At 38.6% G+C, this 71,752-nt stretch overlaps 9 protein-coding genes and 1 pseudogene across 9 annotated transcripts; 5 read left to right on the top strand and 5 right to left on the bottom strand.

Moving 5' to 3' along the window:
• Window positions 1-24,477: 24,477 nt before the first annotated feature.
• LOC128604041 (gamma-crystallin M2-like) lies at window positions 24,478-25,666 on the top strand. The gene is made up of 3 exons (XM_053618813.1): window positions 24,478-24,492; window positions 24,572-24,817; window positions 24,911-25,666. Exons 1-3 carry the CDS (start codon window positions 24,478-24,480, stop codon window positions 25,187-25,189), a joined length of 540 nt encoding a protein of 179 aa, XP_053474788.1. The 3' UTR covers window positions 25,190-25,666.
• A 2,240-nt stretch (window positions 25,667-27,906) lies between these two features.
• On the top strand, window positions 27,907-28,372 carry LOC128604224 (gamma-crystallin M2-like). Its single transcript, XM_053619166.1, has one exon. The coding sequence runs from the start codon at window positions 28,111-28,113 to the stop codon at window positions 28,369-28,371; it is 261 nt and encodes an 86-aa protein (XP_053475141.1). The 5' UTR covers window positions 27,907-28,110; the 3' UTR covers window position 28,372.
• Window positions 28,373-30,692: 2,320 nt separating this feature from the next.
• On the top strand, window positions 30,693-32,689 carry LOC128604040 (gamma-crystallin M2-like). The gene is made up of 3 exons (XM_053618812.1): window positions 30,693-30,701; window positions 30,762-31,043; window positions 31,146-32,689. The coding sequence occupies exons 1-3, from the start codon at window positions 30,693-30,695 to the stop codon at window positions 31,422-31,424; spliced, it is 570 nt and encodes a 189-aa protein (XP_053474787.1). The 3' UTR covers window positions 31,425-32,689.
• A 4,208-nt stretch (window positions 32,690-36,897) lies between these two features.
• Window positions 36,898-37,895, top strand: LOC128604039 (gamma-crystallin M2-like). Its single transcript, XM_053618810.1, has 3 exons — window positions 36,898-36,912; window positions 37,025-37,285; window positions 37,388-37,895. The coding sequence occupies exons 1-3, from the start codon at window positions 36,898-36,900 to the stop codon at window positions 37,661-37,663; spliced, it is 552 nt and encodes a 183-aa protein (XP_053474785.1). The 3' UTR covers window positions 37,664-37,895.
• Window positions 37,896-40,588: 2,693 nt separating this feature from the next.
• On the top strand, window positions 40,589-41,487 carry LOC128604038 (gamma-crystallin M2-like; annotated as a pseudogene).
• Window positions 41,488-42,315: 828 nt separating this feature from the next.
• LOC128604037 (gamma-crystallin M2-like) lies at window positions 42,316-44,187 on the bottom strand (the record flags this gene model as incomplete). Its single annotated transcript, XM_053618809.1, has 2 exons — window positions 42,316-43,822; window positions 43,918-44,187. Coding segments are annotated over 2 exons (546 nt in total), but the record flags the coding sequence as incomplete, so codon positions are not given.
• Window positions 44,188-48,011: 3,824 nt separating this feature from the next.
• On the bottom strand, window positions 48,012-48,798 carry LOC128604036 (gamma-crystallin M2-like). The gene is made up of 3 exons (XM_053618808.1): window positions 48,790-48,798; window positions 48,416-48,661; window positions 48,012-48,321 (listed from the first exon to the last, which is right to left on the bottom strand). Exons 1-3 carry the CDS (start codon window positions 48,796-48,798, stop codon window positions 48,046-48,048), a joined length of 531 nt encoding a protein of 176 aa, XP_053474783.1. The 3' UTR covers window positions 48,012-48,045.
• A 3,107-nt stretch (window positions 48,799-51,905) lies between these two features.
• LOC128604035 (gamma-crystallin M2-like) lies at window positions 51,906-52,966 on the bottom strand. Its single transcript, XM_053618807.1, has 3 exons — window positions 52,944-52,966; window positions 52,490-52,760; window positions 51,906-52,381 (listed from the first exon to the last, which is right to left on the bottom strand). The coding sequence occupies exons 1-3, from the start codon at window positions 52,964-52,966 to the stop codon at window positions 52,106-52,108; spliced, it is 570 nt and encodes a 189-aa protein (XP_053474782.1). The 3' UTR covers window positions 51,906-52,105.
• Window positions 52,967-55,506: 2,540 nt separating this feature from the next.
• LOC128604034 (gamma-crystallin M2-like) lies at window positions 55,507-56,322 on the bottom strand. The gene is made up of 3 exons (XM_053618806.1): window positions 56,308-56,322; window positions 55,877-56,122; window positions 55,507-55,782 (listed from the first exon to the last, which is right to left on the bottom strand). The coding sequence occupies exons 1-3, from the start codon at window positions 56,320-56,322 to the stop codon at window positions 55,507-55,509; spliced, it is 537 nt and encodes a 178-aa protein (XP_053474781.1).
• Window positions 56,323-60,143: 3,821 nt separating this feature from the next.
• On the bottom strand, window positions 60,144-60,857 carry LOC128604033 (gamma-crystallin M2-like). Its single transcript, XM_053618805.1, has 3 exons — window positions 60,843-60,857; window positions 60,514-60,759; window positions 60,144-60,419 (listed from the first exon to the last, which is right to left on the bottom strand). The coding sequence occupies exons 1-3, from the start codon at window positions 60,855-60,857 to the stop codon at window positions 60,144-60,146; spliced, it is 537 nt and encodes a 178-aa protein (XP_053474780.1).
• Between the last annotated feature and the right edge of the window lie 10,895 nt (window positions 60,858-71,752).

Raw genomic sequence — 71,752 nt, 5'->3', positions numbered from 1 at the left:
CATGTTTTTGTGATATACAGCAGTTGCTGTTTAAATTTGAGGATTTAAGGCAGGCTTGACACACAGAAGGACACGGAATGAGAGGCGCACACAGTCACATAGTGATGCGCTTCTCAAAAGCAGACACTGAATTTAAACCCTGGTGCTCTACTCGAACACACAAGCGCGCTTGAGCTAAATCAGTCATCGGATGGGAATGAATCTGTAAGTGTACGTGTGATTACTACAACTACACAAATGGAGAATGTTACTCAAGTGACTTATAATAATAATAATAATAATAAAAATGTCCATAAACATTTATGTAGGAGTGTTGAAAGTGTTGTAAATTAAGCTGCAAATCTGTACCATTCTTACTTTCAGAGTCAGCACTACTTTTTGTCAAAGCGGAGGAACACTTATGAGGCTCTGATGGCACACGGTTACCCCAAAACAATAATTCTTTTGGATAAATTTATGATCGGATGACATATGATGCGCTCTGATAACACTCGGGGATCGTATCCTTATGTAAAAATCACAGACATTTCACACGTGATCGTACGTTTTTCACGTGTCACTTTGTGAGTAATACGTGAGACGCACGTGAAGGTGCCCTGAACTCGGACGTGAACTGTCATGTGACTGATACGCTAATACACAGATCACAGTAAAAAATACACGGGTCAATAAATTGGGAATAAATAAATGAATGAATGAATAAATAAATAAATAAATAAAAAGCACACGCGAAGAGTCCACATCTTAGGGCGAGGGTTTTAATGTTTAAATTCATTGGCGCCACATATTTTCTAATCATATTTTTAACATTTATTGATAATTAGATTCGATTTTTATTATACTTACAGTCCGTGTAAACTTTTTTCTTTTCTTTTTTTTCCCCCCCACATTAAAGTTAAATGGATTGAAATTCTTGGACATTTATAACTTGGAGGTTAGTTTGCATAATGTTAGAGAGTCTCTTTCTCTCTCTCAGTCTCCAGTGTCACACTTTTCTGCACATTTTTATTACATTTCCATGCTCCTTCACACCTGAGTGAGCTCATGAATATAAGCTATACTGTTAAAATGAGTGTGTTAAAGCACTTAGTGGACTAAACTGTGTGGTATACGGCATAAACATAAACATGAAAAACTACACACACTTATATACTGATCACGGAACATATGTTAGCATATAAATATACTGTATTATTTGAATAGCTTTTGTTGTTATATTTTAATTATTGTCTATAATGGTCCACGATAGAAATATAGTATATATATATATATATATATATATATATATATATATATATATATATATATATATATATATATTTATGATGTCTCATATTAATTGCTATGTTAATATTACGTTTACTATTCCTTTGTTTGTGCATAGTGCGTACTAGTCAATAAGAATAAGTGCAAGTGCAAGTTAGATGTTCCTCCTAAATCTGTAGCTCGGCATCGGACTATTTTCAACTACATTATTTTTGTATTATTGATTGCAAAATGTTGAGCGGTACCATAGAGGCTTGCATCTTTCTAAAGAAAAACACAACACAGTGATAGAAGAATTGTATGTGGGTTTGTGTGTGTGTGCGTGTGTGTGTGTGTGTGTGTGGGCAGTCAAAACAGTTCTAAATATCTAATGTGTAAATGATTCATAAACTCGTCCATTTAAAAATAGGCAGCTGGGAAATATTGGACTGTTTTGTATGGGAGTGTTGGTGTGATTGTATAATTCTGTAGTCGTCTTGTTGAAAACTGTGAAAACTAAATGGAAAGCCGGGGCTTATATTAAACAGTTTTGTTTTTAGTGCATCTGTGAGTGTGTGTGTGTGTGTGTGTGTGGTGTGGATTTGGGTTTGACACAGTAATATTTCGTTATAATTCATACTGTTTAATTATTAGTAGTACATTTCGATTATCCGTCATTCGCATTGAAGCTTGTCTTAGGCCCGTTGGGTTCATCGTGCTATCATGTTAATCAAGGCAGCCATTACGCTGGACACGAGGAGTATTTCAAATAAAAAGAAGAAATTTGGGAAGTGGGTGGTGGTGGTGGGGGGTGTGGGTGAGAATTTGGAGCCCTTAAAATAGGGTCCCTGATTAAAATCTTTCATAAAGGCACCTACAGTATAAAAGCAATACGATGTATACAATACAATACAATACAATACAACATAAAAGTGATAATGTTACATGGGGGCACAGTGGCTTAGCACGTTTAGTACGTTATGAATTAAGAATAGTGATCATGAGATACATTTGCTCATCTAAGTAAGGATTCCAGCTGGACGAGATATTTCTTTCGCACCTCACCACCTCTTTCTCTCTCTCTCTCTTACTTTCTTATTCTCTTTGCTATAAAGCTTGGCTGAGGATAAGCACGGGCCCAGTTTATTTTTAACCCAGTCTGTAGGCATGAGCATGATCTGTGCATGTGTGTTGTGCTGAACATTGCTGTAGCACACAAAACCAATGCAATTTGGACTCAATAGATCATTCTCCAGGGTTTGCTTGAATTGTTTATTAAATCATTTTTTTTTTTACAATTTTGTCCAAAGAATGCGCCTAAAAATGATTACATTCATGGCATTTGGCAGACGCCCTTATCCAGAGTGACTTTTGACACCATTTATTTCATTTATACGTCTGAGGAGTTGAGAGTTAAGGGCTTTGCTTAAGGGTCCAATGGTGGTGGCTTGGTAGTGCTGAAGTTTGAACGCTGATCGAGCTACCACTACCCGTTAATGATTCATATACTGTATATTTTTCCTTTATATATATATATATCCCTGATGATGGATCCAGTAGATGAGCTTCAGAGATGACCCATCTGTCAGGTATTCGTAGCGAACCCTACGATTTGTGCAGGATAGGGAAAAAGGTCACGGCGTCTCAGCCGGAAGGTCGCAAATGTCACCCGCGCAGACTAACTAATGAAAAACCAATGCATATCCGCTTAAACTCGTCAATGTCCCGCGAGCGTGCGCATGTGTGCGCTCACATTCTCAGATTCTCAGTCCATTCGCTTAACCGTATCAGCACTGTGACATGAAGTACAGCTCGTGTGCTGGTGATCGAATCACCGCGAGCTCGTCCTTTCCGCTCACTAGCTGGCACTCGATGGGACTGATTCTGACCTACAGGATGACATTTGTTCAAATATGAATTGAATTTGAAATCTGGGAGCTCTGTAGAAAGTCAGCAGAGTTTGAAAAGACACGTCTCTCATTTTTCTATTAATTTTATGACAAATAAATAAATTCGATTCATTCAGTTAGCAAAGACACGTTTATCGAAAAGTGGCTTTAGGGAAGCAGAATCAGAAAATTAACCATTCATGTGTCTATCAGTATAAATTTTGGCAGTAGATTTGGATTTAGTTTGAGTCTTTTTTCGTGTGTTCACAAAAACATAATAGTTTTGCTTCAGTTATTGCTAATTATAGTCAATATTTATTCGATAATTTCATCATCAGTAATTGCATCGGGTATCGATGGGTCCACAGCCTATAATGGGAACACTGCCTGTGAGGCTGGAATACACCTTGGACACACATTAGCTATGTTTCCATCCAAGTTGTGAATTTACCTTATGCAAAAAAATTGAAATATCGCATAAAACATTTCCACCGTTGCGTTCGAAAGAACAAAATCTTCCAGGGAAACAGGCTTATCTCGCTCTCCGCCATTTTGATATTTCTGTGCCAATTATCCAATCACACGATTTGTTGAGGAAAAGTCACATGACTTTTTTTTTTTTACGTATGTCCAGGAATTTATTCGTTTAATGTGTTCCCATCGTAGTTTATTCACTTGTTTTCTTATCGAATAGAAAAATGATCCGCTCCAATTCTGCGCACAAGTTTTTTTATGTGCATTTTACTGATTTTATTCACATCCGGTGCTAACATTCACACCAGAGCAATATAGAGGAACCAGTGCATTTGGGAGGTGGGAGGAAACCTGAGAACCCATGGTAAACCCATGAGGAGATCATGCAAAACTACACTCAGACAGTAACCTCAGCTGGAGCTGTGAGGCAGCAATGTTACCCACTGTACAACTTTCCCAAAAACATTTCGCAAGTGTTCTCTTTAAGCTTTCAAAAGCAAATGTGTTAAGCAGCGTTCAGTGTACCGTGTATCCCAGTTCGTTCTCTTGTATAATCACCTTTGCATTATACTTAAACGGGCAATTTTACGACGTTTCGTTTTTATTTGTCGAGAAAAATGCCATTAGAGTTTGTCAGAGATTTTGATTACGAAGGTGTATTATTATATAATACTTGTTTCATTTTTGTCACTGTGACAAACGGTGCGTTCAAGTCATGTCAGAAAGATCGCATTTGACGAGTGGAACGAGCATGAAAGTCGGAATTACGACTTTAGAAACTCAGGATTTTCTTTCAGCTCCGTGCTGGGGGCGTGTCAGTTATAAAACACGGTGGAATCGATGGACGCGATGTCTGTAGTTGATTTGGTGAAATTGACTATTTACTCGTCTCAGAAGCCGATTTCAGTTTTTATGTGTTTGGTATATGCGGCAAGTTATTGTCTGGCTTTTTTATTTACAATATCACATGCTAATTGCCTGCACAAAATACCGTAGCACTGTACAATTACTAGTGTTGGGTCCGAGGCTACCTTTGTCGAGTTTGAGTCGAGACCAAGTCCTTAACCGATCGAGTCCGAGTCCAAAAGAGGCTTAATGGCCGAGTCCGAGTCCAGAAAGTAACTAAATTGAAAAAAGACTGTAAAATTGCAATTGTGAACTCAACACTGAGCCGTTAAATTAATATTTTAACCTTCACAAACCAATTCCAACATAAATGTAACAAAAAATACTACTATTACATCTTTCTATTGCTATTTAATATTTTCATTTCACGTCATCAGCGCCTCAACTAGTTTCCCATCAAAATATGGTTAAAGAGAACTCAATAGACTCTATGCACGGACGCTGCTTACGTATTTCAGGTAGAATCTCAGCTAGCGATTTTACTCATACTCAAATATTTTTTAATATAAAGCCTTTAGAGTACTAGCTGGGTTTATCGTTAACGTCAGTATGGTTCCTGTGTGAGAGACACAAACTATTTTTTGCTTGCTCTATTAGGAAGCAATGCAATTCCGATATTAGATTAAAACCCTATGACCTGACGATCTTCTTTCCATGGTTGCTTGTCTGTTATGCACATCATAAATAAAACAGGTCATATTTCAGTGCTGAGTGCACTACATATTATCGCACATTTATTTAGAAACATTGTCCTTATTCAAAAGGCTTTAGTCTGTACAACTTTCCAGCTTTCGAATTGGTGCTATGAAATGCTGGCTGAGATTTTTCCGGTGGCAGATTGACTGGCAGCTGATTGTTAAGCACTCAACAAAATTTGCAAGGCCGTCTGGCATCCTGTGTTCCCAAGAACCTGTATCAAGTCATGTCCATGTCAGGAAATGACACTCTTTCTGCTACAGTGCACATAACATAGGCTCAGTCAGCTCGGTGAAAGCAGCAGTGTTTAGACACGGATAAATATTTCAGTGTCGGCATAAATATTCACTCTTGCTTCAATATCCATTTGCCTTAAGCTACAAAACATAATGCCTGCTCTGGGGTTTTGATTTCCATTCCGGGTTTGTTATTGACATTATCCTTTGATTGAGCTCCAAATCTGGCTTCGATGGAGATTGTCTAAAATCTCTTCTTCGTGCTGTGGCAGCAGTGTTTACGACCTCTGTGCGCTATAAATTTGAAGAGACTCTAAAAGAATTTCTTTTCATTGTTTTTTTTTTTTTTTTTTTCCCATCCAAAGAACGCGGTCTGGGCAGCAAGCATTCAGAAAACTCCCAGAATACTTAGCTGTAAAGAACATTTCTTCTGGATTCTTTTTTTATTATTTTTTAATATTTAACTGGATTCACTTCCTATGAAAAGGTTATTGTACCTTAAATCATTTGTAAAGGTACACTATATCCATGGCTCCAGATTTAAAAAAAAAAAAAAAAAAGGCATACAAAAGTTTCAACAACAAGGAAAGGTACAGTTTGGTATTATTTTTCTTGGAGAGAATAGGATTATGGGTTTGAATAGCATTTGTACCATTTCTTACATCTTGATTTGTATGAAATCAAATGAAATCCTTCCACATCACACTCACATGTGTGTCCAATTCTTTTGTGAAATCTTTTGTAATGTGCCGTGTATCTAATATGACATTATTTATTTATCCACGTCTGTCTCTGTTATGTCCCCTACCATAGTCTAGTACAATAAATAAATATATAATAATATAAAAAAAATAATAAATATTTAAAAATATAACAAATATAAATATAAAAATGTAAAAAAAATATATATATATTTATAGAAAACAAAAATAAAGATTATTTTGTGCATACACAATTGATCTGCGGTGTTTAAAACACCGTTGTTGTTTTTTTTTTATGATAATGATATTATTACAATATTACACTAAATCACACTCTTTTCATTTACTATACACTTATTTATTATTAAGTAATTTTTTTTAAAGTAACTTGTGACTGGACATCATTTTTACTGCTTCATTTTTTTTTTTCCCCCTTTTTATACTTTTCATATAAAAGCACTGTTAAAGCAACACAAACTACCAAATGAATCTGCCAATATAACTAACAACAGAAATCATCATAAAGACAGATAATAATGTACAGGGGGGGAAAAAAAGTGATGTACTTACCGTATATAATACCATTAGTGCAACGCCAAGCTCATGTCTCATGAAGAATTATAACGAACAGACTTTTCTAAAACTGAATTGTATATAAATACTTATAGATATGAACTCTTCTGCTAACTTATCCCTATCTGTTTGTATTGTTTACCTGAGAAATGTGCTAAGAACTTCTGGTAACACTTTATGTAACGGGAACCTACGGTACATAGTGCCTTTATTGCATATTCATAACCATATAACTATAGCGTATTCTCTAAAGCAATGCTGGAGCATTTATGAAAGAGAAAACAATTATCATTATGAGTTAACTAATTCGCATACTGTTTTGCTGTCCTTTTTTTTTTTTTTTTTTTTAAATCCATATCTTGCAAGTTATTAGCTTGTTTTTACATATAAAAGGTACACCTAGTGCTTCAGAAAAGTCTTATAAATGTAAACGCTCTGAACACGTTTAATCTGAGGGCATTAAAATGAGTCATGTCGCTGGGCTTTATAAATAAGAAGCGGTACTGAAATGGGACTAAGAAGTACTGGAGATAGTGCAATAAGGTACGCAGGGTACGCTTTATAAACTATTCATCTCATGCTCATGAATGTGGTTTAAAGGGTTACCAAGTTCCTAATGTGACAAAGAATGGCATCTATAAATCATTCTTTGTATCTCGGTTACGTTGCTGTGTTGAGTCAATAAAAAAGAAAATGTGTATACGTGTGTATAGATACATCAAATGAGTATACACAGCCTGAAAAGCACATATACAGCCTCAGACAGTGAAGGTTGTAGTCAAAGGAGCCCTTCTGCAGCCTTGTCTGGTTCTGACCTCAAGGTAACCTGGCTCCTGCAGAGCACCTACCTACACACACACACACACACACACACACACACACACTCAAAGATCAGTGTTGCCTCCTATCACAACCTGCTCATCTTCACTGTCTATATCTCTCGCCTAGTAATTATGGATGTGTGCATAGGTCCTAAGTTACTTTTCATGCCCACTCTGTACACGCACGTCTCACACCTCATGCTGCTACAATCTGATAACAGGCGTTAACTCTATAATGAGGAAATTATGTAGAGAGAAAGAAAGACAAACAAATAAAGACAAGCGATAGCACAGGATAAAACACAACAGTGCAGGCGGTTATCGGAAAATAATCAATGATGGAACGGTCCACCTCAAAGCAAAGGTACTGCTAACACCATGAAGTTGGTTATTTTTGAATAACGGCACGTCCTGGAGTGTCTTCCTGCTCTTATACGACATGTAGAGTTACATTTAATGCATCAAACAATATAGTCCCTGTAATTGCTTGCGTTATATCATTTATAAATTGTAGCTCCATGACCAGTCTCTCTTTTTTGTCTTTCTTTTTTAAAATTTTTTATAAATCATACCGTGGTGGCTTAGTGGTTAGCACGTTCGCCTCACGCCTCCAGGGTCCGGGGTTCGATTCCTGCCGGGGCCGTGTGTGCGGAGTTTGCATGTTCTCCCCGTGCTGCGGGGGTTTCCTCCGGGTACTCCGGTTTTCTCCCCCAGTACAAAGACATGCATGGTAGGCTGATTGGCGTGTCCGTAGTGTATGAATGGTTGTGTGATTGTGCCCTGCACACCTGGCACCCTGTCCAGGTGTGTACCCCGCCTTGTGCCCGATGCTTCCTGGGATAGGCTCCAGGTTCCCCCGCGACCCTGAAAAGGAGTAAGTGGTTGAAGGTTAATGGAAATCGTACCGCCTTACAAAGTGTGCTCTCTTTATAGACATTTTCACCGTATCACTCCGTGCGTTTACATGGACAACAATAATCCACTATTAACCCGATGAAGACAATACTGTGATTAAGAAACTACCATGTAAACAGCAATTTTTAATTACCTTAATCTGATTAAGGTCGTACTCGAATTAAGACGTGTGGAGTATTCCTGTTTTAGTCGCATTATGGACGTGTATTACAGACATGTACACACCTAAATCACATTATTAACATCGTGTGAGAGTTTTCACCGCATTTTGCGACAGGACACGATCACACACGGCAGTGCTCAACATTTTACAAGAGAGCACGGCTGCGTCCCAAACCGCATACTTGCCTACTATAGGCCTGTAGTGGGGAAAAATACATGTATCTCGGCTACTATATAGACGGTAAGTACGCGGTTTGAGACGCAGCCCACGGCTTCAAGCAGTCGTGTATTTGCACGTACAGCATGACAAATAATTACCTGCACTTAAAGCGTTCGTAAAAAAAATTAAATAAGAACACCCAAAACTGTATACGGTCCCATAACGAAGACGAACTGTATGTTGATGCGTGAAATTCTGGAGGGACGTCGGACGGCGTGGCGCGGCGACGTAATGACGCGGGCTGTTCATCTAATTATGTTCTAGAACATGTAAAAACGGGTACATGACAGGAGTATTCAAAAAGCGACTCATGTAAACACCTTAATCACATTATTATCTTACTCAGAGTGAGGTCAATAATTAGATTACTGCTGTCCATGTAAACGTAGTCAAAGCTGTCTGTTAAAGTTTATAACCATTTATCAAATCTGTTTATTATTAAGCTTAGGTTGTTTTGATTTGATTTACAGCTTGTACTACTGTCAGAGCTGCTGTTCTAGAAAATGAATCAACACCTTCTGACCAATCAGAATCAAGAATTCAACAGGAAAAGAAAGGCAAAAAATGAACAAGGGTAGTCAGGATTGAGCGAAAAAGGAGAGAATGAGACAGAAAGAGCGAGAGAAACAGGGAAAGTGGCAGACAAGAGAACAGGTGAGAGAAAAACAAAACGCGAGTAAGAGAAGAAGGTACCAACCATGATTCAGTAATAAATCAATGAAATCAGAGGTAACAGGAAGCCAGGGTGAGTTTCTGTAAGTAGCCCAGACACGCTCGCTCCTAAAAGCCATGGGCATCACTGAACATGAAGAAACACAATAGAGCTCCCATGACACGTCGATAGGACGTGCACCATAACTCCGCGTGAGACACTGAGCCCCGGGTTATTCATACCGCCCACCAAATCCCAGAGAAACCCAGCGCGCTCTTCTATTTCTCACTCTTGCTATTCTCACATGTCCTTTAATGTTCCACAGGGCTGAAGATTAAAAGATAATGCCGTAAATGACTTCTGAGGAGTATTTGGATTGACATATGTTGAAATTTTTACACAAATAGTAGTAGAAATATTTTTTTTGTTGTTGTTGTTGCTTATTTTATACTGAGGCTGGAGTTAAATAAGAAGTAAATATAAAACGTCTACACACTCCTATTAAAACTGCAGGTTTTTGTGACGTAACGGAATGAAACCAAAATAGATATCTATCCATATCTATCCATTTAGCTATCGAGGATTCCCTTTATCTTGACTAGAGCCCCAGTCCCAGGTAAAGAGAAGCAGTTCAATAGAATGATGCTGCCACCACCATGCTTCACCCTGGGTAACACCAAGTGTTCTTTGGCTGATAAGCTGTCTTGTGTTTGTGCCAAATATCTGAAAATTTTCCGAATTATGCCCAAAATGTGCTGGGCTTGGATGTTTTTCTTTGTGTGTGTGTGCGTGTGTGAGAGAGAGAGAGAGAGAGAGCGAGCGAGAGAGAGAGAGAGAAAGGGCTTCTGTCTAGAAGCTCTACATTACAGGATATATCTTGGTTTCATTGCAGTGTACCTTAACCAGAATCTATTACATTAATGATTGACATTTTCAAATATTTGCTTTAACCAACATTGATATAATTGAGTAAAATAGCAGGAATTGTATATATTTTCTAAGTATTTTATGTGTACTCTCTCTTGTTGTGAAAGTGTGTGTATGTGTGTTTATGTATGTATGTGTGTATAGGAATTTGACCCCATGTCAAAACTAATTAATGATCCTCGCTGTAAATTTATGATGAAGGCCATCTTGGAATCATTTTTTCCCCTTATGGCCTTTGCTGGGCGGAGTTGTGTAAATTGTGTAAATTATGTTGCCCAGCATGTCACCGACTCCATATTATAAGGAACAGCACATACATATTTCTGACTAATATAAGATCATGACTGAGATTTATTCAACAGACTTCTTTGGAAGGACACTCATGTGATCCAAAATGCTTAAAAAACGGAATTTTTAGAGCGTACTCTCCATGGTTTATATTCAGTTTGCATATCATGGATCTTTTTTTTTTTTTTTTTACAGAGTAAGAGTGTCTGCCTGCGTGTTCAGCAGAGTAGCTGTGCGGTAATTTGGTAATTATGTTTAAGTGGAGTCATCATCCCTCTTATAGAAACAGAGAGAGAGAGAGAGACAGAGACAGACAGAGAGACAGAGAGCGAGAGACAGAGACAGACAGAGAAAGAGAGAGAGAGATTGAGAGACAGACAGAGACAGACAGAGAGACAGAGAGCGAGAGACAGAGACAGACAGAGAAAGAGAGAGAGAGAGAGAGAGAGAGAGAGACAGAGACAGACAGAGAGACAGAGAGCGAGAGACAGAGACAGACAGAGAAAGAGAGAGAGAGAGAGAGAGAGAGAGAGAGAGTGAGCCAGAGACAGACAGAGAGACAGAGAGCGAGAGACAGAGACAGACAGAGAAAGAGAGAGAGAAAGAGATAGAGGTCAATGCTAAATTAAGAGTTGGAAGTATACACGCAAAATAATTATTTACATTTCAGACGTACGTTTTCAGGCGCTTAAAAGCGTGGGATATTCATTTTTCGCACAAACACTATGGCACTGTTCATTCACGAAGAATTAGACATGTTTAATAAACACAGGATTCTTTTGTGGATCCAATTATCCAGAGTTGTAAAATCTACTTTCATACAAAGCTCTGGTTTGGAAGCATGCCATGACCCACTTACAGAAACCTGACTTACAGAAACGTGTGTGTGTGTGTGTGAGTGTGTGCACGTGTGTGCACGTGTGTGCGTGGGCTCCCATTCATTCATGCTGGCGTAAACGTCTCATTCTGACAGATAAGAGATTTACCGTCTCCTCTTCCTGTCATGGTGAAGTCTGAAATATCTGACAGGTCCATGAATGCACAAATTACATTTTAAATGATTTCACTGAAATTATTAAGCTATTATAATTTACTTCCCCCTAAAAAAGTAATTAAAACTGTCAATACGATTCGAATTAAATGAGCAATTTCTAACCAACCACTCGTGGCAATGGAAACGTCAATAATTTACCACCGACGTACCTTGGCAAACTTCACGTGTAGCATGAAATAACGACGTGAATCAAATTCATCTCTAAAAACGTGCGTTGGTAGAGTGTATTCGTAAATCTGGAAAGAAACTGAGGCTATAAGATAGACAATATCCAGTAAGACATACATTAGTTGAAAAATGTTTCTATTAAAGTAACACTTACTTTTCCAACCTTTTGTTGCCCCGTCCCGACTTTTTTGAGACATGTTCCTCCCATCAAATTCAAAATGACCTTTTTTTTTTTTTTCCATAAAATGGTACATTTCCTTCAGTTTAAACATTTGATATGTTCTATTGTGAATAACATACGGGTTTATGAGATTTGCAAATCATTGCAATCTGTTTTTATTTACATTTTACAGCGCGTCCCAACTTTTTTGGAATTGTTGTAATCCGAAAATGATCAGATGACATGAATTTCATATTGTGATACTTGGATTCCGTTACTGATGACATTTTTTATGAAGTAATTTGTAACTGTAACGGAATAAGTTTTTTTTTTAAATAACCCCCTCAGCCCTTCATGTGGGGGAAGCAGACGGGTGTAACTGGCAAAGACTGGCGGTGAGTGAACTGGTTATAAACACATGGAGGTAAATGAGGGTTGACAGGAAACAGGTGAGTTCGATAGACAATGTGAGTGAGAGTGATGTAATATGATAAATGGTCTGCACTTATACAGCGCTTTTATCCAAAGCGCTTTACACTGGTTCTCATTCACCCATACTCACACCAATGGTAGCAGAGCTGCCATGCAAGGTGCTAACTTGCCATCGGGAGCAACTTGGGGTTCAGTGTCTCGCCCAAGGACACTTCAGTATGTGGAGTCACGCAGGCCGGGAATCGAACCGCCAACCCTACGATTACTGGACAACCCGCTCTACCACCTCCAGCCACAGCCGCCTCATGAGACCTGAAATGGATTGGTTTGTGGATTCATGGTGGCTCATGGATTGGTGGTAGATCTGAATGTGCCACCTGGAGCAGTTGGAGGTTAGGCATCTTGCTCAATGACGCAGTTATGCTGCAGTGGGAGAACAATAATAATAATACTGTATGATGCTGAAAATGCTGTGAGAGAATAAACTCTTGCTTTTAAGCTTTCAGGAGGCAAATCTGACTAACTACGCTAGCAATGTCCTCCTGAGACGTCCGAAAACGTCTCACGGGAATAATGGAAGTTCATCCAACACCAAGCAAAAACACTAAGTTGGATATTAACTTCTATGTTAAACACCTACCATACTGTATGTATGGCCTCATAGAAAAGCAAAGGATAACAGTGACTTTAGTCACATGATCAGCATCAGGCATCCTGCCAATGGCTGTGATTCAGGCTATGAGCAGATCATTGCTTAAACATTTGCTTAAACAAGTCTTGTTAGTTTATCCAAATAACCTTCCTAAGACACATTTCAGATGGTCATCGCTTACATTTCCCAAAGTCAAATCAGTTTGGATGCAAGCGTGTGTGTGTGTGTGTGTGTTTGGTTAACGTAGAGAACGTCTCAGTGACAAGTAAACAACATGATGTAAACCGACAAGAGCGATTCACAAACTTCGTCTATAAGTATAGACGCTATTGCAATTTCCTTTATTGTATTCTAGGTGTACAGTAAGTATTAAGTAATATTATAAATATGCTCAACAGGACCAAAAATAGCCTGAGCTCTATTGCGTGTTGATGGAAGACCTAGTAATGCCGCCTGGTTTAGCACAGTGTACGCATGTGTGTGTGTGTGTGTGTGTGACTGGAGGGAGTGTGAACATGGATATATAATGACATATCTGCTATGGCTCACTGCTCAAGCAGATACACAGATGTATCAGCCTCCGTCCTTGCATCACACACAACATACGCACACACACTCACACACACACACACTGTTATTCATGCACATCCCGACCAACAACTCATTCTGTACCCACTCTAATTGCTAACGTGACAGATGAAATGCTGTTCTTAGCAGAGAGAAATAACAGACGCACACATCCACGCTGATGTAAATGGCACGATATGTAAGTGCAACCCAATTAGCCACCCCCATGGAGGAGTCACATAACTGCATGAATATTTCAGGTGTCAGAATGGAGTACAGTATGGACTTATAAGGGCGCAAGCACAGTGTGTTTGTGTGAAAGCACAGTGTTTTTGAGGTAAGCAGGACTCCCCAAAGAAAGACTCCGAACGTCCGGTCTTTGCCTCTTGGCCTGAAACTAATTGGTGTAAGATTAAGTTTCTGAGGGATATAACAACCCGGGGCACAGCTCTGTCTTGGTGCAGAGATAGATAGAGAAAGAAAGAAAGAAAGAAAGAAAAGAAGACACAAGTTTGCTTTTTCACGATACAGCTGTAAAAATCACAGCCTGGGTTCACACTGCACTGAATTTGATTTTATACTGAAAATGTAAAAAGTGCCAAATAAAAACATACTAACATCTGGCACATTTATCACGCTTCTCAAAATTCACCATCTTCTGCTACGTGACTAATTTCAGACAAAACAGATGATTATGTGCATTAGCATAAGGTGTCAGATAGAACAAAAAGAGCAATCCATTCATTATTCATTCATTCGGTATTAGAAGAATACATAAAGGATGAATGTTAAACTAAACCTGAGGCCACTATTGGTTTGAGCAGGTCTGTGGTAGCTCATTTACTTTATCTTCGTTTTATGAGAAAGTTCTCTTTCACTTTAGCCAATGTAGTAAAAGCAAAATTATACATTAATATTACCAGAATGATCCCCATAAAAAAAAGAAGATTTAATTGGTTTGCAGAGACAAATTAGCTAGCAAGTTTTTTTTTATTTTTTTAAATTTTTTTTTTAAACCATGCTAGCTAACTTCTGCTATGTCTATACCTTCAGGATATTCTATCTCTCTGCAGCTTCAAATTCAGAAATGTTTTCTTAATAAAGTGCTAGAAACACCTGGGCTAGAAAACAGAAGCCAGATTTCAGGAGCATTAAATAGTGTTATAAACCCCTAATGATCAAAATCATGCTCTCCTGCGGAGAAAAATAGCTGCTGCTGAAGAAGCTGTTGTATTTCATGAAACATCAATTCATCCTCTCGAACAATCTCAGCAGTACGCCTCTTAGATATCACAAACGCCCAGCGTTACTGTGCATGAGAGCTTTTTATTTAGAATTGTGCACATGGCACGGTTAAAGATCACATTTATATTCATGGATCAACATGGCTCAGGTGTGCCATGTTAGTCATTACACCTCTACCTCATCCCCAAACACCTCAGTTCCATTGCAGACTCATGCCAGACCACGCCCACACCTGCACCGTCCTGTTAACGTGCAGTCGTGATTCACAGGCATTCTCTCGGTTCTCTCATGTTGATGTGCACGTGCACAGAGAGAGAGAGAGAGAGAGAGAGAGAGAGAGAGACAGAGAGGGAGAGGGAGAGGAGAGAGACAGAGAGCGCACAAGAGAGAGAGAGAGAGAGAGAGAGAGATAGAGGGAGAGAGAGACAGAGAGCGAGAGAGAGAGAGAGAGAAGGGGGGGAGAGAGAGAGAGATACAAAGAGACAGAGAGAGATAGAGGGAGAGAGAGAAAGAGAGAGAGGGCAAGCCTTGGTCATATTCCCACATATAAATGATGAGAGAGAGAGAGAGAATGAGACAGACAGGTCCTGAGACTGGAAGAGAGAGAACAGAGAGATGGTGAGGAGAGAGAGAAAGGAGGAGTAAGATGGTGAGAGAGAGAGTGAGTGAGAGAGGATGAGTGTGACAGAGTTCTCCCTCTCAAGCTCGTCTGGATGCATAGAGCAGCATTTGAACCACTTCCCTGCTGAGAAGTCTGTCTGATGACTATCAGCTCAACCCACCTTATAGACAAGCATACTTAAAACATAAAAACAGTCGCTGATCATCCAGGTAACGACACACAGTATTAAGAATCAAGCGTGTGTAAACTTTCGAACGGGTTCCTTTGAACTGGTAAATTCAGTTATTATTGTGACTTGTGGACTATATGTAAACATCTGCTATGTGAAATACCGTATTCAGGACAGGACTAAATAAAAAAAAAAACAACCACAATGCTATTTTAATGATCCCTCTTATTTATTTATTTATTTATTTTTTAAATTATTATTAACATTTTGCAGATTCTGCAAGGGGTGTGTAAACTTATGAGCACAACTGTATAGGACTAAAGAATCCTATTAACGAAAACCTCACTGAAAATCAGATGTGAAAAATCAATCAAGTTTCATTTCGGCCTAGCATCCTTCCCCATCCGCGTCAGGCAAAGTTGAAATGAACACATGTTTATGAATAACTCTATCATGGGGCAAACTGTACAACATCGGCAAGTAAAGACAGACATAAAGCTCAAGGGCAAAAACAAAAACAAAAAAACAGAAAATGATAGCCAAAAGAAACCATGGACGTACAATTCAGAAGGGAACGACGGTAATGAATGATGGATATGGATGTAAATGGGAGTGAAGAAGGGATTCTGGGAGTTCCTGAGACATGAAGCGCTTGTGATAATCATACATCCCCATCACATCTTCCATCATCGACATGCTTCATAACACGCTACGATTCATTACTGAATTTGATCATTTATCAGACAAACATTATTATTTATCACAGTCCAATTTCAGCATCAAACATATAATAAACATGAATAACAATCATCACACCATCACATCATCATGCTAACGTTCTTTAGCATATAACAACAACGGAAGATGGGGGATTTTTTGGCTTTATATTGTTCGTGTACAACCCATTTGCAACCAGGGTGAATGTTAGAGAACTTTCTAGACTTTTTAAAGATGATTAAACAGGTAAAACATCCATCCATCCATCCATCCATTCCTACACAGGGTCACGGGGAGCCTGGAGCCTATTCCAGGGAACTCGGGGCACAAGGCGGGGGACACCCTGGACGGGGTGCCAACCCATTGCAGGGCACAATCACACACACACACACACACACACACACAACGGACAATTAAAAAATTGGCATTTGGAGTGAGGGGAGGAAACTGGAGTACACAGAGGAAACCCACGAAGCAACCCTCAACGCTGGAGATGTGAGGCAAACCATGCCCCCAGGTACAAGATGTCAATTAATATTCGGGTTAGCTGGTGTTAGGAAGTAGACAGTATGTACTCTCACTGCTGGCTCCAATTTCCATCAGCTCCAACATTCCCCATTTTGAATAGATTTCATCATGCTTTTGAATGCATCAGCAGTGAGATTCCTCTCTGACGGAGCACCCGTGTTTCAGTACTTCTGTTCTCCTCATTAACACCATCAGTCTCCCAGCCTCTACACTCTTCATGTCAGAGTTTAAGCTCGTCTAATTGCTTCTGCTGGCTAAGCAGCTGTATGAGCTTCATCGCTCCATTTCCAAGCACTGTTAAATGAAAACATCTCAACGTGGTCGAGTAGAGGAAGTCGAGTATTCTTCACCAAAAAAAAAAAAAAAAAAAAAAAAAACGGGTTCATGAACTCACCGTGAGCGATGATCGTCGCTCCTGCCTCTTCGTTTTTTAGCTTAGGCACAATTTAGAGCAGCAATTACATCAATTGGAGGGGAGATGGGTACTTTAACCATCTCTGTATTTATTACCTACATACAAACTATTTCCTATACAAAAAAAAAAAAAAAAAACACCACCACCCACTGTTAAGAAAAAAAATCTTGCACATTAAAAAAATTCCTTTTGGAAGAAGCCTTTCCATTTTCCATTTTAGAGAGGCTTGTTATAAAGCTAAGAACCTTTTAAGCTAATAACCCAAAGAACCACTTGCAGGAACATGAGTACTTACAATAGGTTTCGTTCTTTCCAAAACACTTCTAGGCTATATGCTCTATGCTTTAATAAAACGTTTATATTATGTATCACCTTCTAACCCTTTGTCTTGACACAGCTTGAACCGCCTATGCTAGATTTTCTCATGCTGGCAATTTGTGGATTTCATAAATAAAAAAAAAATAAAAATCATCCATAGCATTATTGGTGACATGTGTCCTCATTTAGAATGGATGAAGGAGGCGGAAGGTTGCTGCTCAGACCCTAATTGAATGAGAGTCTAGGCATTGGACATGAAGAAAACGTCCTCACACAGCTACGTACAAATGGAGAGTTAAGCAGGGCCTGGCCGAATGTTTTCAGTCGATTTCCGGTGCCTCGTTTGTCAGTAGGAACATTTGTCAACAGCCATATTGATTTAGCAATATGGCAGAGATTGGCTGGGAGTTAGAGCACTGTAAATCAGGTTACAAATCAAGACAGCTGCGACACGGTGGAGTGCGCGCCGCTTCGAACGCTCTCTCCGAGACGAAGGTTAACCGTTAGCACATAATAAGGAGCGACTTTGGGAATTGCACGGCCCTCGGAGTTCATTTAAACCTCCTTGGAAAACTGAAGAAACAAGTTGATTTTGATCCGGTGTGCTGTTTTTAAATGTATATCGTTTGTCGCTTGTGGGTTTTGAATGAGAATGATTTGGTGACATGTAAAAATACATTGCTAAACAACCTTTACTTTGGGGAAATAATTGAAAAAGTTGACACAAGTTAAGAAACTTTTGTGTGTGTGTGTGTGTGTGTGTGTGGGTTTGCTGATGCGTGTGTGTGTGTGTGTGTGTGTGTGTGTGTGTGTGTCTGCGCTGAAGGCGAAAGACCAATTATATCTGGCATGAGCCTGACAGAATTCACCTGAAAGAGAAAAAGCACACCTACTCTCCATCTGAGACAATCTTGAGCAGCGCGATCAGACGCTCGAACGGTACACGCGCTTGCAAACTTCACAGGAGCCTCTTTTAAGTACACAGATATCATAACGCGCATACGCATACACACATCAGAGATCACTTAGAATCAGGTATCTGCCGTCGGCATGAGGAAACACGTCTCCCGTCATCCTGTCTCAGTTTCACACCGCGGTTGGGTGAGAGACCCCTTTGTCGAGAGTTTGTCACGTGAAAGACATACCTCCTACCAAGACCATGTTCAAGACTGGATGGTGAAAGCTTCATAAATACGCCTGTTAAAAGACGATGTTAAAAGAGATGTATGCTGAATCTGAAGCAATGTATTATGAGCTGCAGACTAAACACATGGCGTATGGCGTGATTGTCCAAGATAGGGTTTTAAAAAATGGTTGATTCCCACACCAACTATTTAACCTATTTTTGAAGGTTATTCTTGAAGGCTTATTGAAATAGGCAACCTACAAGCTAATTTTAGAAGCAACAATATTGAAGGCTTCTAGAAAAGAAAAACCTACATTTATCATGTAAGCTGGTCATCGACATTGACCGAATGTACAGATAACATACAGACAGGCTGGACCGCTTTCCAGGAACGATACTACATCACCCTCGACATGCAGGCGAGGATGATCCACTGGCAAAAATATCAATAACAGCTCTGCATATTTCACAATCGTGATTCAATCTCAGTGGAAATCAGTTGGATTTAACTTTCATTAGCGATCTTCTTTAACCCGAGTTCCCTCCAGCAAAAACAAAAAGAGTTAATAGAGGTAGAGCCATTCTCAAGGTCAAAAACGGGTAGTTAAAACAACAAAACACACCACTACGGACATTATACGAACGCTTTAAAACTAGAGCTGGGAATAAAGAATGACAGAAACAAAGATCTTGAAAGTAGAAACATGGCTGTAGAAAGCAAGGAACTATGAGTAGCAGTTTGATCCATTGAGAAGTGATGAAGACATGGACACGCCCCTTGCAGACATTTGTTGGGTCTTTGGTGGACACGCCCTTTGGGTCGGGTCCTTCCAAATCGAAGTGATGAAAATCAAAGACGCTTACGTCTGAGATCTTATACGCTGCCTTTTTTACGATGAAGTTCAAGTATGAAATATAGTAACATTACACTTAGTCTTAGTAAATTGTAACTAAAGGTAACATAGGTTTAGGTCAAAGTCCACAGCTAGTGTATTTGTATTTGTAAATTTGGTCAATCAGACTAAGTGGACTGTGGCTGCTAAATGAAACTGAATGATTTATTTTCGAATGAAAGTTGATTATTAAAGTGTGATACTTGTGCACAGAGCTAGAGCTCAAATCCAGGATGAGCAAACACCAAGTCAAGATCGAGTCTTATAGGACTTGAGGCAAAGCCGAGATTGAATCCAAATGAAAGTGAATCCGAGTCAAGACTGATACCAAAACCCATCGAATCATTTTCACGACCAAGCCTTTACTTCAATCTCATCTCGGCCATGAAATTCTCCAGACAAATCCAAATCAATACAGAAAACGTCTGGAGACCAGACTCGAGTCTCACACCCTTGTTTGCATAAGTATCACTGATTGCACGACAACAACAAAAGATTTCAGCATTGAAGAGTCCCGTTATAGTGAGTTCCGGATGTTATTTCCGACCGATACAGAGTGAGACCATCATGACAAAAACATGGAGCTTTCTGAGGCAGTCGGGAGTAAGTCACGATCACTCCAGAATGATGTACAGCCTGAGTAACAGGATTGCAGACGATCATAAGGAACTCATGACAAAGAAACCCAACACAAAAAGTATTAGAGTACAATAGCTTTACGGTCCTAACAAGGTGTACTGTTTTATTACACGAACTGTAACGAAAGGGGCGTGGAAAAAGGAGGAGCCAGAGCAGCATTGAAGCAAACACAAAGAATTCCTGACACCTCGTAGTCATTTCAGTGCAAAATCCATGTTTTAAAGCTAGAAATAACAAACATGATACAATTTGCATACTTTATTGTTATAATTGAATCAGATTCTGTACTTACTGCTGCAAACCACATTCAACTCCAAACATGGGATGCTATGATCTATTTCTAGACAGAGAAAGGTGCTTTGCATGATGACATTCTTGTGTAACACAAAGCATTATTCTGCTCCGGACGCAGCTTCGGTAGAATCGTGTCCCAGCTTTCTCAAGTACACAGATGAGCATTGCCCTATACTATACGATTCTAAGGTTAAAAATAAAGGAAAGGATTTAAAAAACAAAAACAAAACAAACAAAAAAAAAACATTGTACTGTATTTACTTTGAAGAGTTGTTCGGATGGAAGATATTTGGTGAAACGTGTTGGTTTGTTTTGGGTCCCCCCCCCCGTCCTTAAGGTATGTATTATGTAAGATAAAAGACTTTAAAATCCCACAGCTGTCATGCTTTGCATTAAAAATAAAATGCTGTTTCGGACTGTTTTCTGATATTATGTAAGGCGCATTTCATCCTCTTGCACAGCATTCAAATCAAACTTTTGTTTGCTATCATGCTATTTTTATTCCTATCCAGTATATTGCATGTTGTGCCTAAGTTTCTGGAGGCGGAGGCGGAGGAGGAGGAGGAGGTGGAGGTGGAGGCGGTCGGCGTGGTGCTGCTGTTTCGTGTGCATTATTTTTCCATTAAAGAAATCGAAGTTGATCCAAAAGACACACGAGCTAACAGATGGGAAAGATTTCTACTCACACCAATTTATTCAGGTTTACTGCAAAAAAAAAAATATCTCCATACACTACAAGAAGCACAATCACACACACACACACACATTTACTCATCCACTAAGCATGTGTTTTATTGATCTAAAGGGGAGGATAATAAATTTACACCAGGATCAGCTGGGATGTATTTGCAACTAGCAGTCACAGCTTGATTTTCTGACCTTCTGATGCACACACACACACACGCACCCTTTATTGAATCCTGGTAGGAACAGGTTCTTCCCTAGCAGTTCCTGAGGGAATGCAGTGATTATCTTTAAGTCTCTCGGTGTCGCTGACTGCTGCCTTTCATCCACTCTTAACACTCATGTGTCTTCACATAAAGACAGATGAGTGTGTTAAAACGCACAGTCAGACCAGCTCGAGGGGAAAAAAGCGCCACTCAGGGAGCAGCTTAACTCACTTAACACCCGACCTTGGTCATTATAGAGCTAGCGGAAAAACTGGTCTCGCATCTGAGGAGCTTCAATCGAGACATTTTTTTTTTTTTGCTATGTCAGTATGCCCTGATACTCACACACAGTCTTTCACAGTCCATGAATGAATATGAATGAACGAGTGACTGTCTCTCCACGTACAGGTATGTAAACAGTCGTTTTGGTGTTTCTGGAGTAGGATGATGCCGATTTGTTGTCATCCATCTCACTCAAATTCAGTTTACAGCCTGCTCCGGGCTGTTTACAGTCACTGGACTGCAGGGTGGATGACAGAAGGCCTCCGAAAATGCTATCGATAGTCTGACAAAATGAGTCAAGATTATGACTAAGCCCAAATATGCAGACATATGGGAATCTCTCCAGGTTTAAATAAATATGATGTAGAAAGTCTTGAATGTGAGGAGTTGACATATGGCTCTTCTGTATTTACTTTGTCATATTAATGCAATGGTGTGTAAACAGTTCTGTATAAGAACGATGAGAAATTCATAAAATTGAGCGGGATTGTTGAATTTTGGCACTGCCATTTTGGAAATGATGGCTGTAATATAGTGTAATATAGTAAAACGTCCAAAATAGTGCACTTGGACGGCGCTTTTAACGATAGACGTTGTCACAAAGCCGCTTTAGAGAAACGTGGATGTAGATTTAAATCCCTAATAAGCAAGCCAGAGGAAAGCCGGGGGGGAAATGATTTCCCTCAAAAGGGAAATCATTCTTTTCTTCAGGACAACGGATAGTCAGATTATTCATCATTACAGTATACATGTGTAAAAGGGTGCTATGTGTGTCAATGTTCAGTTTTAATATATTATGTATGAGACCTAGGATGAGCAGAGGGCAGTTTTAAGGCTTACTTCAGCAGCTCTTTGGTACAAATCTAACAATACCCAGGTCAGATTTTCCACTGAAGCAAGGGTGAATCTTGAGCATAATCTGTTTTGGGGGACCATGTGGGACCATCCACAAGAGCAGAAAATGAGTCAGGAGTGCAGGACGTCGAAGCAGAAGTTGAGCAAGAGTAAACAGCTTTAGAAGTGTGTCAAGATCAGGCCAGGTCATCATGTAAGACACAGTTATGGACATACCATAGATGATTCGAATGTACCACCCTACTGCAATTAATCAGTTCAGCCAAACTACAAATTGGCAAACCATCATGTTTCATTTTACCTCTCAATTCTCACTGCTTTCACTTTTCACTATTAGCGTTTTATTACCAACCAAACAGATGTGATTTAAACACAAACAGAGCTACTTCCTTTCAGCGAAAATGGTTCAATAAATGTGCTCAATGTGGAAGTAAGTGGATTTTTTATGAAACTGTAAATTCATGGGTAATAAACACAGTTCGAATACCATTCTAGAAAGAGCCTTTAATATTGCTTGCCATAACAGACATTGAGACCAATATCTACTTAATTAATAACCATGTTAAAGGCTTTAGTACCATATCATCCTTCAGGCTACAATTACTAGGAGTATATAAAATTATCGATTTACTTTCATAGAGTTACCATCAAATGTTATGTTGGTAATTATGTCTGTAAGAAGTGTATTACAATGGCAATTCTGCCTGTTGTGTAAATAAGTGTACTAATGTGTATCATGAATAGAAACTCCATTCGAAACGCACTGAATAGTTTGCACTTCCACAATTAACTACATCTAAAGTGTGGGGATGTACCATATGTAAAAATTTGGAACGTACATGCTATCTAAATTCTTTACTGGAAGACAGACCAACCCGTTGAACTGAGTTTGATTTGTTTCCTTTGCATCTCATAACAAATACCTCAAAACATATCGAAAGACATATGTGAAAGACTTGGCATACTGTGAGGGGAAAAAAGTTCCTGTATTGCACTCTCTCGCATCATGCAGTGCTTATTTTATCTCCATGGAGAGAATGCTACAGTATGTCCAAATAAATGCTGAGACATCTTAGCCCTCAGCAGTCAACACCACAAGTTTCAACAATACCCTTCAATATCCTTCCACATCCTTCCAATCAAATAATATTAAAGGTGGTGTTGATGTTTTTCCATAGAACTGAAAAAACGTTTAGAGGATCCTTCGGTCTGGACTGTATCATGTAACGTGTTAATGGAGTGGTTAATAAATGGAAACACAGTCATAGCCATGTCTTTTAGTGTCAGGGAACAAAGCTACATAGTGCAGTAAAGGGTAAATAGTCTTCTACATAATGCCAGAAAATTGCTAAATTCATGTCATTATCTCTTTGGATGTGTTTTAAAACTACTCATTAGTGTTAAAGAGAGGAAAATAGCTCAGTACCAACCTTACATTTGAAAGTAAAGTGAGTATGTCTATAGCATGTAAAGACCGACAAAACTGTCACATATACAGATCTATTGTGCTGCCAATGGAAACCATTCTAAGTATTTCTGTAGGTCTCTTTCAACTGAAAATGAAAGGTCTTCAGCTCTCTATGGGCCTCTCTGCTGTGTTGCTTGGTCAGGTTTTTTTTTTTTTTTTTTTACAATAGGAGTCCCGTCCCATCCTTTAGTCCTGGCCAGGTATAAATGCAGGGGTTAAAGCAAGCAGGATGTCAGTTCACAATCTGGAAACAGTTTGAACAAACCAAACCAGAAATCATGACTATGGGCAAGGTAAGTATTCAAGATTAAGCTTTTTTTTACCCCCCAAGTCATTTGGATTAACTCAGTGTGATCCTCATGATCCAAACAGGTTATCTTCTACGAGGACAGGAACTTCATGGGGCGCTCCTATGAGTGCACCGGTGATTGTTCCGATATGCACTCTTACATGAGCCGCTGCCACTCCTGCAGGGTGGAGAGCGGCTGCTGGATGGTCTACGACCGCACCAACTTCATGGGAAACCAGTATTTCATGAGGAGGGGCGAGTACGCTGACTACATGAACATGTGGGGCTGGGGAAACAACTGCATCAGGTCCTGCCGCATGATCCCTATGGTATGTTATTACATGTAATATTTTTTTAGTATACCTATATCCCATGAAGTGTTTTTGCTCTAAAATGACAGTGTTTGTCCTCTTCCCAAACAGCACAGAGGATCCTACAGAATGAGGATCTACGAGAGGGATAACTTCATGGGTCAGATGTATGAGATGACGGACGACTGCGATTCCTTCATGGATCGTTACCACTGGTCCAACGGCTGCATGTCCTGCCATGTGATGGACGGCCACTGGCTCATGTACGAGTATCCCCACTACAGAGGCAGGATGTGGTACTTCAGGCCTGGAGAGTACAGGAACTTCAGAGACTATGGTGGCATGAGGTTCATGAGCATGAGGCGCATCATGGACTCCTGGTATAACTGAGCTAAAGTGTCAATAAACACATTTTGAATAAAATCCAGCCAATCAGTGAATTGTATCATTTCTCTCCCACTAAAGACAGTTTTAACTTTTTTTTTTCCTTTAAACCACATTAATTGGTCTTAGATCAGGAAATGGAATATAATTTGATAAGAAGTGTGCACTTCATTAGGCAGCTAAAATGAAATGTAAACATTCATCAAAATTCATTCAATTAATCTGAAAAATGTATCTCAAATTAAAACATTTACTAAAACATTTGTTTCCAGACCATTTCTTTTGTCTCAGCTGCAGTAGCTGCGTGACATGTTAAACATTAGCTGGCTAACTCACCGATGTTCCTCTCTAATTGTTCATTTAAAAGTCATTTCCTGAACTTAACAAAATCAGCAATAATTATTACTTAAGAACTTTATAAAGCATATATAACATACACATCACTGAAAAATGACCGCAGCATTAACTATTGTGTAATTCTTTATTTCAAGCTGGCAGCAGGTTTCAGTTTGAGAAATCTTTAACACGTACATTCGACAACATTTACTACACATTAGTAAAACAAACAGATGGTCGGACACATTTTAAATACGTTTTGTAAACACGGTGGATATAAAAAGTCTACACACCCACTGTTACAATGGCAGGTTTTTGTGAAGTAAAAAAAATGACACTAAGATAAATCATATCAGATCTTTTCTCACTTTTAAAGTGCAGTTGCAAAATATACAAATAAAGTCAAAAACCATCAGAAACTTTTATAGGGGGAAAAAAACTTACAATAATGTAGTTGCATAAGTGTGTGTGTGTGTGGGGGAGGGGGGGGCTGTTATAAATTAGGTACTTCTAAGGGAACGTGAACACTGAAACCAAATTTGCCATCAGAAATGCATTAAAGAAATGTTTTGTATAATTAATGAATAAAAATGTGTGAGGGATTGTGGGATTATGAATGATGAGGAACTGCCCCATGGCATGGTGAAAAAAGTTTGAGTTGCTTTTAAAACATTGTGCTAATTACAGGCAGCAGCTGCATAGCACTGATCTATTAAGCCTCATGGGGCAAGTTGTGGTTGTCCAACTGTAAATGGAGGTTGGCATTTGTTATGAGTTCCCCCAAAACATGCACAAAAGTTATTTATAACAGTATTTGGGTTCCAAGTACTTATGACCTCAAGCAAGTCGCATAATTTTATATTATTATATATATATATGTATATATATATACATATACGGTTAAAAATAAAAGTCACACCACAGAAGAGTTTTGATGCTGGAAAGATGTCAGCAAGTCAGTAGCCAACTGAACGGAAGCTATTTTTACATTAAAATGTTAAATCACACAGAGGCAAGTGTCATTTTTTGTTTAACACCAGGACTCTGCTGATTTGGTTCTGCATGAATCATGTTTACCTGCTTGCTCACTTGCTGTTTTCATCGACAGAAATAAATGTACAATATTGATGTGTGGAGATTTGAAACCAATCAGCCCAGTGGCATGTTCAAGTGTACACTGTCCCTACATTTAGTTTGGGTTACTAAGATCCACTATTATTACAGGCACGATGCTAAAAACGGTGCTTTTTTAAAATTATTTTTTAACTTTAAGCAACAGCTTATGTCTCATTTTTAACCCTCACTTTGACATAAATATGCTAGTTTTACTCAAAGAACTTAATACAAGAACAAATTATATATCCATAACATGTATTAACATTCATATCAGTCATGAAATGTAAAATCAGGTCATGTCATATCACACACAAAACATATAATTAAGAATTAATCAATAAAATGTCTAATAAAACAAATCAAAGCCTTATATTTTGCTCATGCACAATATTAATAAAAAAGGGCACCTTAATACAAAGCTAAGCTCTCTTGTGCTTGTTAATTAGCTTAGATTGGTACAGTAGGTAGCAATCATAAAGACAAATGCATATATCATTGAAATGTGTGGGTTTTATGATCGAAAGGATTTTTTTAAAATATATTTTTTATTTGTGCTGCTTTTTAACTGCTTAACAAAAGATGTAAGACTTATGAACATTATTTATGAAACATGTATAACCCCATATTTTATACAGTATATAAGTCATGTATTGAGAAAAGAGTGCAGCATTACTAGACTTCATAAAAAAAAAAAAAGAGCTCATTCTCATTTAACAAAGAATCAAAAATAGAAATAGTACATCTGTAAGACCAAAAGACTGACAAGTATTGATGTGTTATATTAACAATAGGAACCGTTCTAAAGTCTTCTGGAGACAGGAATAGCAAAGACATGGAACAGCAAAAGCCCTTCAACTCTCTATGGATCCATTGTGCGCGTTTGCTTATTCATGAGTTTTCACAACATGAGTGCCAGGTTTTTTTTTAGTCCTGGTCAGGTATAAATACAAGGGTTAAAGCAGAGAGGATGTCAGTTCACCAGTCGGAAACAGCTTGAACAAACCAAACCAGTCACCATGACTATGGGCAAGGTAACAGTATATTAGTAAACATACAATGCTACTGTGTTTGCTTGGACAAAATTGCTTGACTCAGTGTGATCCTCATGATCCAAACAGGTTATCTTCTATGAGGACAGGAACTTCATGGGGCGCTCCTATGAGTGCACCGGTGATTGTTCCGATATGCACTCTTACATGAGCCGCTGCCACTCCTGCAGGGTGGAGAGCGGCTGCTGGATGGTCTACGACCGCCCCAACTTCATGGGAAACCAGTATTTCATGAGGAGGGGCGAGTACGCTGACTACATGAACATGTGGGGCTGGGGAAACAACTGCATCAGGTCCTGCCGCATGATCCCCATGGTATGGTATTACATGTAATATTTTTTTAGTATGCCTATATCCCATGAAGTGTTTTTGCCCTAAAATGACAGTGTTTGTCCTCTTCCCAAACAGCACAGAGGATCCTACAGAATGAGGATCTACGAGAGGGACAACTTCATGGGTCAGATGTATGAGATGACGGACGACTGCGATTCCTTCATGGATCGTTACCACTGGTCCAACGGCTGCATGTCCTGCCATGTGATGGACGGCCACTGGCTCATGTACGAGTATCCCCACTACAGAGGCAGGATGTGGTACTTCAGGCCTGGAGAGTACAGGAACTTCAGAGACTACGGTGGCATGAGGTTCATGAGCATGAGGCGCATCATGGATTCCTGGTATAACTGAGCGAAAGTGTCAATAAACACATTTTGAATAAAATCCAGCCAATCAGTGAAGTGTATAATTTCTATTTGTGCGCACACTCGAAACCAGCAGCATAAAATATACGAGTAAAATGATTTTTTTTTTAATCAACTGATCAATCTATCGCTTAGATTAAAAAATAAACTGCCCTTCAAAATGTTAAATAAGGTTCTGTGTACAGACAAAAATGCACACAATATTATAGGAATATTACCTATAAGACAGAGTGACATTTTCAATAAATATCATGATATGGTGCAGTACATGTCATTATAGTTTCATCAAATTATCCAGTACACATCTACGAAATATGAAAAAATGTGTGTTTAATTAATTACAAAATAACAATAATAATAATAATATTAATAATACAGAACAGCTTATCCATTTAACTATGTGACAAATTATGGAATACTAGATATATTCTGTTAATTTACACATTATTTTCAGAAATATTTATCATAAACATCTACTGACTCTAGCACATTTGCCTCACACCACCAGGGTTGGGGGTTTGATTTCTTCCGCTGCCCTGTGTGTGCGTAGTTCGCATGTTCTCCCCGTGCTGCGGGGGCTTACTCCGGGTATTCCAGTTTCCTCCCCAAGTCCAAAGACATACATTGTATGCTGATTGGCATGTCCAAATTGTCCATAGTGTATGAATATGTATGTGATAGTGCCCTGTGATGGAATAGCACCCTATCCAGCGTGTACCCCGCCTTGTGCCCACGCTCCCTGGGATAGGCTCCGGGTTCCCCGCGACCCTGTAGGATAAGCGGTATAGAAGATGGATGGATGGATCTACTGATGCTGCTCCATTGCACTGTACTGATTTAATATGGAGGATATGCTACTATTTTTGTTAATAGTTCACATAAACATCTACATATGCTGTATTCATGCTATGATCTTTAGACGATCATTTATTATTGAGACATTCAATATAAATTGCTAGCAGTAATATTTTGGGTTGCTGTTCTTGTTGTTTTATATTCTTTATCTAATAAATGTTCTGTGTTTTGGGCATAACATGTCTTCTGCTGCTTGATGTTTCAACATCTCGTTTAATTATCATGCTGATAACACACAGATGCAGTTGGCTGTAATACTTTTAAATGACACAGTGTAAATAAAAACCAGTAACGTTAGAAATGTATCTATCTGAATAACAACCACTACATAACAGTCCGGTAAAATGTATTATTATTTTTTAATATATATATAATAAAGAAAATCTATTTATTGTTCTGCCTTGGATCAATTTTAGTTTGTAACCGAAGTTTAACAAGGTAGAAATATCACTTACCCACGTAAATACAACTGAATTGTTTATCTGTACCAAATAAAAAAAAAACAACTCAAATATCACGTTTACATGCAATACAGACAAAATAGTCTAAAATAAATACAATCAGTAAAGTGTCTCACAGTCCACAAAAAGAATTTGAAGTCTTGTTTCACACCTGTGTCATTATCATGAAAATACGCGCCTGAAAGATCACGCTAGCATGACTCCTGTTTGTATCTAGGCTAGGTGTAGTTGGCTAACTAAAAATAAAGACTGATTGAAAAGTTGTACTTTCAACAATGAAAGGTTCATTTCTCAGACTCTTTTTATACTTATAGCTGCTTGTGTACTGCTTGAAATATGTAAACTATTTGGTTATTACTTGAGATACTGACAAATCATTTATAACACATAGCATACTGTATAGCTTATAACTAGCTTATAAGTAATGTGTAGGGAGCTTTATGCAGTAAGACTACTGTATTAGATTTCCAGAAATGACTGATAACTCAACTAGAAGTTTTATCATGTGAATTATACGATAATTTATCACTTTAAACATGACTTCATAGTAAATAAATGAACAGATATACTCAACTTTAAAAAAAAAAAAAAAATTCCTCATGGATTTTTACAATGTCTTTATAATACACATCAATAATATTGCCGTCAAATGTCTCATTTGTCCACCATACAAAAGCAACAGTCTTTCTGTAAGGATACAGAAGTCATTCAAATATAACAAAGTGACATAAATAGAAATGGTACGTCAATAGTGTGTCATGAGTAAAGCTAGTGAAAGGTGATGTGTCGTTCCAATGGGAACTGTTCTTCTGGAAAGTCTTCTGGAAAGTACCTTCAGCTTTCTATGGACGCACTGTTCTGTGTTGCTTGTTCATGAGTTTTAACAAAAGGAACCATGTATTCTTTAGACCTGATCAGGTATAAATACAAGAGTTAAAGCAAAGAGGACATCAGTTGGCCAGTTGGAAACAGCTTGACAAACCAATCAACCATGGGCAAGGTAAACATCACAAGTAAAACAAAAAAACCTTCATTATTTCATTGTGAATGTTGAAAAAAGTTCCTCAATTTATTACGAAATTTGTTACCCAAACAGGTTATCTTTTACGAGGACAGGAACTTCATGGGGCGCTCCTATGAGTGCACCGGTGATTGTTCCGATATGCACTCTTACATGAGCCGCTGCCACTCCTGCAGGGTGGAGAGCGGCTGCTGGATGGTCTACGACCGCACCAACTTCATGGGAAACCAGTATTTCATGAGGAGGGGCGAGTACGCTGACTACATGAGCATGTGGGGCTGGGGAAACAACTGCATCAGGTCCTGCCGCATGATCCCCATGGTATGGTATTGGATCTTTAATATAGTTTCAGAAAATACGTGTCCTAATGTTATTTACCTCCTAAAATTGACATTTGAATGACATTGTCTTCTTCCCAAACAGCACAGAGGATCCTACAGAATGAGAATCTATGAGAGGGACAACTTCATGGGTCAGATGTATGAGATGACGGACGACTGCGATTCCTTCATGGATCGTTACCACTGGTCCAACGGCTGCATGTCCTGCCATGTGATGGACGGCCACTGGCTCATGTACGAGTATCCCCACTACAGAGGCAGGATGTGGTACTTCAGGCCTGGAGAGTACAGGAACTTCAGAGACTACGGTGGCATGAGGTTCATGAGCATGAGGCGCATCATGGATTCCTGGTATAACTGAGCTAAAGTGTCAATAAACACATTTTGAATAAAATCTGGCAAATCAGTGAAGTGTATAATTTCTCAATGTGCGCACACTCGAAACCTGCAGCATAAAATATATGAGTAAAATTAGATGGGGTTTTTTTTTCAGTTGATTTTGATCACTCAATCTTAGATTTTTTTTTTTTAAACTGCCCTTCAAAATTTAAAATAAGTTTCTGTGTACAGACAAATCTGCACAAAATGTTATTGCGATATTATCTAAAAGATTTGTTATGTTATATTTTTAACAAATTATCAAGTATGTAAATACTTCGTGAAATCTACCTCAAACAAATTAAATTAAATTAGTTTAATTAATGACATTTTTTCCCCAGATCAAGTACAGGAAAAAATTCTGAAATCACTCAATGTTGAGAAAAAAAATTATGTAATCACTCGAAGTTGAGAAAAAAAATTATGGAATTACCTTGTAATTTGTATTTCTGAAACAAATACCAGCACAAGTCGAAAAATGCAGATTAGTCAGCAGTTAAAATAGAGTGCTTACAGACCCTTACCATGGACTTTTTGAAAGGAAACATAACCCCAATAACAGAGTTGTCAACTGTAACAATGGAAAGGATTATAAAACTCCTTCAAGAAGGAAATCCAACATGGAGTGGCAAAAGATGTTGGTTGTTCCCAGTTAGCTGTGTCTAAAATCTGGTGCAAGTATAAACAAAATGGGAAGGTTATAAAAGGAAAACATACTGGTAGACCTAGGAAGACAGTAAAGCATCAGGATAGAAAACTCAAAGCATAAATGAAAATGCACAACAAAACAAATGGTCAGAAACAGGAGTCAATGTTTGTGACAGAACTGTAAGAAATCTGCTGAATGAAATGGGATTTACGTATAGAAAAGCCAAACGAAAACCAGCACTAACACCTAAACGGAAGAAAACAAGGTTCCAGTGGGCTAAAGAGAAGCAATCATGGAGTGAGGATGATTTGATGAAAACGATATTCAGTGATGAATCACGAATCTGCATTGGCCAAGGTGATGATGCTGGAACTTTTGTCTGGTGCCGTTCTAATGAAACACATAAAGATGACTGCCTGAAGAAGACAATCAAATTTCCCCACTCACTGATGATATGGGGCGGCATTTCAGGTAAAGGACCGCAGAAAACCTCAACAGTCAATGCACAGCGTACACGGACATTTTGGACACTTTTCTCATTCCAGTGATGGAGTCATTTTTGAGGATGATAATGCAGCTCACCTCAGACCAAAGAGAGTTAAAGCTTTTCTTCAGCAAAGGCATATCGACTCAATGGCACGTCCAGCAAACAGTCCGGATCTCAATCCGCATTGAAAATTTATGGTGGACATTTTAAAAATTAATCCATGACAAGTCTCCATCCTGCAAAGCTGATCCGTCAACCGCTATTCCAGGAGGTTGGAACCAACTCGATGGAGAATATTCTTTTTATTAATGAAGCCCATACCTCAAAGAATTCAAGCCATCCTAAAAGCCTGAGGAGAAGCAACAAAGTACTAATTGTGATTTTTATTTTGTGAAATTAAGATCCCATAATTTTTTCCTCAACATTGAGTGATTCCATAATTTTTTCCTCTATTGATCTGAGAAAAGATATGCCATTAATTAAAACAATTAATTTAATTTGTTTGAGTTATGTTTCCGGAAGCCAGAATGTTCAGCTATTAAACAAAAATTGTCTACTGATGCTGCTCCATTGCACTGTACTGATATAATATGGAGGACATGCTACTATCTTTGTTAATAGTTCACATTAATGTCTACATATGCTGTATTCATGGTATGAAATTTAGATATTTAACATTTATTAATGAGACACCCAATTTAAATTGCTAGCAGTAATATTTTAGGGGCGATTTTTGTTGTTTATTTTATTTATCTAACAAACGTTCTCTGTTTTAGGGATAGCATGTCTTCTACTGCTTGTGCTGCTTGGTGTTTCAATATCTCTTTAAATTTTTATACTGATGCCACACAGTTGTAGTTGACTGTAATACTAGTAGATTGCACATTTTAAATAATTGCTAGCAATAAAGTGCATGGTATCTCTGCACAACCACCACTACATAATAGTTGGGTAAAATTTAGATTATTTTTTTTATAGTTGAAAAAAATCTATTTATTGATCTGTCTTGGACCAATTTTATAGTTTGTATTTTATAGTTTGTCAGTTGTATAAGTGGCCCGAGATTCATGAGCATGATGTGCATCATGGTCTCTTGGTATTAGTTAAATGTGTATTAACACATTTGGAACAAATCCAATACAAATGAGGTATATCTGTTCTCCTATATATATTATTTCTTTTCTTAGCTAATATACTGTCAGAATTGTGAACCTACTACTTTTCTCTTTGTTTTAACACTAAGAAATTCCTAATCAGATACAATAGGCATTTGCAATGTACTAGCAATGCAGAAATGTTTGATTATCTGACTAAAAGGGCCAAGAGCTGAGCCAAAGAGTAGAGTTCAATATCTTTATTCTTTTTAAATTATTATTATTATTAAATTGCAGGTAAAATAATAATAATAATAATAATAATTAAAAAAAAAAAGAACAAGAAGAAGAAGAACAACAACAACAACAAAAAAAAACACATGACACTCCAGGTAAATTCCAGTAAAAGCCAATTAGGAGCTTCAAAATAGTTCCTCTTGCCTTAATCACATCATCACTTCAATAGATTTATGCTGCCTTCACAAATACAGCAAGCAGTCTAGACATCCACCTTGCTGCTCTGAATGTTTATGTCACAGTGTGGTTTTCCATTTATCGCAGCCTCCCCAGCCAGACCTCCATGCTGAGAATGAGTGTTACAGCTTTGGACTGTGAAAGACCATGTGTCTGAACTGTTTCTAGAAGCTTTTTAGGTCCACAGAGCAGAAGAATAAAGCTAAATGGTGGCAACTGCATGGTAAGGGCAGCTGCCTTTACTGTACTTAACAAGTTCTTGGTATAAGGGGAACCAACCTGTGGTGCACATATGCTTCATTTGCATAAGATATAGTGTATTGCTATTAGTAATGAGTTTGACATATAATATGCATTAAAAGATTGTGAACCCTTTAGAATTTTCGACATTTCTGCATAAATATGACCTAAATGTCATCACATTTTCACACAAGTCCTGAAAGTAGATAAAGAGGACCCAATTAAACATATGAGACAAAAAATATTATACTTGGTCATTTATTTATTGAGGAAATGATCCAGTATTACATCTGTGAGTGGCAAAAGTATGTGAACTTTTAGGATTAGCAGTTCATTTGAGTCAGTTGCTTTCAATCAATATGATGACAATCAGGTGTGAGTTTGTGGAAGTGTATCATGGCACGAACAAAGGAAATTTTTGAGGACCTCTGAAAAAAAGGAGATTTCTGAGGACCTCTGGAAAAAAAAAGGAGATTTCTGAGGACCTCTGGGAAAAAAAGGAGATTTCTGAGGACCTGTGAAAAAAGGGAGATTTCTGAGGACCTCTGAAAAAAAAGGAGATTTCTGAGGACCTCTGGAAAAAAAAGGAGATTTCTGAGGACCTCTGAAAAAAAAGGAGATTTCTGAGGACCTCTGAAAAAAAAGAGTTGTTGACGCTTATCAGGCTGGAAAATGTTACAAAACCCATCTCTAAAGAGTTTGGACTCCACCAATCCACAATCAGACAGATTGGGTTCTCTTTGTCTACTTTCAGGACTTGGGTGAAAATGTATGTGATGATGTTTCAGGTCATATTTGTGCAGAAATGTAGAAAATTCTAAAGGGTTCACAAACCTTCAAGCACCACTGTATATTCAACATCAGACACCAATTTCAAATTCAAGTATTGTACTTGTCTCAGATGCAGCTTCATTCCAAGGCTCAGAGATGTTAGAGATTCAGAAACAGTATACTCATGAGGTCTGTCATGTGCAATGTGCCAATAGCACTCTCCTTAATAAAGCTGTCATGAACACAATTATGGCAAGCTGTTCTTTCATTGAAAGTATCATTAGCTTTATCAACCAAAAAACAGACAAATCTCTCTTCTTTACCTCAATGACAGTTTCTCAAATTGCATAAATCATATCATTTTGTGGATAAATTATAACTTGAGTGTCTTCTTTTGCTTTTGAATTGTCTATATCAGCAAGTATCTCAAGGAATTTAGTACCATTTCCTTCATTTTGAGAATTCTCATTCACTTTATGGTTGTGAAAAGAAATGCTCCCTCATATGATTTTTTTTATAGTGCTTTCTGTTGTCTCAAAATCCTGTAGCATTTGATAGAGTCATTTTTGCCAGATTTAAATTGTCTGAAATTAGTCCATGCAAATACTTTTCCAAAATCATATGCAAAACCAAGTTATGGAAACGGCTAAATGTTGCCATGCTCAAATTAATCCTTTGGTTTAAAGTCTGAGAATGTGAAATCAATCATAACATAGACTGTATGAGAAGAAAATGTCCTCATTTTGAGCTGTATTTAATAAAAAGAAATGCTCTTGGAGCAGATTAAACTATTCAAGATTGTGGTAGTATTCAGTTACAATTTCTTATTACGGGAAATTAACTACTGTCAATCAAGAATCACTTCAAAAATAAATGTAAGTAGTGACTTAATTTTTCATTCTGATATCTTTCCAAAGGCAATGCCACTCTTTGATAATTACAATTAGTCATAATGGTAATGACACTAATAATTTCCAGTAAGTCTGAGTACCAAAATTTAGGCTGGCAAGTTTATGAGTCTGAACTTCAGTTTCAAAGTTATCCCCCTTTATTCCCATTTAGGGAAATATACCAGCAAAGAGAATGTCTGGAATCAAAGCCAATAATGAATTTGAAAGCAATTGAGAGGCATAATGGTAAGGTTTTTGAGAAATTTGTGAAACACCATCAAACCGTAATAAAGGTACTGCACAGAAAGAATATTTGCTATGACACTGCAAAAAAAAAATAAAAATACTGCAGGTCATTGAAACCACTCGATGAGAAACAGCAACTAGGTATTTAAAGTCCATCAAGACAAACTTTGACATTGGCTTGACAAAGCCGGTCTGAAACTTTAAAATAGTTATCAGTTTGAAAATTGAAACTAATGTGCAGATAATACGTCTAGGTTTGGATAGATAGCTAGGGTTCCAATACTTTTAAAGTTGGACAGATAGGGTTCTGATACTTCTAATACTTCCAGTATTTCTAAAGGACGACGAGAAAAACAAGCGAAAAGTCGTATACATAAGCTGCATTACTAAAGAGACAATTCTAAGGTCTTCTGGAGACAATCACAATGAAATGTAAAAGCAAAAGCTCTCAATGTATGGCCTCAATGTTCTCACTTGCTTGCTCAGGAGTTTGCACAATGGAGGACATATTCTTTAGTCCAGGCCAGATATAAATACAAGAGGTAAAGCAGGCAGGATGTCAGTTCACCAGTTGGAAACAGCCTGAACAAACCAAACCAATCAACATGGCTATGGGCAAGGTAAGCACCATAGGATTTGTTCAGTGTAAAATATCAATTTTATATGGAAACAATAGATGAATAGTCATGCTACTGGTTGCATTTGGACAAATTGAACAACTTGTTGTAATTCTCATCGTCCAAACAGGTTATCTTCTATGAGGACAGGAACTTCATGGGGCGCTCCTATGAGTGCACCGGTGATTGTTCCGATATGCACTCTTACATGAGCCGCTGCCACTCCTGCAGGGTGGAGAGCGGCTGCTGGATGGTCTACGACCGCACCAACTTCATGGGAAACCAGTATTTCATGAGGAGGGGCGAGTACGCTGACTACATGAACATGTGGGGCTGGGGCAACAACTGCATCAGGTCCTGCCGCATGATCCCCATGGTATGTTACTGGATCTTCAATATAGTTTCAGAAAATACGGGTCCTAATGTTATTTACCTCCTAAAATTAACATTTGAATGACATTGTCCTCTTCCCAAACAGCACAGAGGATCCTACAGAATGAGGATCTACGAGAGGGACAACTTCATGGGTCAGATGTATGAGATGATGGACGACTGCGATTCCTTCATGGATCGTTACCACTGGTCCAACGGCTGCATGTCCTGCCATGTGATGGACGGCCACTGGCTCATGTACGAGTATCCCCACTACAGAGGCAGGATGTGGTACTTCAGGCCTGGAGAGTACAGGAACTTCAGAGACTATGGTGGCATGAGGTTCATGAGCATGAGGCGCATCATGGATTCCTGGTATTAAAAGCAAACCGAGCAAAAGTGACAAGCACATTTTGAATAAAATCCACAAATTCAGTGAAGTGTATAATTTCTGTCTTCTCACATTTCCACACGAAAATACATCTTTCTAAGTGACAAAATGTTGAAATGATTTAAACCACGCATAGCAGAACATTCCATTAATTAATTTGGAAAGAAAGATTTACTCCCTGAAGAGCTTATGAAAAAAATAAAGAAGTCAATCCAAGCAGCTTTGCTCAAGGGCTCAAAAAATTATTTGCCAATTAACCCTTTAAGTTTACCAATAAGTTCTAAATCTTTCCAAGTCAGTCAGTTGCAGTTCTAATACTGGGGAACCAATACTGTTTGTCCTGTACCATTTTCTCATATTCATCTGAAGCCATAGGGGTAGAATTGAGATGCACTGCTCTATTACACGGTTTTTAGGTACTCTTTCCGTTTTTTTTTTTGTTTTTTTTTGTACTTGTTCTGGTAACAAACAAAGTTCCTTAGACCAATTCTTAGAATAAATATGAATATAATTACCTCCTATTATACGTAAGAACCTGGAGCCAGAGATGGTTGAACATAGGTGTGTAGTCTCTATAATGTTGTTATTCCATAAAGAACTGTCAGGGCCTATGGCTGCAGACAGAATGCTAACATACAGAACATAGTTATTAAAGTTAAATCCATTCTCATGAACACTGTGGAAGACTGGCAGTGTAATGCTGATGGTTTGGAATATCCAAAGTCTTAGTTTCATACTGGAAAAGGATCAGACGCTGAGCTGAAAGTGAAACAGGATTAGAGGCTGAGACAGAGCCAACAATAGGAACCAGAACAAAGATAGAAGATGACCTAACAGTGACTGAGGGAAACACAGGGTCAGAGACCATAACCGAGCCAGGCAGATGCCAAGACAAAAAAAAGAAGGAACAGAGACAGAGGGCGAATGAAGAGCAGGAAAACAGGGACTGAGACTGAGAGTGGAGCAGGAAAAGAGGTTAAGCTAGGAGCTAGAGAAGAGACCCAAAAACAATGATAGAAACAACCGTAGTTACAGAGCCAGTTGAAGAACTGGACTAATTATCAAAACTACAGTATAAAGAGATTCTGACAGAGCCAGAGGCAGCGAATTTGACATATTTTAGAAGCTGTGACTCATGACAGGGCCATATGGATGTGAAGGTGAACCTACCAAGGAAACACTCCAAAAGATCCTTGCCGAAGACACGGGATGAAGTACAATTTGTACGAATCATGTTTCTGACCTTATTAGCTAAGTCTTTGAAATGAAAGATGGATTCCCCCCACAGGCAATGAGAAGTACAATAATCAAAGCCACAGGTCTTGAGACAGATGTTGGTCGGACTATCAAAAATATGTACCGCAGAGTAGGGTTTTCAGAGGCCATTTGATGATCATAGTTCTCTCAGATGGTAGCGGTATCATGGTTTTTGAAAGATGACAGCAGAGAAGGGTTCCTGGAGGCAATAATGGAGTTCTTGGAAACTATGGAATGTAAAGGAGCCTACACCAGGTGACCCCAGGGTTATGGACTTTTCAGCACACTCTCCTATTAGACCTGGGTAAAAATAAATGTCTACAATGTCTATGAAGCTTACCACAATCTCTGGCTCAGTGTTCTGCTCCCAATGACAGGAGGGTGCTTATTCCCAACCTACCCTAGTGGGCTGTGAGGTCATAATTGCCACTTTGCTAGTGATCTTACCTACTTATTACAAACTATGTCTCATTTTTAATATAAATGATCAATGACTAAGATCCAGAGATGAATGATAAAATAGTAGGGGCAGTCCAATTCGGGCTGAAACGAAGCAACGTTAAAGAGCAATGTTTTTCCATTCAGACCTCCTGGAAGGGTACATCTCTAAGTAATGCTCATGAGGAGGTGACGCTCTTTGTAAACTAGAAGGTCACAGTGTCTGGATCAGCTATTTTTATTTTCAGATGGACAGTTCCAGCCACTGTCTGGTCCACATAGTACTGTAGTGCACTTATTGGTCAGAAGAATGAATGTACACCCCCATGAAGACTGTGAGAACAATAGATTGGTTAACAAAAGTCTGTCTTAATTTGGGCTGGGAGAAATCCAGCTCTATGCTCATAATGTAAGGAATAAAACACCACTAAATTATATTTTCTGTTTATCACAGGACGTCTTTCACAATAATCAGAACATCCTTTCAACACCATAGGCACTTTTTGCATTTACTCTTCTTCTCCTGTATACTGTAATGATTTATATTCCGCTTATCCGGTGACAACCAGGAGAGGATGGGTTTGCTTTCGAGTCTGGTTCCTCTGAAGGTTTCTTCTGCTTATTATTTCATGGAGTTTTTCCATTGTCACTGTTGCCCCTGGGTTGCTCACTAGAAATCTAAATCTACATCTGGAATTCTGTGAAGCTGTTTTTGACAATGTATGTTGTAAAATGAGGCAACTTTACTACTATACTAAACTTTCTAGGTGACATCTAGGGTGATATTTACTATCTAAAAATCTGTTTTAAAACATGAAATGAATAGAACAAATAGATCTTTTTTTAAATACACATAGAAACCTAATCACCCATGCATAGCTCAGACAGGGTTGGGTAGTTTTACTGTCAATAGCTGAGGGCAAGTTATTATTCAATAAAATTATCAAAGTATGTAAATTGCTCAGGAAGGTACTGTATATAAGTTAAAAATGCCTATAGGATTAGAAAAACAAGTGCCATTGTGAAACATTCTAAAGACTTCTGGAGACTGGGCAGCTTTCAGCTCTCCACGGGACACTGTGCTGTGTTGCTTAGTCAGTCTTTTTTCACAATAGCAGGCATATAGTCTTTAGTCCTTGTCAGGTATAAATGCAAGGGTTAAACCAGGCAGAATGGCAGTTCACCAGCTGAAAACAGCCTGGACAAACCAAACCAACCATCATGACCATGGGAAAGGTAACCAACAAAACGTAAACCAAATGTTTAATGTAAAATGATGCCAATAATATAAAAAAAATAAATCTTATTTTTGTTAACAAATTTGCATAGCTCATTTTGAAACTCATCCTCCTAACAGGTTATCTTCTATGAGGACAGGAACTTCATGGGGCGCTCCTATGAGTGCACCGGTGATTGTTCCGATATGCACTCTTACATGAGCCGCTGCCACTCCTGCAGGGTGGAGAGCGGCTGCTGGATGGTCTACGACCGCCCCAACTTCATGGGAAACCAGTATTTCATGAGGAGGGGCGAGTACGCTGACTACATGAACATGTGGGGCTGGGGAAACAACTGCATCAGGTCCTGCCGCATGATCCCCATGGTATGGTATTACATGTAATATTTTTTTAGTATGCCTATATCCCATGAAGTGTTTTTGCCCTAAAATGACAGTGTTTGTCCTCTTCCCAAACAGCACAGAGGATCCTACAGAATGAGGATCTACGAGAGGGACAACTTCATGGGTCAGATGTATGAGATGACGGACGACTGCGATTCCTTCATGGATCGTTACCACTGGTCCAACGGTTGCATGTCCTGCCATGTGATGGACGGCCACTGGCTCATGTACGAGTATCCCCACTACAGAGGCAGGATGTGGTACTTCAGGCCTGGAGAGTACAGGAACTTCAGAGACTACGGTGGCATGAGGTTCATGAGCATGAGGCGCATTATGGATTCCTGGTATTAAAAAAAACTTTTTCACTGAAAGTTTTTGAATAAAATGGTTCAGTAATCACAAAATCAGTATTTGAGTCTGTTTATTTTATTTTTAAAGCACAGTGTAAAAATGATGTTGAAATATGTATGAAATAGCATTAGTGTGTATTTAATTTTTAATTAGTTTCTATCAGCCATATGGGTACAATACATAATACAGCCAGAAAGTATGTCCAAAAAAGGCAGAAGCTTTTTTTAAAAAAAAAAAATATATATATATATATATATATATATATATATATATATATATATATATATATATATATATATATATAATGCAAATTCATGGAAATTCATTCAAATGTAAATTCATGCAAATTGAATCCTACCAAAACATTTTGTCTATTTTAATTTGGCAAATATAATACTTGCATTTCGGTTGTATTCATTTACATTCAAGCCTACTCTATTAAACAAATTAATCTGAAAAAAGCAGTATCATTTAAAGATTCACCTTAGACATCAAGAAAAAACATGGCATCAACTTAAATACTTTTATAACCAAAACATGAAGTGCAAAATGTGACTCCATACCACCAGAGGTCCCCATAACCTAAATACCAATGCTCTTAAAGGGGTCACTAGTTTCATATTACTTCCTCAATTACTCAAGGCCTTTATGCTTCTGGTATTCAGTTTTCATCCTTGTGAATGTTTTCATTTAATGGCAGTTCAGGAAGTCTTGTATTTGAAAACTCTGGTTTTCTGGTTTCGTTACCGGATTGTTTTTCAGTTTTTGCTGTTTGCCTGATCCGTATTGTTTTGGTCTGTTGATTGTTTGGCCTTTTGGTATTGGACCATTGGCTACGATATTTCTTAATGTTTTGCTAATAAATTCCACACTTGTACCAACACCTCTCGCCATGTTATTCATACAGTCAACGCTATTAAAATGTTTTTGGTAGCTAACTCCGCTTCTTCTTATGGAACTCGCTAGATAGACATCTATAGCGGAACAAATTTGGGTGGTTAGTTCATACATGCATAATTTTAGCAAAAGGAGTCTCCAAGAAAAGGTTGAAACCTTCTGAGAAAAATTCTCTGGTAGGGTTCTACATAGAACCTTTAACGGTTCCCCCAGAGGGACAACCAAAGAATTTTGGGAAAAGTGAACAAAACAGACAGACAACAGATTAAAGAAGCCAACATAATTTGTCTTAGTAAGGTGTTGTGACATCACAAGCTGCCAGAACAGCTTCAATATGCCTTGGCACAGATTCTACAAGCCTCTGGAACTATACTACAGGGATTAACACTGCTCTTCCACGTGTGAGCCCTTGTGCCGTGTGGATGGGGTCACACTGGAAGAGATGATACCTGTAACAATCTCCCCTTCTGGCAGCGCGCTTGGAAAGATGAGAGGGCGCGTGCGTGCACGTAGCTCGAGTGCTCCGCGAGCGCATGCTCTTCAGATGTTGACAACTGTGACATTGTTTACTGTGGACACGTGCATTTGTTTTGTTTCTGCTCTGTCTCCTCCCTGTTCTGTCGTTGGTTGTGGTTCAGGGGTGTGGCTTTATTGTTTTCAGCTGCCAGCGCTTCAAGCGCTATCAAGTTACCTTGATAGATTTAGTTAGTTTAAACTTTAGATTAGTTCATTAGTCCATGCTGGTTTTTCCACTCCAGGTTTATAGTACTAGTTCATGTTTCTTGTTTTGTGTTTTTGACCCTGTTTCCTGTGACTGCGACTTTGATTCCTGCTTTGCCCCGTTTATGCCTGTTTGCCGATCGCCCGAGCCTTTGCCTGTCTTGATTACGTTTTTAGGATTATGATTTGGATTTGTCTGCCTGCTCTTAAATAAATACGTCTTCACCTGCACCTGCTTCCGTACTCAATTCCCTTACGTCTCGGGACGTGACAGTACCCATCATGAAGTGTTCCATTATCCTATCAAGGTGATGAGAACTTTGTATTGATTTGCAGTGATTTCCCTTTAAGGGGACAAGTGGAGCCAAAGCATGCCAGCAAAACAAGAAGTGACCCCCTACAGCATAAATTGGTTTTCCTTAAATTTTTCACCCATCTATTGATCATCTCTGTTAGTACCCACTTGTGTTTAAGGGTGCTTGTGTTTAATTCATTTATTTGAGAAGGAACAATATAACAACTTATGTAGTAATGATTGTACATTTTATTCAAAGTTTGCTGGTTGTCACATCAAAAAAGTTCTTATTTTTTTAATACCAGGAGTCCATGATGCGCCTCATGCTCATGAACCTCATGCCACCGTAGTCTCTGAAGTTCCTGTACTCTCCAGGCCTGAAGTACCACATCCTGCCTCTGTAGTGGGGATACTCGTACATGAGCCAGTGGCCGTCCATCACATGGCAGGACATGCAACCGTTGGACCAATGGTAGCGATCCATGAAGGAATCGCAGTCGTCCGACATCTCATACATCTGACCCATGAAGTTGTCCCTCTCATAGATCCTCATTCTGTAGGATCCTCTGTACTGTTTGGGAAGAGGACAAACTGTCATTTTAGGGCAAAAACACTTCCTGGGATATATATATATATACTAAAAAAATGTTACATGTAATAACATACCATAGGGATCATGCGGCAGGACCTGATGCAGTTGTTTCCCCAGCCCCACATGCTCATGTAGTCAGCGTACTCGCCCCTCCTCATGAAATACTGGTTTCCCATGAAGTTGGTGCGGTCGTAGACCATCCAGCAGCCGCTCTCCACCCTGCAGGAGTGGCAGCGGCTCATGTAAGAGTGCATATCGGAACAATCACCGGTGCACTCATAGGAGCGCCCCATGAAGTTCCTGTCCTCGTAGAAGATAACCTGTTGGGGCAAGAGTAAAAAGTTTCAGAATTATTTAATATCACAATTAACCTACCAGTATTTTATTATTATTATTATTTACATCAAACAAATACTTACTTTTCCCATTGTCATGACAACTGTTTAGTTTCCAGCTGGTGAACTGACAACCTGCCTGGTGTAAACCTTGCTTTTATACCTGGTCAGGATCACATGCTATGTGCCTCCCATTATACAAACTCCTGACCAAGCAACATGGCACAGAAGCCAATCAGTAGCTGAAAAGCTTTAGCTACATTTCCATGTGACATGGTCTCCAGAAGTCTTTAGAATTTTCTTTTAGAAAAATACCACATTATACCTTTTTAGTTTTCTTTCAATCTCAACACATACAACAGCCATTTTGATTTGTTACTTTTATTAGAAGTGATATCATCCAGGCATCTAGGCATTAATTTGTGCTGGGTGATCATTTTTTCACTACACTCTATCATTTGATTTTTTTTTTTCAGACTGAGACTTGATATTTAAAATAATTTCTTTAATTATTGCTATGTTTCGCACGTATTGTATGTGAATGGAAGTTAATAATCAACCTAATTATTTCCTGACGTATGTAAAATGTCAAAAGATGTAGAATTTTTTTTTATTTGTTCTAAATTTAAAAATTTGTTTCTTAGACAAATATAAATTAATGAAATATGACGCATATTTTTTTTTTCTAAATCAAATTGTCTTTGTAACAAGTACTTTTTACTTTCATTCTTTCATTTTTAAATCCTTCTTTGTCAGCGATTAATTCCATGTTATTTCAGTGATTATTATTATTATTATTATTATTATTATTATTGTAGTAGATAATAGTAAGAATTAAGAAAATCCTTCTATAAGCAGATATTCTGACCAAAATTTTGACTGGTAGTGTATGTCCCAAAAGATGAAAACAGTAGCCAGACTACAGATTGTCATGAAAGCAGAAACAGATGTATGTAAGCATGAACTTTATTTGAACATCTCAATTAACAAAGAAAATTGTGAACAGTAAGCAGACAGGGGTCAGTGGATCAAATATCCAGAACAATACGAGGAAATGAAGCACAAATGAAGGACAGAAATAAAAATCAACGCAGCAAAAACAACACTCAAACATGCACATATGAGAATGTCAAAACTTCACAAGGGCTGAAGGTGACTGGTTAAATACACTGAACTAAAACAGCTAAATAGGTAACAGGTGTAGTTAATAATCAGGAGGCTGGGGGTGATGCAATGTCAGGACTGGATTCGACTGTGGAATTCTGGTGGCTCTTAGACCAGAGGTGGATCCAGATGTGATATTTAAAAAAAAAAATGCTACACAAGAACTCAATTATTTATAATTGTTTATTTTTTGTTTTGTTGTTGTTTTCTATTTTTAATTAATATTCAATAGTAAAGTTTTGTACCCCCCCCCCCCCCCAACACGTCACTCCATTTATTTATTCAGTATTGGAAAACCTTTTTTTTTTTTCAATCTTATACTATTTAATATTAGAATTGGGCACTTATATATAGTTCCAAATTATGAATGCCTCTCTGTAAGCAGTACTTTATTAAAATTGCTTACAGTTCCATGAATTCTATGTTGAAATGTATTTTCCTTGTGTGCAAGACTGCAAAAATGACTAGTAATTATTATGATTGCTCTAATACATTATGCTAGTTAAAACTCTGTATTGAAAAGAATTGACGTTATTATATGTCTATTATTTCTTAACTTGTTTTTTTTTTTTTTTTTTTGTCTGGACAGTTTGAGTTGGGCAGGACTAAAGTCATCAGGTCAGGCAGGACATTCAGTCATCCAATGTACAAATAAGAATTATTAATATTCTTACATGAGCTGCCAATTTTACGACAGAAACTGACATGGCTTTTAATAAAAATCTGTATATAGCTTGCATTCTTAGGAGTATATACAATCGGGGAAATAAGTATTGAATATTCACATTAAATTTTCACCAGACTTTCAAATTAACTCAGGAAATCCACAGATATAAAGGAATCCAAACGTTTAAGTCCATAAATGCAGTTATGTATAATAAAGCGGAATGACACAGGAAAAAAGTATTGAACACATTAACTGAAATTTATTTAATACTTAGTAGAGAAGTGTTTGTCTGTAATGACAGCTTCAAGACGCTTCCTATATGAAGAAATGAATGGGCCGCAGTATTCAGGTCTGATTTTGGTCCATTCTTCTAAACATATTGTCTTTAAATCTTGTTCAATTGGATTCGAGTCAGGTGATTGACTGGGCCATTCTAACGCCTTGATTTTTTTTTCTCTGAAACCAATTGAGAGTTTCCTTTTCTGTATGCTTTGGATCATTGTCCTGCTGGAAGGTCCACCCACGTCTCATCTTCTTCATCCTGGTATATGTCAGCAGATTCTTCTCAAGAATCTTCTGGTAAAGGGCTCCATTCATCGTTCCTTCAATTATATGAAGTCTGCCAGTACCATGCGATGAAAAACAGCCCCACACCATGATGCTTCCACCTCCAGACTTCACTGTTGGTGTAGTGTTTTTAGGGTGATGTGCAGTGCCATTTCTTCTCCAAACATGGTGTGTAGTATGACAGCCAAAAAGTTAAATTTTGCTCTCGTCTGACCAGACTACACTCTCCTAGTATTTCATAGGCTTGTCCAAATGAGTTGTAGCAAACTTTAAATGAGCTTCAACATGCCTTTTCTTTAGTAATGGAGTCATGCTGGATGAGCGTGAGCAGTGGAGTGCATTGCCTATTGTTATCTAAATGGTAAATGGCACACTTATATATCCAAAGCACTTTACCCTGTGTCTCATTCACCCATAGACTCACACACCAAGGGTAGCAGAGCTGCCATGTAAGGCACTAACTTGCCATCGGGAGCAACTTGGGTGTTCAGTGTCTTGCCCAAGGAGACTTCAGCACATGGAGTCATGCGGGCCAGGAATCGAACCGCCAACCCTATGATTAGTGGACAACCCGCACTACCAACTGAGCCACAGCCGCACAGCTGCTCTGTGACAATGGTACCTGCTGCCTCCAAGTGTTTCTGGAGCTCTTTCCGAGTGGTCCTTGGCTCTTGGGCTACTCTTCTGACTATTCTTCTGACTCCCTAGTCAAAAATCTTGCGAGGAGCTCCTGTGCGTGGCCGGGTGATGAGTGATGTTGCTTCCACTTGCTAATAATGGCCCCAATGGTGCTTACTGGAGGATTCAGAAGTTTTGAAATACGTCTGTATCCATTTCCATCAATATGTTTATGTGAATATCCTCATTGGAAATATATTTACTGGAAAAAAATGTTGACGCGTTCAATACTTATTTCGCCCACTGTAGCTGTATCTTTTTTTTTTTTTTTTAATTAGTGGTCATATACGTCATATATATCAATATGTGGTCATTGGGAATAGTTCTAGATCAGCAAGCAAGGTTTTAAACATCTTTAGGCAGACTGTCTATTTTTACCACCATGTTTCATAAACTGTCTCTTTACCAAATGTAGTCTTTGCAGGCAGACAGCCAAGGCAAACTTAGGAAGTTGAAAGTGAATAAAATATTTCCATGTTGTTTTAAGAAAATATATTTATGTTTTCTTAAATTATAGAAAGCTATGTGCATTAGAAGCATAAAAGCTCAATTTTAGCCAGAACCCAACTTCTCATCATTTTTGGCTGTTTGCCAGAATCCAGCTCTAAAGACATTCAAAATTCTCACATTCAAAATTCTCAAAATTCCCCCTGCAGTTTCAAAATATTTAGTGCAAAGTATACAAGTTTAACCATTTACTTCCGAAAAAAAAGGATTAAAACACAGATTCAGTTTGTTGTTCAAAGTTTTATTTAAATTTGCAAAGGCTACAACAATAAACCTGATTGCTTTTAATACCAGGAATCCATGATGCGCCTCATGCTCATGAACCTCATGCCACCATAGTCTCTGAAGTTCCTGTACTCTCCAGGCCTGAAGTACCACATCCTGCCTCTGTAGTGGGGATACTCGTACATGAGCCAGTGGCCGTCCATCACATGGCAGGACATGCAGCCGTTGGACCAGTGGTAACGATCCATGAAGGAATCGCAGTCGTCCGACATCTCATACATCTGACCCATGAAGTTGTCCCTCTCGTAGATCCTCATTCTGTAGGATCCTCTGTGCTGTTTGGGAAGAGGACAAACACTGTCATTTTAGGGCAAAAACACCTACTGGGATATATATATACTAAAAAGAACGTTACATCCAATACCATACCATGGGGATCATGCGGCAGGACCTGATGCAGTTGTTGCCCCAGCCCCACATGCTCATGTAGTCAGCGTACTCGCCCCTCCTCATGAAATACTGGTTTCCCATGAAGTTGGTGCGGTCGTAGACCATCCAGCAGCCGCTCTCCACCCTGCAGGAGTGGCAGCGGCTCATGTAAGAGTGCATATCGGAACAATCACCGGTGCACTCATAGGAGCGCCCCATGAAGTTCCTGTCCTCATAGAAGATAACCTATTTGGGTTAAAAAAAAAAAAAAACCCATTTGTTTCACAGTTAGTTGTGTAGAAATGCAGTCCTCAGTGACTTTTATTATGTAAAAATGTTATATTTTACATTTTACCAATGTCTTTGGTGCTTACCTTGCCCATGATCACTCGCTTAGTTCCAACTAGTGAACTGACATCCTGCCTTGTTTAACCCTTGCATTTATACCTGTCCAGGACCAAAGGGTCTGTGATTCCTATTGTGAAAACTCCTGACCAAGCAACACACCACAGAGGCCTATATAGAGCGCCATAGAGCTTTTGCTACACTCCTATGTTCCACATTCTCTACTTCTCCAGAAGTCATTAGAGTGACAATAGAAGATAATAAATGTATTGCTTTTGTCCAATGTGAAAAATCTCTACTCCAGTGAATCAGTGGTGATTAAAAGAATAGGGACTAAACCATTCCATCCATTTTATTGTGTGGTACATGTTAGCAGTGCTATAGCTATTGCTTTAGATAGCTATAGCCTTGTAGAATCTAGAAAATGCTGTAGCAATTATATGTCTTTGTTAAACGATTTCAGAAATTGCCTGAATTCATTTATATATATTAAGTCATATATGCATAAACATATGTTTTGTACATTTAAAATTTGTATAATTGGAATAAGTGTTGAAAGTTTATATGATCATTTAGCAAAGTTAAACTTCCCTACAACCAGGATATGTATTTTGAAAGGCATAATCAGACCTTGGTTTGTCTGAACATGAGGTCAGCTGGGCTCACTTCAACAGATTCCTACAAAGCAAAATATATTAATTTTTATTATTTATCAAAAATGTTCAAAGAAAGTCTTTTACTCTAAGTAATATGCAATAAGTTTTGAGCTTGGCAAAGTATGTTCAAGTGTTGAAATTCATGCAATGCCCCTTGCTCATTTAACAAAATCTTGCACAAATGGAATGGCCCAGAGTATTAAGTATCAACATGCATTATAATCAATAAAAACCACTTATCCAATCAACATTTCATATACTCACTCTTTTAACAAGCACTGATTCAAACGGTTCTCCTTTCAATATATTTTCCATGTACTAGAACAAATGGAAATTTCTACAGACTCAGAAACCACAGCAGTTGTAATGGCTGGTCAGGGAAATTGCTGTAAGAGGCTATTGTACGTTTCAGTAACCCCTGAGTGCTTGAAAGGTCTTCCAGTATTTGTACAATATGCTATATATAGTATTTTGACAATGCTAACATTTTTAAAAAAATAGCGTTCCCATTCCAAATCAGCAGGCACAGCTGATAGTCACAAATAAGCAAGCTAAATCAACATTCTGTTTTCACTTACTATTAAGCCTTACACACAGAAGGCCAATGCAGTCTCTTGAACCACTTTCAACTGCACTTCATTTCTCCGCTAAAATGCCACCTAGGACACTTGACAAATTTAGGATACTTGACACTGGAGTTTGGTAATGGCACAACCTCTGCTGCTGAGACCAGAACTGATTACTGGCACCTTCATTGTTATGAGACTGGGCATGAGCGATTATACTTGAAGGAAAAATAAAAGGGTTCTCCTGAATTCCCTTCAGCCAAGTCATACACCAAGCTGTTGCTACCAGCAAGAATTCTGACAAAACCATTTTCTAGTTCTGTAATTCTTCTGTACTGACTACAGGAAAGTTAATGCAATAAATAAAGCAGATTTCTTTACTAAACCTTAGATGGATAGGCTAGGATCTGCTTGTTATTTTTGCCCAAGTACATATTTTCAGAAGGACTTACAAATGACCTTAACCCTCGTTCAACAAAAATCTCTATTTTTACTTTTAATATGTCGCCATGCCTTTCGGTCTAAATATGCTTCCACTACCGTTCACATCAAATAAAGAATCAAGCGTTTCTGGAAATAGTAAATGTTAGGCGTATCTGAGCGAACTGTCGATGCATTTACTTTAATTGGCCCAAACACACTGCTAAATTGTAACGTGTGCTTGTAAGTTGCTTATCTTACAAGAAATCTACCAAAGCACAAGTGCTGACTAATTTGGAATAGCAAGTCCTTTTCTATGCCTGTAAAGTCATTTAATATGTCTAACATTTCTGTACTGCCTACAGGAAAGGTAATACAATAACTAAAGCCGATTTCTTTACTATTCTTCAAATGGTTGGATGAATATTTTAGGATCTGCTCATTACGGCACACAAGTATATATTGGAAAAAAAATGTCAAATTCTCATAGCCCCTGGAAAACTTTTTTTTTTTTTTTTTTTAAATCTCCAATATATGGTCATGCCTTTTGATCTAAAACTTCCTCCACTCCATTACCTTGAAGCAAGTAAAGACCCTCTAACCAGTCATTTTGAGGCATATCTAACCTGGTGACCTGGTGATGTGTTTAGTTTAATTGAGCATTGAATGTGTGCTTGGAAGACGCTTACCTTATAAGAAATCTAGGAAAGTGCAAGTGCTTACTAATTTGGGAAAACACATCCAGCAGGGTCAGGTGTGGGCAGCGAACGAAAAGGTGTTTGTCATTATTCACTTCTCCTTGTCATATGTTGTTATAGTGTTTCTGTGCTTCCTGCTCCAAAATGTTTTAAAGGTGATGATATTTTTTTTTTCTGTTCATAATGAGTTCATTCCACTACGGTTGCAAGAGAAGATGAGAATGTGCAGTGTATTGGCAATGGTTCGAAACATCCCAAATGAAGACACTATAGTTGTGATGCTGGCTTTGCAGTATCTTGAGGTTTATTTTGGGTCGAGCTCCTGTATAATAGTACAGACAACAGAATCTTGGATATTTGCCATTAAAAGATGCTGAGAAAGTTGGCCCAGGTGCACACAACTGTAATAGTCTCATATTTATATTTAGCCTTTTTAGGTACTTACACGACAGACTGTACCACACAGGTGTCACCCAGCATGGTTGCTGGTATTGCTCTTCCAGTCTACCATATTTAGAAACTAACACTTACAAGAACAAATAAGGTGTACTTATTTGATTTGGATGTTTTACAGAGAATTTGATTCGAACATGTTTGATTATATCTGCAGTTTTAGAACAGACCGAATGTTGTTTGCTTTCACTACCCACATGAGAGTGAAAACAGCAAGCTCTCGTGACTTTTTTTATTTTTTATTTTTGTCAGGGTAGCATTTATCAAAATTAGTGCCTTGCTTACAAACTTAACAAATGTTCAACTTGATACTGATTTGTAATTACTGGATCTGCAACAATAAGCTGAAGATTTGTCCTTTTATTTTATTTTTTTTAAAAGGTTTTTCAGCCTCAGCATTATTTTTAGGCTTAGACTATAGATTAATGTTTTAATAGTGTTCAAAAAGTATATTTTTCTTCTTTTTTTTTTGCAGGAACAAAGTCCACACGTCATTTATTTTCTTAAAGGACTTTATTGTAAATACATTTTTCATTAGATTAGATTCTTTTTTTAATACCAGGAGTCCATGATGCGTCTCATGCTCATGAACCTCATGCCACCGTAGTCTCTGAAGTTCCTGTACTCTCCAGGCCTGAAGTACCACATCCTGCCTCTGTAGTGGGGATACTCGTACATGAGCCAGTGGCCGTCCATCACATGGCAGGACATGCAGCCGTTGGACCAGTGGTAACGATCCATGAAGGAATCGCAGTCGTCCGACATCTCATACATCTGACCCATGAAGTTGTCCCTCTCGTAGATCCTCATTCTGTAGGATCCTCTGTGCTGTTTGGGAAGAGGATTAACACTGTCATTTTAGGGCAAAAACACTTCCTGGGATATATATACTGTATATATATATATACAACAAAAATGTTACATGTAATACCATACCATGGGGATCATGCGGCAGGACCTGATGCAGTTGTTGCCCCAGCCCCACATGTTCATGTAGTCAGCGTACTCGCCCCTCCTCATGAAATACTGGTTTCCCATGAAGTTGGGGTGGTCGTAGACCATCCAGCAGCCGCTCTCCACCCTGCAGGAGTGGCAGCGGCTCATGTAAGAGTGCATATCGGAACAATCACCGGTGCACTCATAGGAGCGCCCCATGAAGTTCCTGTCCTCGTAGAAGATAACCTGTTTTGGTAGAAAGTAAGAGCTTCTTAATTACTGAAGCAAATTTGTCCATGCTAATCCAGTAGCTTTCAAAATGAAATATTTTACTAGACAATTGTTTGATCTGTGATGTTTACCTTGCCCATGGTTATGATGACTCTTTGGGTTTGTCCAAGCGCTTTCCACTTGTAGTTTGACAACCGGACTAGTTTAACCCCTGCTTTTATACCTGACCAGGTCCAAAGCATACATGACTCCTATTGTGAAAACTCCTGACCAGTAGTAAAGTTAAGAGGTAAATAGAGTCCATGACTCTATTCTGTGTATCACATGTACAAAGGACAGTTTTTAAAAGGCTTACACTGGCAAGAGAATGCACACATATTTACACCATTCAGGCATTTTGGTCATACAGACAATTTGTGGTTTTGTTTCTTTTGTATCAGGTCTGCTTTTTGTTAGCACGGCAAACTGGGCTTGCAAAGACAAGAGTGTTGGGAGCACAAACAAAATAAAGTTGTTCCGCTAATTTAGTAGCATGTTCCAGAATATTCTATTGGGGCCTTGGTGTATCAAGTAGTTGCTCTTAAAATTTAAAAATGATGGGCAGTAGAGAGAGACATTTTGGATGCAGGTTCCTTTCTTGGTCATTACTCTATGACATCTGAGCTAATCGTGTGCAAGTGAAATCCCTGGTTACACTGTAGCATCACCCATTCAAATGGTTCTCCTGCTACAGTTTTCTGTTGTTTTCCTATATAACAGAAAATAGAAACATTTCTATACTCAAACACAGTCAGTTTCATTCCACTTCAAATGAAATGTGTACATTATTGCTCATGGATTATAATCCCGCATCATAGTACATCAGTATACTTGATATAGATAAAGGTGGATGGTAGCTCTGGGTCTGTATTGATGACTGTTTATGATTGCTGATACAGCAGCTATCCAATGCTACAAAATAATGTACAACACCTAAAGGCTTCATATATATGAAGCGCGTTGCGTTGCTGGTGTGAGGTTATTTCCGCCACTATTAATAATGCTACATATACTGTATGTGGAGACATTAGGCGCTGTATTCCGTTTGGCCACATTGCTTTACAAATATGGGAGAATAACTGCTTCTGTACTCAAATTCATGAACCTGAATTACTTATCTACTGGACATGAAGAATGATTTGTAATGTAGTGGGATTACTAGCAATGAGCAACATTATACTTCAGATGTTTGTACTCCAATCAGAGTAAATTTGGCCAGGACAGGTACAGATCTTGAATATTGTGCATATATTAAGAATTAGTAGTAATCTTGCAACACATTAAGACACTAGTCTATATAGAGATACAGGCTAATAGTAGCTTTGGGTCTGTCTTGGAGAATTAATTCTGGTTTAGTGACATTCAGCACTAGCTAAGACTTAAGAGCAGTCTGTGCTTATCATGATAAACAAGGACAAACTGTGTAGATACAGAGTCTGAAGACTGCCCATATGCAGCATGAAGTATTCCAGTGTGTTATTAATCATTGTTGTACTAATCCCTCAAAAGGAATGCAATACTTGTTTGTGAAAGGCACAAAAGCATACGATGCAGATACATTTATTCATTTCATTCCTAAAACCTCTATGATAACCAGGGTCGGGAGGGTTACTTTAAAAATGTATTCCGTTACAGCTACAAATTACTTCATGAAAAAAAAAAAATGTCATCAGTAACGTAATCCAAGTATCACAATAGGAAAGTAATGCAATCTGATTACTTTTGGATTACTTCAAGGCCACATATGTAAATACAGTCAAGAGAAAAGCAATATGATCGAAAATACTGTTATTTAGAGCTTATTTTAAGCTTAAAACGTTCAATGTTTGGATTTGTTTGAATCAAATAAATAAATACAGTACAAGATCACTGTCTCTGATGCAGGTAACATTACATCAAAAAAGCTAGGGTGACCCTATTCCCATATTCTGGTTTTCCAAAAAAAAAAAAAAAAAAAAAAGGACACTTTAATAGGCTGAAAAAGACACTATTGTCATCACATAAATATATATTAATAAAACTGGTTTCACTCTGCCCACATTTTACAATTTTTCCTTTCTTATATTCTTTTGAATTTCCATAGAATAAAGTAAAATATCAGATGCCATGAGTGTACCTTCTACCATCATTTACACATGACCACGTAATACGAAGCAATGTGATGACATGAGATTTAAAATGGCCTTATATGGCCATAGGTATTGTTTCGACTCAGGACAGCTTGCATAACAAAGCTAGTTTTCTATATTATTACAACGGATGATAGTATGGTGAAGAGTGGTGCTTTTATATAAAGATGTTAGGTTACAGTGAACACACTACTCGGCATCCTTATCTTATGAGAAATCTGTATCAATTTGAATGAATAAGGAAGATGTTTTGAATTTTGTTTTTGTTTGTTTTTGTTTCATTTCATACTTCTCAAGTCATAAGACAATGCATAAATGCTGACCCATATCTAATCGCATCTCAGGCTTTGTCTATTTTTTTTTTTTTATATGAATAATTTTGTGAAAATATATCTATTTTTACTCATATATGTTCTGAGTAAACATTTTCTATTATATTATTTTTAACCAAGAAGCTAATTCCTGCACCTGCTACTGGATATAGCAGCATAACATATCTCAATTTTAGCAAATCATCCACTGATGATAAAGCACATTTTTATTGGAAAAAAAATACAACATACGTAGTTAGTGGTTATTTAATGTTTATTTTACATTTTCTAGTTGTTCCAGGATCTTTTAATACCATGAATCCATGATGCGCCTCATGCTCATGAACCTCATGCCGCCGTAGTCTCTGAAGTTCCTGTACTCTCCAGGCCTGAAGTACCACATCCTGCCTCTGTAGTGGGGATACTCGTACATGAGCCAGTGGCCGTCCATCACATGGCAGGACATGCAGCCGTTGGACCAGTGGTAACGATCCATGAAGGAATCGCAGTCGTCCGACATCTCATACATCTGACCCATGAAGTTGTCCCTCTCGTAGATCCTCATTCTGTAGGATCCTCTGTGCTGTTTGGGAAGAGGACAAACACTGTCATTTTAGGGAAAAAACACCTACTGGGATATATCTATCCTAAAAAGTATGTTACATCCAATACCATACCATGGGGATCATGCGGCAGGACCTGATGCAGTTGTTGCCCCAGCCCCACATGTTCATGTAGTCAGCGTACTCGCCCCTCCTCATGAAATACTGGTTTCCCATGAAGTTGGTGCGGTCGTAGACCATCCAGCAGCCGCTCTCCACCCTGCAGGAGTGGCAGCGGCTCATGTAAGAGTGCATATCGGAACAATCACCGGTGCACTCATAGGAGTGCCCCATGAAGTTCCTGTCCTCGTAGAAGATAACCTGTTTGGGTGAGGAGTTTCAGAATCAGTTTCACAAGAAGAGTATCAATGCTTTTGGTAGAAAGAACCTTTGAGCAAATTGAAAGTTGGGCACATTTGTTTATGCTACCTTAGTAGCATTGCAATGATCAACAATGAGCAATTATTTGAAATTAAACAAATATTTAATGTTCTTGCAGTGTTTACCCTGCCCATGGTCATGGTGACTGGTTTGACTTGTCCAAGCTGCTTCCAACTGCTGAACTGCCCACCTGACTGGTTTAACCCCTGTATTTATACCTGACCAGAACTAAAGAAACTCTTGACCAGACATAAAGCACAAAGGTCAACAAAGACCGAAAGAGCTTTTGCTATAGTCCCACACGCCGTGGTTTCCAGATGGCTTTAACATGGCTAGCATTAGCAAGCTAACACCATATATCTTTCAGTAGTCAGCTATTTTAGTCATTACAGTCTATAGACATGCTTTTTTTCTTTTGTGTCATGTGAATGACCTGTACCTGTTATCTGTTTGGAAAGCTGGTAAAATGGTTCTGTAAAAACAAATGTACGTTGTCAGTACAAGCAGAATGTTGCTCTGTGAGTTTAGTAGCATAATCCATTCTGAAGACCTATATACAAATGAGGCTTTGGGGTATTATGCAGCAATTGCTCTGAGAAGCTTCAATAGACATTTCTGTGCATCTCAATTGATCTCTGTAACAGTTTAAAAGAAATGTTTCAAAATGAGCAAATAAAGCTAGACCTTACACCACTAGTGAACTGCCTTGACCAATTTAAGCATAAGTTCCTTCCCTGGTGAAGAAATATCCCCAAGGTATCAACACACATTCAGTTTTTCCTCCTATCACTGTTTTTTTTTTCACATACTGGCACACAGGTCAAATCCTGTAATATTCAAACACAGATGTTATTTCACGCCAGAAGCGATGCCGTAATATACAGTATCCCACAAAAGTGAGTACACCCCTGACATTTTTGTAAATATTTGATGATATCTTTTCATGTGACAACACTGAAGAAATGACACTTTGCTACAATGTAATGTAGTGAGTGTACAGCTTGTGTAACAGTGTAAATTTGCTGTCCCCTCAAAATAACTCAACACACAGCCATTAATGTCTAAACCGCTGGCAACAAAAGTGAGTACAGCCCTAAGTGAAAATGTCCAAATTGGGCCCAAAGTGTCAATATTTTGTGTGGCCACCATTATTTTCCAGCACTGCCTTAACCCTCTTGGGCATGGAGTTCACCAGAGCTTCACAGGTTGCCACTGGAGTCCTCTTCCTCTCCTCCATGACAACATCACAGAGCTGGTGGATGTTAGAGACCTTGTGCTCCTCTACCTTCCATTTGAGGATGCCCCACAGATGCTCAATAGGTTTAGTCCATCACCTTCACCCTCAGCTTCTTTAGCAAGGCAGTGGTCGTCTTGGAGGTGTGTTTGGGGTCGTTATCATGCTGGAATAGTGCCCTGCAGCCCAGTCTCCGAAGGGAGGGGATCATGCTCTGCTTCAGTATGTCACAGTACATGTTGGCATTCATGGTTCCCTCAATGAACTGTAGCTCCCCAGTGCCGGCAGCACTCATGCAGCCCCAGACCATGACACTCCCACCACCATGCTTGACTGTAGGCAAGACACACTTGTCTTTGTACTCCTCACCTGGTTGCCGCCACACACGCTTCACACCATCTGAACCAAACAAGTTTATCTTGGTCTCATCAGACCACAGGACATGGTTCCAGTATTCCATGTCCTTAGTCTGCTTGTCTTCAGCAAACTGTTTGCGGGCTTTCTTGTGCATCATCTTTAGAAGAGAATTTCTTCTGGGACGACAGCCATGCAGACCAATTTGATGCAGTGTGCGGCATATGGTCTGAGCACTGACAGGCTGACCCCCCACCCCTTCAACCTCTGCAGCAATGCTGGCAGCACTCATACGTCTATTTCCCAAAGACAACCTCTGGATATGATGCTGAGTACGTGCACTCAACTTCTTTGGTCAATCATGGCGAGGCCTGTTCTGAGTGGAAGCTGTCCTGTTAAACCGCTGTATGGTCTTGGCCACCGTGCTGCAGCTCAGTGTCAGGGTCTTGGCAATCTTCTTATAGCCTAGGCCGTCTTTATGTAGAGCAACAATTCTTTTTTTCAGATCCTCAGAGAGTTCTTTGCCATGAGGTGCCATGTTGAACTTCCAGTGACCATTATGAGGGAGTGTGAGAGCGATGACGCCAAATTTAACACACCTGCTCCCCATTCACACCTGAGACCTTGTAACACTAACAAGTCACATGACACCGGGGTCGGAAAATGGCTAATTGGGCCCAATTTGGACATTTTCACTTAGGGCTGTACTCACTTTTGTTGCCAGCGGTTTAGACATTAATGGCTGTGTGTTGAGTAATTTTGAAGGGACAGCAAATTTACACTGTTACACAAGCTGTACACTCACTACTTCACATTGTAGCAAAGTGTCATTTCTTCAGTGTTGTCACATGAAAAGATATTATCAAATATTTACAAAAATGTCAGGGGTGTACTCACTTTTGTGAGATACTGTATGTAATTTTATGTTTTATGTAACACTGAGGAGCCCTGAAATTTGACCTTATTTATCTCACTATACACCTCAGCATCAACCACAGAAAACCTGTACATTGAGAGAGAAAGCTCAATGTGTTAAGCCACTGTCACCTGCTATTATGGTCCTATTCTAGTTAATTATTAATATTAATTAATTCTGGTTAATTCTAATTAATTTAGGGTATTTTACAGCAGAGTTTGTTACTCACAACTACTGAAATGGTCTTACTCTGACGAGACTACAAATGTACTCTCCAATACCTTTTTCATATTTATACTCTGGGCGGAAGACCTTAACTATGCAAGTAAAAAAATATAATGAAGCTCATCATCCTGGTGTTGCATTGTGGATGTTTGGCAAACGTTTTCCACTATTCATATCATACCAGAAGATTTCGCTGAGTATCTTTCAAATTACTAGGTTTGACAAATTGTTAAAATGATTCAAAAATGGCCTTAACATAATCACTAAGTGAGATTGTATTGCTTTTCTTCACTTGGAGGGTTCCATGGATAAAACAGGAACCTCTGCATATGCCACTAAGGTGGATTGTTGAAAATCGATACATTCCATTAATCCAGTGAACATCAGAGATCTTTGCTTTTTGGAACATCAGCTTTGAGTATACAGTCATACCTTTTGGTAGAAGAAATGACCCTGCAAATGATCAGCAATTAATGAACCAAATGTTGTCTGGAAAGTAATTGAGTAATTATGAGTCAGATCTGGGCAGGGTGGCCAAAACACATTGCTGCTTTAAAACATGTGCTTGAGAATTAAAACTTGGAGTAAACACCCAAGCAGGGTCAGATGCATCTTTTTTTTTTTTTTAATAAATGTGTCTCAAAATGACTTAGTCGAATGAGAATTTAACAATGGCTGGTTATGCATTGCAATACTTTGCTGTTTTCTGATGAATTTGCTGAATTCTTTTGCATATTGATTTGAATGTGTTTTAATGAAATCTCAAAATGTGTTTGATTCAATAAACTTTGCTCTGAAATGAGTTTGGTGGTTGAAGGTAAATAGTTGAAAGGTCATAGTGTGGTTGGTGTGGCTTTATGTCAGAACCTTGGATTACACACTTTTGTACTATTTTTGAATAACTTTATAAAGCACAAATTAAATTACAGGAAAAATGGGACTGGCTTTATTTGAGGTGTTACAATTTTAATATAAAGTCTATTAAGATATTAGTGCAAGATAACCACCCCAACAAATGCTGTACCTTCATCCATGGTAGTCCAGCAAATCTTGCGAGGTCATGGGAGGACATATTGTGCTTCATTACTGTCAAATGGAGTGGTTTCTAAAATGTTTTCTTAAAAACGTCTTTATGGAGATACGGTGAGATCATTATGGAGGGAAAACACAAACGCTTTTCTGTATTTTGATTATTCGAAATTTCTTTATTGTCAATTTAGCATAGTTTGCTTTTAATACCAGGAGTCCATGATGCGCCTCATGCTCATGAACCTCATGCCGCCGTAATCTCTGAAGTTCCTGTACTCTCCAGGCCTGAAGTACCACATCCTGCCTCTGTAGTGGGGATACTCGTACATGAGCCAGTGGCCGTCCATCACATGGCAGGACATGCAGCCGTTGGACCAGTGGTAACGATCCATGAAGGAATCGCAGTCGTCCGACATCTCATACATCTGACCCATGAAGTTATCCCTCTCATAGATCCTCATTCTGTAGGATCCTCTGTGCTGTTTGGGAAGAGGACAAACACTGTCATTTTAGGGCAAAAACACCTACTGGGATATATATATACTAAAAAGAACGTTACATCCAATACCATACCATGGGGATCATGCGGCAGGACCTGATGCAGTTGTTGCCCCAGCCCCACATGTTCATGTAGTCAGCGTACTCGCCCCTCCTCATGAAATACTGGTTTCCCATGAAGTTGGGGTGGTCGTAGACCATCCAGCAGCCGCTCTCCACCCTGCAGGAGTGGCAGCGACTGAAGTAAGAGTGCATATCGGAACAATCACCGGTGAACTCATAGGAGCGTCCCATGAAGTTCCTGTCCTCGTAAAAGATAACCTGTTGGGGTGATGAGTTTCAGAATCAGCTCAACATTCACAAGTTACATTACATGAAACCTATCTGTCTTTTGATAGTTTTACCTTGCCCATAGTCATGATTACTGGCTTGGCTTGTGTATCCAAAGTGTATCCACCTTGTGAACTGACATCCTGCCTGGTTTAACTGTTGTATTTATACCTGACCAGGACTAAAGATAAATGGCACTTCTATGGGGAAAACTCATGAATATGCAGTTGAGCACAGAGGCCCACAGAGAGTTTTTGTTACATTTTCATATGACACAGAAGACTTTTGAAACGTTCCCATTGGCAAGACAATACATCTGCTGTACCTTGCTATTTTTGGTCAACGCATACTACCAGAGCCATTTCTATGTTTGTTACTTCTGTATCCTATCCTCTTCACTTTCTCCAAAAATCATTTGTAGATTTTTCCTGAAACTATCAGAAAACTGCTCTAGACACTTTGTTTAACCTTCAAATACTGTATTTATTTAAAATCCCCCCAGTAATGCCTTGGCTTATTTTCTCATTGCACTCCATATTTGTGTATCAAGCAGAGTATTTGGTATCTAGCAGTGTTGTGGATGTGTAATTTAAACCCAGTGAACTCCAGAATTATAGGCAATATGACTATAATATTACAAGCATTACACAAACTTCATAATTTCCCTCTAAAAAGAAAACATTTTCATCAACAACAAAAAAAGTCTGAATTATTGACAACTCCAAAAATATTGGAAGTAAATGTAAAGGGAAAAATATATATATATATCTTTAAAAATGAAATCTGTTTAAATATGTGCTTAATTTCTAGAAAATTTGTTGATGTTTTGGCCCAACATGAGTTTGGACACATGGAAAAATCCACTTAGCTACTGGCTTTCAATGGGGAAAACCAAAGATTTTCCAACCCCGAAAGGGTAAAGACAAGACCATTGTGTTACAGTTAAAAAATTCTGATTAAGTGTGTGAATGGTTGGATAGATGGATAGATAGATAGACAGACATTGTGCCAGATTTTGACACAGTCATCAATTCAATTCCTGTATTCAGTGGTCACAACACTGTAAATACTGGCAGAAGCACTTCTTTATTTAGCAGCACTACATACTAAAAAGTAGCAAGAGAATTGACAGCTGCATTTTTATTCCACTTTTAACTGACCTGTTTTTTAGTTGTTTAATCTATAATATTATAATGTGTACAGAAAGAAAGCTACTATGGAAAAAAATAACAAGAAATACAATGTTGTGTATCAGATGTCAATCAAAACACAAACATTTTATACTTCTCTTTTTTAAATGCTCACTGATAAAAAGAGGGGGCTTTTTCTGTGCTTTATATATTTAAAGAAATAAACGGCGGGAAAGAAAATGAACGACCTCACTATTATTATCGTAATGGGTTCATGGGTCTATAGTCAAAAGGTGTGAATCTCAACATCTCTGCTGCTACTGGGCTACTTGAACAAGACTCTTAACGCTTAACTTCTCAGCTTCAGATAAAAGTGTCTGTTAAATGAAAGAAACGTTAAACCTGGTACAATCGACCACATCAGGTTAATCATTATTTAGGTATTATTTAACTGTCGATAATTGTAAGTGCATACCAGATTCGATTCATTTGACATTTTAGCTAGATTCACAAAATGTCTTTTAAAAATGCTGAAAGATGGCTCAACGTTTCACTAAACCCTAACTGAAGTGTAACTTTCACTTTAACTCATGTTTTTTTTAAAACCAGGAATCTATGATGTGCCTAGCGGTCTTGAATAACATGCCGCTCATATCCCTGAAGCTCCTCTACTATTCTGGTGACTCCACATGACTCCAAATGACTCCATATGTCACTCTGTAGTGTGCTGTAATTGACACAATGGAAGTTTAACTTTATATATCACAACTTAATCGACATAGTGATAGCTGGTACATGATAATACAGTAGATGACCTGGCAACCTTGTTATTATAGATGAAAAGCTTTTTCTACTTCTACCTCTGACAAAAACTACTGTAATTATAATAATTAGAACAACAATAATGATAATTCTGTACATATACAACATAGGATATTAGGTATTAAATACATCTTTTTTTTTTTAAAAAAAAAGATGATGTTTGGATATTGTACATTTATTGGTTTAAGGCAGTTTCGGATGATAGATCTGAATAGATCTGTAAAACACTATGAAAACAGAAGATTTCATTGTTTGTACTTGCCGTGACAGAATCATGGACTTCTAGCATTTGTAAAATTGTACCACTGCCAAGGTTATCCAAAAAGATATAAATGGCCTTTTTGTCTAAAATGTCAATAGGCGATCTGTCTCAATGTGTTCCAGGCCACCATAATGAACGTTCGATAGCTCACTGTATGGTCTGTCTCAAGCACTCTGTCTATCACTGGCATTAAAGAGGGTATAAAGAAAAATGACTCAAGATAGTTGCGAGAGAAGAAGCGTGGGAAACTGGGGCTTGTCCTCGAAATGTCTGATTCACTGAAATAGGCCTGATTTAGATTCTTTCTATGAAACTGGAAGGAGGTAATCTAATCGGGAGATTCAATAGCAAAAATCTTGCAAATCTAGCAAAAAAATTAAAAATAAAAAAATAATCAAATAAAAATAGCAAAGGATTTTACCACTATGCCATTTAGAATAAGCTATAGAATAGAATATGATTTCTGGTCACTAAGGAGGGGTTACATGTTACACAAAGACCCAAAATTTGGGTGACATCATTCTGCAATAGATAAGCTAAACAACAAAATAACATGCTGTTGCAGGAAAATAATCAGCATCGAGATGGTGAACCTGACATGAAGTGGTCTTACTGTTTATTCCTCTTATACTGCAGCAAATTGCCAATGCTAACCATTTATTTTGTCTATTAAATAATGACTTCATCATTTTATAGTCGCATTTTAATGTTGTGGAAGATCCACAAAACAAGTTAGCTCCGGTTATCACTTACATTATACCATCACCATCTCTTTTTGTCTCTCTCATTAAATTAATGAGAAAAATATCATGTTACTGAGAAACAACAAAGCCCTCGATCTTGAAGACAACTTTAAAAGTTACAGCTTCACCTCTGACAAAGTTCTGAAACTGGAGACTCCTTCCAAAAATACTACATGAACATCTCCTCACTGAGTCCCTGATTTGTCAGTTTAGGTTGGATCTCAGTTCTTTGTTGTTGTTTTACTGTATATTTAAAGTATGGAGGGCATGGTGGCTTACTGGTTAGAACGTTTGATTCACACCTCCCAGGTTGGGGGTTTGAATCTCGCCTCCACTCTGTGTGCACGGAGTTTGAGTGTTCTCCCTGTGCTTCGGCTGTTTCCTCCGGGTACTCCGGTTTCCTCCCCAGTTGGCTGTTTGGCATTTCCAAACTGTCTGTAGTGTAGGAATGGGTGTGTGATTGTGCCCTGCGATAGGTTGGTATCTCGTCCAGGGTGTCCCCCACCATGTGCCCCGAGTTCCCTGCAGTAGACTCAGGCTCACTGTGACCTTGTGAAGATAAGTGGTACACATTTGTAATCTTCCATTTAGATCATTTGTCTATCATATCTAGGATGGTATATGCTAATTGCTAGAACATATTAGAGTGTACAGTACACAACTACCGAAAGCAACTTTCTAAAAGTTAATCCTGTTTTTACATGGCTCCATTATGGGAAAATAGACATGTATTATAAAGACATCCCATTATAAAATCATCACCTATCATCCAGTATTTAGTTCTATATATTTATATGGTTTTTCTTTCCTTGACTACAATTGAACGCCAAATCTCCATCACAATGTAACAGCTCCCTTGTCTCTACTATGTGCTATGTGCCAGAAATATCTCCACATCCAAACTTCCTCCCAGCACATCTAATGATGCAACAGCAGGAAACCTGGAGAAAGTGACACCAGCTGCTCGTGGCAAGCACTTACAGCCTCTGATTAACAGCAATACATCATGTATAGGGTTAGCGGGTTATCCGATTTCCTTCCAGCTTACCATCTACACAGGACACTTCGCTAATGGCTGCCTCTAATTGCTCATCCACTGGAGCAGGTTAGTGTGTTTTTTAGATTGTGCTATTTATAGCTCGCTTCCTGGCCAGTGTAAATATGTTCCCTGTTCTGACAAATAATCAATACCATAACAGGTGAACACACATTGACCTTGTCTGCTGGATTAAAACTGTGTACTGCCAAGCCTTAACTCGCCAGGAAATCTTGGTTCGTGGTACTGAGAGCCATATGGGACTGTTTTCAACTTCACACCCGTAATACTGCCATTTTTAAAGATTTTTATTTTGGACAGTTGCACCCTGAGTAGATTTGAAACACAAGACTATAATGAGTGCACCTGATAAAATGTTAGGCAGTTATTTGTAATCTAAGAACACTAAGAACACACACAAAAAAATCTTAAGGTGAGCTTTCATAGCTATTTTCCCGAGTCAGAATCAGGACGAAATTGATTCATTTTTGGTTTGTTTACTATTCGGTTTGGGTTGGGGTCACGCTGTACATAATTAAGCAAACGAAATCACAAAAATATCCCAAGCACAGAGAACATGGGGGCAGTTTTTAATCAAACGATTATATAATTTGCGGTCATAGAAACGAACGCAAAATCAAACAAACTCCGCAATATTTGGAGGATCTTCCAATTTTTCAGATTTACTGCAGATTTGGGCCAAGACGTGTCATGTGACGTCATCACAACGTGCATTCGGCCAAAACCCTCTTCGATTCACGTGCGTCGAACAGCTAAAAAGTTCTCATTTACCAACAAACATCACTGCGAAACAATTCCGTGCAATTGTGATTTTGCCAATTCAAAAAAAGCTTTTAAAAACTCTGCAGTTTTGAAAAAAAGATACAGCAAAATCAGGCGTTTTTGGATTCAACAATCACAAAAAAAAACTTCATGAACTTCATAAATAACTAGTTTTGGGTTTGTTTCACCCAGCGTTCATTTTCTCTTTTAGTTTGTTGGCCCAAATATTCAGAACACACTTATTCTAAGGCACTACAGCTCTATGCCAGCTCAGTTTAGCAGCTTGCAAGTACAAAAAAATACCGCCTGCATCCCATAATACACAGTATTTTGGTCCGCTTTCTGCCATCGACTCGATTCAGAGTTGACTCACTTTCACATTGCAAACGAACCACTCTAGAGTGCACTTGGAAGAACCGTACTGACGAGGAAACACCCCAGGGTTCGATCCAAACCGACTAAACACTGCGTTTTTGAAAGCTTCTGACCTATATCCATTTCTTATAACAGTTCTGCGCTTGTTCTGGTGAAACCATGCTAACAATTCGTCTAGTGTCTTGTTAAAGGTTCATCTTGGTCAATGAAAGCTTGGAGACTACATCAGCTGATTTGTATCCAAATATCTTTCTCGTTACCTCTTACACGCGAGGACCGGAGCATGATTTGACGGTTACGTAAATGTGTTAATGCAGCCTTCTCACCGATTATCTGGTGTTGGAATGGTAATCGTAAAGGGCAAAATTGTTGGTGTGTGTGACAGAGAGATGAAGAGTCTATGTGTACATGTATAACTGCTGTGAAAAGGTGTTATAAATGAGTGCTGGGAGCGCTTTCACAGTTACTACTGTTTCATCACTTTTCAGGATGAGTGAAAATCACCTACTGTATATAAAGAGCTCAGACACACACACACACACACACACACACACACACACACACACCACACAAAGACACATACATACATATTCCTCAGGGTGCCATCATCTGAGTTTGGTGCTGTACTAGGATCCAATAACACAGCAGGGTAGGGTACTGAGTCATAGTCTAGAAATAAACACATGCAACAACAACATGCCATGGAAATAATTCCGACTTCAGTGTATTGATTTATACGAAAATACGGACGCGTTTCTTTAGCGGACATGAAACTACGACTCGATCGTCCATGATTCATAGTCCTATCAGTGCTTGGACCCCCATGTCGTTCGCATGACGCTGTATGCGTCGTGTAAACATAGCAGCTTTACTTCCATGTTGTGACATCATTTTTTTTCCCTTACCCTAGCATTCATCTGCCTCCCATTACCTTCGACTCATTGTTTTCCTCAACATACATCACTTGTAGTCCTCTAACTAGCAATTACACTGATTCCGTTTCATTCTTCTGAGCCAGTTAAGCAGATATGGAGCACTCGAATTGTGGGGAGTTAATTACCATGTTCGGAGTAATTACCATAATTGGAGTGCTGTATAAGGCAAAATAATGGTTTCTTTCAAACACGGCCCCTCTTCCAGAACATTCCCTTGCTCACAGTGCCATTAGTGCACGCGTGTGAGATTTGATTGAGTGTTCTGTGTGGTCTTATTAATCTGCTAATCGCTCAGAGAAGTGAGGCACACCACGGAAATTAGACAAACATTCGTTTCGGAGTTCAAACAACAAAAAAAAAAGTATTTTTTTTAAACACCTGTTAAGGATGAAATTACTGTATTCCTCGCTTGACAAAGGTATGGTCTGTTACACAGGGAATTGTCTAGCACTGAATTGATTTGAAAAGGTCTACCGATTTAGCGACGTACAGTATCACACCAATTTCCGACTTCTTATTTCACAACAGATCGGGTTGTACGTAAAGCGACACTCGTTGACTTGATAATTATTCCTGACACACACCGAAGTATTCTCGGTCACGGAGCCGTCCCGTGGGTATGCGCTAGAAACCAAGTGCACCAGAAACTAAGGGATTAGCAAGAGGCATTCTCCTTCCATTTCTCTATTACGCTCGGTTCATCCCTTTTTCTCTCGTTCTATTCAATCTGCTCTGTCCTTCATCTGATGGCTTCGGGCTGATCCACTAATGTCGTTTCAGTGAGTGCACGCCATTTCAGTGTCGTCCTATCAGCTTTCTCTTTTCATCCGTCCTCGTCTATCTGTCCCACTCTCTCTTTCTCCACTCTCGTGTCCTCACTCTATTGTGAGGCTGTGATTAGAAGGACAGCGAGGTGTGGCGAGGGCAGAGTGGAATCTTATTTGGATTTGGCCGTGAATGGACACGGTGAGATTGCAGGAGATCCATCGGCTCTTTTTCGGGCTCCCCTGATGATTCCTGTCTTCCTCTGTCACCGGTGTCTTGCCTTGCATCACAAAAAACAGGTTTTGACAGGAGCAAACGGCAGCACAGCTTGTTATCGTGTTGGAGAAGATGCCTTACTGGGTGATCACGAAGAGGTGAAGTGACACATCTGAGTCAGTACAGATGTTCCACAGCATCAAGTTTACCATCAGGGTAACTTTAGATTAGACTGTTAATGAGACTGTAGGCAGCTTACTTGTCAATTTGTTTATAAGTAAAAACTACATGATTCTTTGTGGGGGGGTTGCATTGTGGCTTAGTTATTATCAGGTTTGCCTTGCAGCTCCAGGGTTGGGGGTTCGAATATTGCCTCCACCGCTAGGGGTTTCCAATGAGTACTCCAGGTTTCCTTCCCCAGTCCAGAGACATGCATTGTAGGCTGACTGGCATTTCAAAATTGTCTGTAGTGTGTGAATGTGTGTGCGACTGTGCCCTGCAATGCATTTGCACCCAATCCTACCTTGTGCCCTGAGTTCCTTGGGATATGCTCCAGGCTCCCTGTGACCCTGTCTAGGATAAGTAGTACAGAAATGGATGGATGGATGGATGATTCTTTGTAAGAACTTGAGTAGAAAAAAAACAACAACACTTTAATCAAAAGAGGTTTGCAATTGAGACAAAATACAAACGACCAGTTCAGAATTAAAGGTCTTCCTCAAAGATCCAACAGTGACAGCTGTCAGTGCTTCCAATCAAAATGCTAAAAAAAAACAACAACAACGTACCATTCAGAATACATTTGCTTGTCACTAACATGGTATCCTCAAGGGATAATTGATACCTTTAGTATTTATCTTTTTCCTGGGAATGTGAAAGTAGTATACTTTTAAAACTAATCTAAAACATATAATTGGGCATCAAGGACCACTGTTTTACCTTTGACAGCACAAATACATTATTTTTACCCTGGGGAACCTGTACAGTACCTTATGTACCTTATTCTGACAGTGTAGGATGTAATTGCAGATTATTTAGGCTTTTCCTGGAATAATTCACAGCAGGATGCTGAGTGCTGGCAGTCAGGGTTAATATAGGCAGATCCATAATGTGTAGTCAAAATACAGCCAATTAGGACAGGGAAATAGGAATACAAGCAGAGTAGGTGACAAGCAAGATTCTATAAAGTACTTTTCACAATATACAGTCAGAACAATGCAGATGTAAGTGCCTTAATTAATGCCCCAGTGAGCAAGCCAAGGGCAAGAGTGACTAGGGGAAAACCTCTAGAATGCATCCTAGAAAGAGCTTTAGGGGTCACCAAAGTTTCTTCTCTAGCCAGAACTGGGAATAATGGCTTAGTTTTGTTAAAGATAGTCTAAGAAAATAAGGTTGTCAATAAGAACAAGAAAAAGCAAGTTGTCTGTGGTGGCTTAGTGATTAGCACGCTTGCCTTGCACCTCCAGGATTGGGGGCTTGAACTCTGTCTCCACCCTGTGTGTGGGGAGTTTGAATGTTCTCCCCAATCTTTGGGGGTTTCCTCCCCAGTCCAAAGACATGTGTTGTTGGCATTTCCAAATTGTCTGTAGTCTGTGGGTGTGTGTGTGATTGTGCCTTGCGATGGGTTGGCACCCTGTTCAGGATGTCCCCTGACTTGGGCCCAAAGCTCCCTGGGATTGGCTCCAGACTCCCCACAACCCTGTGTAGGGGATAAGAGGTATGGAAAATAGATGGATAGATGGAAGTTGTCAGTGGAATTATTATACTCTTGATCACAGGGTCCTAACCCTGGTCCTGGACTACCCCCTATCTCATACACAGTGGGGTTTTTTCTGTTCCCAACACACCTAATCATATAAATCATCTAAATAACAGTCCCTCCAGCTGTTAAAATGTGCCGGACAGGGGTTACTCTAGGATCAGGATTGGAAACCTGTGCTTTAGATATATAAGACATGATTAATTCAGCAAAATTCAGATGAGAACCATAATCACAGGACATGGAGGAAAACAGGATCCAAGCTAGTTCTTACCTTTCTAACAAGTTTCTACATGGAGCCCTGTCTGAAAGTGACACACTCTGGAGGTTTCCTTATATTACTGTTAACGAGTTCTAGATTTGTTTTCTGAGGGAAAAGTGTGAAGGATTAGTTGAAACAACAATCTTTCAAATCAAAAAGTCAATTTCTTAAATAAGCACTACTAAATAAATCGTACTACTTTATTTACATTTCTGACCGAACCAATATAAACAGAGTTTAATGCACCTGCTCAAATCCAGGATGTATCCCTACCTTGGGCCCAGTGTTCCCAAGATAGACCGCAGATCCACCATGAGCCTGTTCCAGATAAAGCGGTTATGAATGTAAATGCACTATTTTCCATTTCTCTGTTTCAGATTAAGATTAGGTTGTATAGTTTGAAATTGGCATTGCCAATACTATCAATTTGTCAAAAATTGGAATTGTACGTTTTTTTTTTTTTATCAGTTTAAAGTTTTATAATAACTATAAACACCTGTTTCCTTACCAGCCTCTCATTTTTTTTTTAAACTAACAATACAAGAAATACAGCTTGTCATCATGTTACAGAGAAACCAGAAAGTGCTAAATTAATCAACACCTTCTGACTAATCATCTTTAATAATTCAGCTCTATAGTGCATGATAATCAGCATTTTATGTAAACGTCTAAACATCTGTCGTCTTTACTGATTTGTGTCTGGAAAAATCAAACACACACACACACACACACACACACACACACACACATAGATGGCAACCTATAGACTGAATGAGCCATTAGAAAAGCTGTCACTCATTAGAAGAACTACCTACAGTAGTGCTTAAAAGTATGTGAACCCTTCAGAATTTTCTACATTTCTGCATAAATATGACCTAAAACATAATCTGTACTTGGCCGAAATATTATACTTGGTGGCAGTATCATAATTTGGGCCTGTTTTTCTGTATCTGGGCCAGGACGACTTGGCATCATTGATGGAATAATGAATTCTGAAGCATACCACTGAAATCTAAAGGAAAATATCAGGAAATCTGTCCATGAACTGCATCTCAAGAGAAAGTGGGTCATGCAGCAAGACAATGACCCCAAGCACACAAGTCGTGCTACTAAAGAATGGTTAAAGAAGAATAAAATTTGTTTTGGAACGGTTGAGTCAAATTCCTGACTTTAATCCAATAGAAATGTTGTGGAAGAACCTGAAGCAAGCCGTTCAGGTGAGTAAACCCACCAACATCCTAGAGTTGAAGCTGTTCTGTACTGAGGAACAGGGTGAAATTCCTCCAAGTTGATGTGCAGGACTGATCAACAGTTACCCCAAACGTTTAGTTATAGTTATTGCTGCACAAGGGGGTCACACCACATACTGAAAACAAAGGTTCACATACTTTTGTCACTCACAGATATGTAATATTGGATCATTTCCCCTCAATAAATAAATGACCGAGTGTCATATTTTTGTTTCATTTATTTAATTGGGTTTTATTTATTTACTTTTAGGAATAGTGTGAAAATCTGATGTTTTAGGTCATATAGAAAATTCTAACTGTCACGTACCGCTGTAACTTCTAGTTTCTTTCGCCACTTAGCTGAAAAAGTGTGACACCATATAATTCACCTCATTCTCTGTGTAACTCCACTTCTCTGTACTTTAAGACAAAACCTCTAACTCTCTCATGAAGACGAGTCACTGTTCCTCCAGTTTAGCTCCACTGAAGGAGAGAAATCCTGAAAGTGGGTTACATTGCCAATTCCCTTTGAGATCTGTTTGTCTCTAATGTTCAAATTTTAATCTGTTTATATTTAGCCGTGTCTCTCGCTTACTGAATAATGTATTTTCACCTCATGCAACAACTGCAGGAAAAAAAAAAAAAAGAAAAAAAGAATGTGGATAAA

The sequence above is a fragment of the Ictalurus furcatus genome, chromosome 29 (genome assembly GCF_023375685.1).
Source record: "Ictalurus furcatus strain D&B chromosome 29, Billie_1.0, whole genome shotgun sequence".
In the NCBI taxonomy this organism is placed as follows: domain Eukaryota; kingdom Metazoa; phylum Chordata; class Actinopteri; order Siluriformes; family Ictaluridae; genus Ictalurus; species Ictalurus furcatus.
This window is presented reverse-complemented; position numbering and strand designations above follow the sequence as displayed.

Coding starts and splice junctions, on each gene's coding strand:
- LOC128604041 (XM_053618813.1), top strand. Junction 24,818..24,910: donor CCTGCCGCATGATCCCTATG/GTATGTTATTAC, acceptor CTTCCCAAACAG/CACAGAGGATCCTACAGAAT.
- LOC128604224 (XM_053619166.1), top strand. CDS start 28,111: ATGAGGATCTACGAGAGGGACAACTTCATGGGTCAGATGTATGAGATG.
- LOC128604040 (XM_053618812.1), top strand. Junction 31,044..31,145: donor CCTGCCGCATGATCCCCATG/GTATGGTATTGG, acceptor CTTCCCAAACAG/CACAGAGGATCCTACAGAAT.
- LOC128604039 (XM_053618810.1), top strand. Junction 37,286..37,387: donor CCTGCCGCATGATCCCCATG/GTATGTTACTGG, acceptor CTTCCCAAACAG/CACAGAGGATCCTACAGAAT.
- LOC128604036 (XM_053618808.1), bottom strand. Junction 48,322..48,415: donor CCTGCCGCATGATCCCCATG/GTATGGTATTGG, acceptor CTTCCCAAACAG/CACAGAGGATCCTACAGAAT.
- LOC128604035 (XM_053618807.1), bottom strand. CDS start 52,966: ATGTATGCTTTGGACCTGGTCAG. Junction 52,761..52,943: donor TATGCTTTGGACCTGGTCAG/GTATAAAAGCAG, acceptor TCAGTAATTAAG/AAGCTCTTACTTTCTACCAA. Junction 52,382..52,489: donor CCTGCCGCATGATCCCCATG/GTATGGTATTAC, acceptor CTTCCCAAACAG/CACAGAGGATCCTACAGAAT.
- LOC128604034 (XM_053618806.1), bottom strand. Junction 55,783..55,876: donor CCTGCCGCATGATCCCCATG/GTATGGTATTGG, acceptor CTTCCCAAACAG/CACAGAGGATCCTACAGAAT.
- LOC128604033 (XM_053618805.1), bottom strand. Junction 60,420..60,513: donor CCTGCCGCATGATCCCCATG/GTATGGTATTGG, acceptor CTTCCCAAACAG/CACAGAGGATCCTACAGAAT.